Source organism: Lithobates pipiens, unplaced genomic scaffold (genome assembly GCF_037356315.1).
Source record: "Lithobates pipiens isolate NorthernLeopardFrog02 unplaced genomic scaffold, aLitPip1_a1.2 Scaffold_18, whole genome shotgun sequence".
Classification (NCBI taxonomy): domain Eukaryota; kingdom Metazoa; phylum Chordata; class Amphibia; order Anura; family Ranidae; genus Lithobates; species Lithobates pipiens.
The window spans coordinates 75,153,105-75,225,193 of record NW_027507758.1 but is presented as its reverse complement, the minus strand read 5'-3'; the positions used below and the strand labels follow the sequence as shown (position 1 = coordinate 75,225,193).

At 43.7% G+C, this 72,089-nt stretch overlaps 2 protein-coding genes across 3 annotated transcripts; both read right to left on the bottom strand.

The window, feature by feature from the left end:
• Positions 1-24,414: 24,414 nt before the first annotated feature.
• LOC143987210 (mitochondrial amidoxime reducing component 2-like) lies at positions 24,415-48,687 on the bottom strand. Of its 2 annotated transcripts, XM_077485792.1 has the most exons (7): positions 48,377-48,686; positions 46,054-46,227; positions 36,471-36,636; positions 35,411-35,551; positions 31,877-31,941; positions 27,473-27,544; positions 24,415-25,570 (listed from the first exon to the last, which is right to left on the bottom strand). In XM_077485792.1, the coding sequence occupies exons 1-7, from the start codon at positions 48,601-48,603 to the stop codon at positions 25,447-25,449; spliced, it is 969 nt and encodes a 322-aa protein (XP_077341918.1). In that variant the 5' UTR covers positions 48,604-48,686; the 3' UTR covers positions 24,415-25,446. The 2 variants fall into 2 exon arrangements, with proteins under 2 accessions (XP_077341918.1, XP_077341919.1); XM_077485793.1 differs by lacking the exon at positions 46,054-46,227 and having other exon boundaries at positions 48,377-48,687.
• A 2,289-nt stretch (positions 48,688-50,976) lies between these two features.
• Positions 50,977-71,830, bottom strand: CUNH1orf115 (chromosome unknown C1orf115 homolog). Its single transcript, XM_077485791.1, has 2 exons — positions 71,433-71,830; positions 50,977-58,200 (listed from the first exon to the last, which is right to left on the bottom strand). Exons 1-2 carry the CDS (start codon positions 71,742-71,744, stop codon positions 58,078-58,080), a joined length of 435 nt encoding a protein of 144 aa, XP_077341917.1. The 5' UTR covers positions 71,745-71,830; the 3' UTR covers positions 50,977-58,077.
• Positions 71,831-72,089: the final 259 nt, after the last annotated feature.

Below are 72,089 nucleotides of genomic sequence, written 5' to 3'. Positions count from 1 at the left end.
ATATAAACCCACAAGCACAAACTGAACAGCAGTAAAACTATCTGAAAAAGCAGGAGTCTGAAAAGCACAAATCGTCTCTAAGCAAACTTCTACTAACACGAGATTAGCAGAAGGAGCCCAAAGGGTGGCGCACTGGGTCTTGGAACTTCCTTTTTCTAGTCCCGTCATACATGCTGCATGTCACCGCGTTCTTGACTATCGGACTTTAGAAACAGAACATGTTTTAAATGTTCCCAATTCTACCAGACCCAGTTCCTAGCGGGAAACCCGTTCGTCTGTATGCTGATCCAACGGAGCAAATACGACGCAAGGGCAGCTACAGCAGCAGCGCGCGAGAATGTTTCCACCGCAATCCTATCGCGCTGATTCTCGGCTGCAGGATCCTGTACATCTTGTGCTCGCTGCAATAGGAAAGACACATTTTCCTATTGCAGCGAGCTCGAGAGGCGACAATGTCCCTTTTAGGTCTAGTATGGATTTTAAGGGGAGGCCCCTATGCCGAAAAACAGCGTGGGGGTCCCCCCAAAATCCATACCAGACCCTTATCCGAGCACGCAGCCCAGCCGGTCAGGAAAGGGAGTGGGCACGAGCGAGCGCCACCCTCCTGAGCCATACCATGGCCCTAACATGGGAAGTGGGTGCTTTGGGGAAGAGGGACGCCCTGCAGGCTCCCTCACCCCAAAGCACCTTGTCCCCATGTTGATGAGGACAAGGGCCTCTTCCCGACAACCCTGGCCATTGGTTGTCAGGGTCTGCAGATGAAGGGCTTATTGGAATACGGGAGCCCCCTTTAATAAGGGGGCCCCCAGATTCCAGCCCCCCATCCTATGTGAATAAGTATGGGGTACATCGTACCCCTACCCATTCACCTGGGGGAAAAAGCGTCAATAAAAAAACACACTAGACAAGTTTTTAAAGTAGTTTATTAGGCAGCTCCAGGGGTCTTCTTCCGACTTCGGGGGTCTCTTCCGACTTCTCCGCTCTTTCCGGTTCTTCTCCCACTCTCCGGCCTCTTCTCCCACTCTCCGATTCTATCTTTTGCTCTTTTGCCGCTCTTTTGCTAGCGGTGGCTCGGTTTTCTCCTTTGTTGTCATTTTCTTCTTCTTCTTCCTTCTTCTTTTCTTCTGATGTTGACACGACGCTCTCTCCCACTGTAATGCTGTGGACACGGTGCACAATGACTTATTAATGCGTGGGGCGGGGTCACCAGGTGATGTCACCCGTTGACCCCACCCCTTATGACGTCACAGTCCCAGCATGCCCCGTGACTGTGGCGTCATAAGGGGCGGGGTCCCCACCTCATGCCTATATAAGTCATATTTATACCACTATGTCGCAATCTTATATTCCCGCTGGTGTACCTCTATACCTTTTATGTCTGGATTTGCACAAATGCATCAAAGGAGGGGTTCCAGGGTAAGAATATACAGCAAGGGAGAGAGACATCCCTGCCTGGTCCCATTATGGATGGGGAAGGCGTGCGACAGGTGACCGTTCACTCAGACTCTCATCCTAGGATTAGCGTAGAGTGCTCCAATAAAAGCCTGCATGCCACTTCCCAGTCCCAGAGCCTCCAAAACCACACTCATGTAGTCCCAGGCCACCCTGTCGAACAGCTTCTCCGCATCCATAGCTATGAAGGATCCCTCTCTGTTGGTCGATGTAAGCCAATGGTGTAAGTTGAGGGCCTTAATGGTGTTGTCCCCGGCTTCTCTCCCAGGGACAAAACCAACCTGGTCTAGACCTACCCAAGCCGGTATATAGTAGGACAAGCAGGTAGCTGGGATCTTAGCAAACAATTTAACATCGACATTCAGAAGGGATATGGGTCAATAATTGGCGGGGTCTTAGTTACAGGCTAGCTGACTCACATGGAGAGTGGGAGAGGACGTTGAAGGCCATCAAAAATGTCGGAGCCAAGAGGTCGGCAAAGCTTTTATAGTATTGTGCCGATAAGCCATCTGGCCCCGCTTGTCTTATTTTTTAATTAAAAAAGTGTATTTTTTCCAAATAAAGTATGCTTGTAAGACCGCTACGCAAATTCGGTGTGACAGAAAGTATTGTTAGAAAAAAAATGTATAATGTTTGGGGGTTCTAAATAATTTTCTAGCAACAAAAATTGTTTTTAACTCGTAAACAACAAATCTCAAAAAAAGGCTCGGTCCTTAAGTGGCTAATACAACACAGCACCCCTTAACAAAACAGAGCATCCCTTAGCACAACCAGCTCCCCTTAACATAACACAGCACCCATTAATATAACACAGTGCACCTTAACACATCACACTACCCCTTAACATAACACAGCACCCCTTAACATAACGCAGTGCCCCTTAACACATCACAGTGCACCTTACCTTAACACAGTGACCATTAACACAACACAGTTCCCCTTAACACATCACACTACCCCTTAACATAACACAGCACCCCTTAACATAACGCAGTGCCCCTTAACACATCACAGTGCACCTTACCTTAACACAGTGACCATTAACACAACACAGTTCCCCTTAACACATCACAGTACCCCTTAACACATCCCTTTAGATGTGATTTTCTATTGAGAGTAAAATTACATTTTTGTTGCAGGGGATGCCTGATATCTGACTTGTATTTTAGTGTAGACTTCTGGGAAAATCAGTGAGCCACTCCCGGAAGTAGGAAATGATGTTTCTGGGGGCCATTCTGTATACATTCTGTGTACAGCACACCTCCAGGTAGCCATATTGCATTTTACAGAAAATTACAGAGCCGCAGATTAAAAAGGAAAGGTAATTTTTAATAACATTCAGTTACAATATGACTTGAGTCACAATTATATATGCTATATTATTATTTTTTTTATTTTGCAATTTTTTTCCAAGAAAGTGTAGTTACGCTTAAATCACTTCACCCTCCGGAAAGTTTCATGACCAGGCAATTTTTTGCGATATTGCACTGAATTTGTTAACTGACAATTGCGTGGGTGTGCAACGCTCTACCCAAATGAAATTGATGTTCTTTTTTTTTCCGCATAAATAGAGCTTTCTTTTGGTGGTATTTGATCACCTATGCAGTTTTTATTTTTTTGCGCTATAAACAAAAAAGACAATTTTGAAAAAAACAAACAATATTTTTTAGTTTCTGCTATAAAACATACCCAATTAAAAAATGTAAAAAATCTAATTTCTTCAGAAATTTTGGCAAAAAAATGTATTCCACTACATGTTTTTCGGTGAAAAATAATCCCAATAAGCGTATATTGATTGGTTTGCACAAAAGTTATAGCGTCTACAAATTATGGGATGTTTTTATGTTTTTTTGTTTTTTTTTACTAGTAATGGCGGCGATCAGCGACCTTTAGCAGGACTGCGACATTGCAGCGGACAAATTGGACACTAGGTGACACTTATTTGGGGACCAGTAACACTAATACAGTGATCAGTGCTAAAAATACGCACTGTCACTGTACTAATGACACTGGCAAGGAAGGGGTTAACATCAGGGGCGATCAAAGGGTTAAATGTGTTCCTAGGGAGTGCTTTCTAACTGTGTGGGATGTGCTTGTACTGTGGGAAGGCAAAGATCTGTGTTCCTGCTTAGTAGGAACACAGGATCACTACCTTCCCTTCTCACAGAACGGTAATCTGCCTTGTTTACATTGGCAGACGGCTGTTCTGCTTCTCTTGGGAATGATCAGCGGGTCCCGGCAGATATTGAGTCCGCCAGACCCGCTGATTGGATCCTGCTGTGTCCGAGGCATGTGATTTTGCACAGGAGAGCCGCCTTGGCTCCGTATATGTACTGTGTACGGTCGGCAAACGGTTAAATAAAATTGTGTAATTGTGTAATTGTTCAGCTTTAAGAAATGTATAGAGACTTTGGCAGGTAAAGTGGTTCACATGTACAGTTGTATTTAATATTTCAGTGACGTACTTTGTTGTTTTGCTGAAAATTCCGCTTTAGTTTCAGAAATGCTCAGCATGCGTTTCTGACCCTGAGTCATGAATGTGACTAATCATGTTCCCTGTAATGGCAATACAGATGGAGGTTTCATCAGGCCTTATTACATTCAATCATAGCTTTGGAGTGCTGACATGTCTTTTTTGTGGTGTCTGTTTATGAGGCCCGTGCTGATAACGTGATAGGAACAGATTGCTCCTTAGGAAATTCTCTCTAGCTCATTACACAGTTACTGATGTATGGATCTAATTCAGGTCAGAACCCTGTGAACTGTACATGTTATATTACAATATATTCCACACAAATTCCTTACCGCCTTTATGAGCAAAAGATCATTCTTCTTCTTCCTGTCGATGGTATTAAGATGTCTGTAAGTGAACATGTTTAACCACTTCAAACCCGGAAGGATTTACCCCCTAATTGACCAGGCCATTTTTTGCGATGCGGCACTGTGTTACTTTAACGGACAATTGAGCAGTTATACGACGCTGCACCCAAGCAAAATTGATGTCCTTTTTTTCCCACAAATAGAACTTTCTTTGGTGGTATTTGATCACCTTTGCAGTTTTATTATTTGCGCTATTAACAAAAAAGTAGTCAATTTTGAAATAAACACAATATTTTTTACTTTTTGCTATAATAAATATTCCCAAATAAAAAAAAAATGTATTCATCAGTTTAGGCCAATATGTATTCTTCTACATATTTTTGGTTAAAAAGAAATATTGAAATAAGCATATATTGATTGGTTTGTGCAAAAGTTATAGCATCAACAAAATAGGCGATAAATTTATGGCATTTTTATTATACTTTTTTTTTTACTAGTAATGGTGGCGATCAGCGATTTTTAGCAGGACTGCAACATTGTGGCAGGCAGATCGGACACTTTTGACACTTTTTTGGGACCATTGACATTTATACAGCGATCAGTGCTAAAAATACGTATAAATGGCACTGGCAGGGAAGGGGTTAACACTAGGGAGCGATCAAGGGGTTAAGTGTTCCCTAGGGAGGTGTTTCTAACTGTAGGGGAAGGGGACTGACAGGGAGTCGAGAGAGATTGCTGTTTCTGATCACTAGGAACAGCAGATCTCTCTCTCCTCCGCTGTCAGAATGGGGGTTCTGTTTACATTGACAGATCCCCGTTCTGGCTCTCTATGGAGCGATCGGGGGTGGCCGCCGGCCACATGCATCAACTCCGGTGCCTGCTATTGCTCTTGAAGTGCTCTTGAAGTGGCTAACGTACAGCTATGGCGATTTGCGCAGCCGTGCCAGATGCAGTTTAATGACGGAGGATGGTCGGCAAGCAGTTAAAGCATATTCCCCCCCAAAAAAGTAAATTCACCAGATTAGTAACTGGAATTATCCATGTGTAGCTGGGTGCTGGGCTAGGAATGGAGAGAGAGAGAAACACTGGCTGTGGCTGCTCTCTGTAGCTGCTGCCCTGCTCTGCTGAACTGGTTACCAGCTATATCAGCAAGAGGAGGGAGCTGCTGAGCAGGAACAGTTTAATAGAGTGAGTAAGGCAGCAGTGTATTATGGGAACTGTAGTTCAGAACAGAGAGACTCTACTGTAATCAAGAGCTTTGGAACTGCATTTCCCAGAAGGAGATTTGCAGGAGGAGGGGAAAGAGATGCATTTTTCCAGGCTGTACATGACACAGATTCCGCTTGCCCCGAGAGAGCCCGGAGAGTGCACATCATGGTCCATTGTGCTCCATCACTACTGCATAATGGCAGCCTGAGTGGGATCAGGAGTGCTAAGTCCAGATATGCCAACAACCAAAGTTACCTGGGTGCAGAGCAGAGACTGGACAAATCGCTTTGTGTGACCAGATGGTGAGCTGCAATATCGCTGGGACTGGTGGTGCTGTTGTGGGAATTTGCTGCTAGAGAGAGATACTGAGCCCATTAGGATTTGACCTTACAGTCATCTAGCAACTTTATTGCTCGACTGGAACTATTCTCATGTGCACCAACTGTACAACTAGGCCCCAATGCTAGCTGGCTGAAGAGTTAGAACTAAAGACTGCCCTTTTACATCTGCTACACAGAGACCTTCACCTATTGCTTATGCTAAGTGTGTTTGTTTACCACTAACTGGTCTTGTGTCTATTTCCCGGTACTAATTTCCAGCTTAATTAAAGGTATCAATACTCATCTTCTTTTAAGTGCTTGCACAAACTTTCATTCAACCAGGTTTGTCAAAGGGCCTAAGGTTGTTCTTGAAGTCGAGGTGCAGAACAGAGAACACAAATTACCAAGAGGCTCCTTCATGGGTAGCACTACATATATTATGATGGATGTCTGACACCTTTACACCAAGGTATTAGTTCTTAAAGGGGCTCCTGTCACCAAAATTGCAAGTAAAAGCACAGAAAAGTCAATTATCTTAGGTCTCATTTATACTTTACTAAAGCAGACAGGGTGCACACATGCCATTGCTGCAATACTTTGGTTCACAAACACGGCAAGAATAATACCCCTTGTAACATTCAATCGAATGAGGCTACCCCACAACTGCCCCACAACCTTGTACAGGAAGGAAGTGACATAACATCTCCTCCCCTCCTGTCAAAAAATGTAAAACATTTAAAAAATGGCAACAAATAATGAAAAAAGTAAAAAAATACTTATTCACACAGGTTGTCTGTCTGTATATATATATATATATATATATATATATATATATATATATATATATGTAGCGCCCTGGTCCTAATGAGCAGACGCTATTGTTTTTGTAAATTTAAGCTTGTTTGAAGCTGCATTTTGGCTCAGACTAATTATGCCAAAGTTTTGGTTTCTGTACCAGTTCAGCTGGGTTGTGCTAGTTTCCACTTGGCAGTGAGTGTTGCTGTCACCACCGGTAAGTGTTGGGAATGCAACAGGCTGAATTCATTGCATACCCCTTTTACTCAGAAATAGCCCAGTGGGAGTGGTTCACCTGCTGTGCATTCTGGGTAAGGGTAGGTAAGGTACAGGCGCCATATTTTTGGGGTTCGTTTTTCCCGACCTCATGGCCCTCCTGTTTTGAGGTATGTCTCGGGGTCGGCTGGCCCGAGGCTTTGTAACTGAACTGATCCAGGGGTGGTCCTGTGCTGTCTCGCCTGCGAGGAGAAGCCAAGCGACTGGAGGATCCAGGGGAGGACTTTTTCAGGAGAGGACCGAGCAACATGGCTGGTATCTCTGAAAGAGCCTGGAGACTCAGTTGGAGGACTCATCCCGGGTCACCTATCACACAGTATCACCGGATCGGCTGAAGGAAACTGGTATAGTGTGACAACTCTTCTTAACAAATTGCTGGTTGTGCTTTCCTGTGGCAGAGGATTGCACAAAGATTTTGTGGAATTGACAAGTCTGTGGCAGATACTTTGTTTGAGCATCTCACCGGCTGCTAGGTCAGTAAGAGGCCTATCCGCTGGTTGCTAGATCCAGCCTGCGGAAGCTGTTTGTCCTCTGGATCAAGGAAATACCTCTAACCTGCAATTACAAGGTACCTGAACTCCCCTTAACCCTCTATTGCAAAACTTCATGTTTCGAAGTGAGCAGGTGAGGTAACGGTAAGCCCAACAAAAACCAGCAGCTCGTTCGGGTGTCAGTGCTATATATATATATACACACACACACACACTGGCCACTTTATTAGGTATACCTTGCTAGTACCGGGTTGGATCCTTTTTGGCTTTAGAACTGCCTTAATTCTTTGTGGAATAGATTTAACAAGGTGTTGGAAACATTCCTCAGAGATTTTGGTCCATATTGACATGATAGCATCACGCAGTTGCTGCAGATTTGTCCGCTGCACATCCATGATGCAAATCCCCCATTCCACCACATCCCAAAGCTGCTCTATTGGATTGAGATGTGGAGACTATGGAGGCCATTGGAGTACAGTGACCTCATTGTCATGTACAAGTAACCAGTGTTGAGTTGATTTGAGTTTTTTGACATGGCACATTATCCTGCTGGAAGGAGCCATTAGAACAGGGATCCTCAAACTACGGCCATTCAGCTGTTGCGTAACTACAGGTCCCATGAGGCATTGTAAAACTCTGACATTCACAGACATGACTAGGCATGATGGGAATTTTAGTTCCTGAACAACTGAAGGGCCGTAGTTTGAAGACCCCTGATTTAGCAGAGGGGTACACTGTAGTCATAAAATGATGGACATGGTCAGCGACAATACTTGGGTAGGCCGTGACATTTAAACAATGCTCAATTGGTACTAAGGGGCCCAAAGTGTGCCAAGAATATATCTCCCACACCATTACACCACCATCAGTCTGAACCGTTGATATAAGGCAGGATCGATCCATGCTTTCATGTTTACGCCAAATTCTGACCCTACCATCTAAAAGTTGCAGCTGAAATCGAAGACTCATCAGACCAGGCAACGTTTTTTCAATCCTCTATTGTCCAATTTTGGTGAGCCTCTGTGAATTGTAACCTCAGTTTCCTGTTCTTCTGCTGATAGGAGTGGCACCCGGTGTGGTATTCTGCTGCTCTAGCCTATCTGCTTTGATGTGTTGTGCATTCAGAGATGGTTTTCTACATACCTTGGTTGTAGCAAGTGGTTATTTGAGTTACTGTTGCCTTTCTATCATATCGAACCAGTCTGCCCATTCTCCTCTGACCTCAACAAGGCATTTTCATACACACAACTGCCGCTCACTGGATATTTTCTCTTTTTTGGACTATTCTCTGTAAACCCCTGAGATGGTTGTGCGTGAAAATCCCAGTAGATCAGCAGTTTTTGAAATACTCAGACAAGCCCACCTGGCACCAACAACCATACCCCGTTCAAAGTCACTTAAATCCCCTTTCTTCCCCATTCTGCTGCCCGGTTTGATGTCTTCCCCTTGTCTAGATGCCTAAATGCAGTGCTGTCGCTAGGGAATGGCTTTTGGGGCTATAGCTGCAAATCTGGGGCCCATAGCCTTGAGTCTCTGCAGGGGTCCCCAAGGGGAGCAAAGGCTCTCTGGGGATCCTGATGCAAGGGGGAGGCTCTCTGGGGCGCCTAATGTAAGGGAGGCTCTCTGGGAACCCTGGTGTAAGTGGGGGGCTCTCTGATGCAAGGAGGAGGCTCTCTGGGGATCGTGATGTAAGGGGGGGAACTCTGGGGACCCTGATGTAAGTGGGGGACTCTCTGGGGATATATACACACATGTATATTACTGTATATACATGTGTATGCCCGCCAAAGCGTATGACTTTCTTTACTACGCTGCTATTGCCTCTAGCCCCAGATCTTTTTTAGACCTAGCAATGCCCCTGCCTAAATGCATTTAGTCTCTGTCATGTGATTGGCTGATTAGCAATTTGTGTTACCAAGCAATTGAACAGGTGTACCTAATAAAGTGTCAGGTAAGTGTATATATATATATATATATTTATATATATGTGTGCGTATATATATATATATATAAATACACTGATGATGATGCCACTGCAACTTTTTAAGGTAACATTTGGGTTTGCAAAGGCTTTCGGTGCATATAAAATGAATTTATATATTTTGCTGCTATTGAAGCATACAGTATACTTACATGAAAGTTTTTGTACCTGGTGTTCAGTTTTAAAAACATGAAGGCATTAATTCTATGCAGAGTCCAGGCAGTTTCAGGGTTCTCCGTGCAGCTTTCTGCTATGGAGTGGAAGAGTAAAAATAAACCGTAGGCTAATATTCTCTTGTTTGGCAATGGTAGTGCAAACTAAAAAAAGTAAGCGTGATTTCTGCATGGTTCCAGTCTTTATTTGTCTTTAACACCTAAATTAATTCCTGTGGGCAATAAATATAAAATCCCACATCAGGCCATAATCTAAATATTTTTCAAGGGACTGAGAAAGTCACTAATGTACTGTGTATTTGAAAACATACTGCTATAAATTGTGTGCGTTATCTTACTTGTGAACACTAATCTGTTAATGCCTGAAAGTAAAATAAACAGTTTTTGGCAAGAGTGCAGCAATGTACCACTGGAAAAATAAAACTTTTCCGAAAACAGGTTTAACACATTTGCACATTAAATAAAACGTGTCCTGGGGCATTGACCTTGCAAATGAACAGCGCCATCTAGTGGAAGAAAATGATATTGCTGCAAAATCCCATTCTGTATTACACATAACATATATATATATAAACGAAGAGTTTGGGGATAATCACATATATATCTCTGAATTCAATTGCATCCACTGGACCCCAATGCTGAAGGGCATTTGAGGGCTCTAGGCGGCACAATTGCCATAGGGATAGCCTGGCATGCTGACTTGTTCAGTCTTCAGCAGGGGACTGTTTATTTATTTATTGTTTTACAAATCAGGTTTAGCAATGTTCATAGGCAATTATCACATTTTTAATTATAAAACACGATCATTCACTTTCTCAGCTAGAGGATCTTATTTTAAAAGATCCTCTAGCTGAGAAATGCAAACCGAGCCCACCCAGGTGTGTTACAATAGCGAATTAATATTTGTTATTTGTAACACTAAACCTCCTCCTGGCCAATTAGGAAGCGAGCCTTGAGACTTATCACCCTATTGGCTGAAAGCATAGGTGATCCTATTGGACCCCTAGGAGGAGGGGAGGAGACGCAAAGCGGAAGCCACCATGATGAAGAAGAGCTGCCCGATGCGCGCCACAGCGGGCCGGGGGGGTTATTTGTCCCCCACAAAAAAAAACACCAGCCACCGGAAGGAGGAATTATTTCTTTAGTCTCCTCTCTACCAATGATTAGACTGTACATTGTAACTTTGTAGAAAGTCAAAAGGTAAGAGGATGCAGTAGGGGCTGACCTGTGTCAGGCATTTCGAAATACAACCAAGAATTGTGCAGACACCGGGATTGACATGATTATGACATCTCTGATCCAGAATCTCACTTCAGGAAATAGATGGTGTCTGAATGATGCCAGAAGACAGGTGGCTTTGTCCTAATGGAGAGAAAAGCAGATGAAGGCATAGTCGGGGAGAGTACTGTGAGCTCTGTGAGAGGTAAAAAGTACCTGGAAGTGCTATCTCATCTGACTTAAATATCCCGCCCGAGGATAATCCAATTTCTGAAAAAGGAAAAGATGGAGAATTTTCCCAGTGGTGTCACAATCAGAAATAAAAACAGGTTATCTACTGCACGCTATCCAAAAATGAAAATATTAGAATGGCTGAAGTTAGGATTTAAAAGCTATGTATTTTTCAAACCTTTGTTTAACCTTTGGATTGATTGTGGATCATGACAAATTTAGGCTCAAGAAGGATCACTTACAGCTTATTTCCACTTTTGCAGACAAAATTGAGAAACCCCACTATAGGTTGGTTATGTGTTCCCATTCACACAGCATGCCTAAAAAATGTAAGTATTTCTTACCTTTTAGAGGTTTCTTAGGAGAAGGTGTCACGCCTGACTACAAGATTTTTTGAACAATGCTAGAGTGAGCCTGTCCCAAGTTTGTCCTTGTGAACATACAATGCCAGGAACCCAGTCTCTACACTCTTAACATTTGTTAGGACAGATAGAATCTCTCAGCACCACAAGTTGCAGCATACCTCTTCACCTCCAACTTACTAGGGATCAGTCTTTCATACTCCCCAAAGATCTAACTGCATCACAATGACTGTTAGGGCTTCCTAGAGGGGACAGATATGTGAGATTCAGATCAAAGCAATCAGACTCTCCCAAGACCAAATGGTGGCCACTCTGTCAATGTGGCAACAGACACCCCTGACTCGGAGAGACACATTAAAGCTGGAAAAGGCTGCTTGGGTGGCAGGAGTACTCATCCCTTAAAAGGTTCGGTAGAGTTTTTAGGAGGAGGTAGACATGTTCGGTTCGTCTGGTTCCTAATTTAAATTTAGACAAATTTTTCTTTGTTCGTAAATTTGGATGTATATGACTTTCCGAATTACAATAGTAACGAATTTAAACAAATCCAATATAAAGGATCAAAATTTTGAATGAAATTCAAATTCAAATAGTTTTCAAATCAATTTGAATAAAGAGAATAAAACAAAAAAATAAAAAATTAAGGAATAGAATAGAAGAGAATATAATTGAGTAAAGCAGAACAGAAGACAAAACAAAAGCTTAGAAAAAAAAATGAATAGAAAAATAGGGACAGAATAGAAAATAAAAGAACAGAATAAAATAAAATAGAATAGAAAAAAAAGGAATAGAATAGAATAGAATAAAAACTAGAATAGAGAAACTAGAATAAAGTAGACAGAATGTAACCATCTTCTGAAATTCAAATTTTTGAATAGAATAATTTTGAATTTGAATAGAATAGAAAAGACTAGAATAGAAAAAAATTGGAATAGATAATAAAATAAAATAATAGAATAAACAATAGAATAGAATAGAAAGAAAATAGAATGTAATAGAAAAGAATAGAATAGAAAATAACAAATTGAATAGAAAAAATAATAGAATAGAATGGAATAGAAAGAACATAACATCTTCCAATGAATTAGAGCGGAGACTGCGAGCCAGGCCTTCTCGTCCAAAATCAGTGTCTGAACTAACATTGTGCTTCTGGAAGAATGGTCAAATATTCCCATAGACACACTCCTAAACCTTGTGGACAGCCTTCCCAGAAGAGTTGAAGCTGTTATAGCTGCAAATGGTGGGCCAACTCAATTTTGAACCCTACGAACTAAGACTGGGATGCCGATAAAGTTAATGTTAAGGCAGGCATAATACTTTTGGTACTATAGTGTATATATACCCCTGAAAAAGTGAAATGGGCACATATATTAAATGACAATATGACCATGGAGACCCTTGTTTTCACCGAATGAAATGAAAGGAAACCGCAGAAATCTGCCAATCGTGGACTTACTAGGTGGCATACAGAGATTCAGACTCATTAAAGGCCCTTGTAGGCCATTATTTACTAAGTACCTATTCCACCCATATAAGGTAGACTTTAATATTCAAGATCCCATTTTGCCACCACCTTGGTTCAACTGGCGTACAAAGGTTTGACCATTGTTTTTTTGTAACCTGTTGCGTATCTTCTGCTCTCTCTTTTCCTCTTATTGTTTCTTCCCTCTCCCTTACCCACCCCTTTCCCAGTTTGAAATCTCTATTGCTGAGAGAGCCATAAACACCACATATTTTAAAATGTAATTCCGTGAGAGCCATACAATATGTTTAAAACTAAATACAAGTAAATGTGTGCATTTTATGTAAGACCAACACTTTTAACGTACAACATGTCTCTGAATTAACCACTTCAATATTGGGCACTTAAACACCTTCCTGCCCAGACCAATTTTCAGCTTTCAGCGCTGTTGCACTTTGAATGACAATTGCGCGGTCATGCTACACTGTACCCAAATTAAACTTTTATCATTTTTTCCCACAAATAGAGCTTTCTTTTGGTGGTATTTGATCACCTCTACGGTTTTTATTTTTTGCTAAACAAATAAAAAATTTTTTGAAAAAAAATATTTTTTTTGTTTCAGTTTCAAAACTTTGTAAATAAGTAAGTTTTCTCCTTCACTGATGGGCACTGATGGGGCTACACTCATGGGCACTGATAAGGCGACACTGATGGGCACCGATGAGGTGGCACCAATGAAGTGGCACTGATGAGGTGGCATTGATGGACACTGATATGTGGCACTTATAGGTGGCACTGATAGGCGGCACTGATGGGCACTGATAGGCGGCACTGATGGGTGACACGGATGGGCACTGATAAGTAGCACAAATTGGCACTGATAGCTGGCACGGATGGGGATGGATAGGTAGTACGGATGGGCATGGATAGGTGGTACGGATGGGCATGGATAAGTGGCACAGATGGGCATGGATAGGCTGCACAGATGGGCACGGATGGGCTGCACAGATGGGCACTGATAGGCGGCACAGATGGGCACTGATAGGCGGCATTGTATTGTTTTATACTGTACTAATGGATGCCAATCAGTGCCAAACAATAATGCATGCCAATCAGTGATGCCCATTGTGGGCACTGATTGGCATCCATAATCGATCAGCACAGACCCCCTCCCTGTCAGAGGAGCAGCCGATCGGCTCTCCTCTACTCGCGTCTAACAGACACGAGTGAGGAAAAGCCGATCACCGGCTCTTCCTATTTACACTGTGATGAGCCGTGATTGGACACCGCTGATCACGTGGTAAAGAGTCTCCGTCGGAGACTCTTTACCGAGATCGTAGTTGCAGGGTGTCAGACTGACACCCCGCAACAACGATCGCCGCAATGTGCGCCCCCGGGGGCGCACAGCGGCTCAAAATCCTGATCACGTCATATGACGTCCGGTCAGGATTTTGAAACCACTATGCCGCCGTGCTTTTGTTATAGGGCGGGCGGCAAGTGGTTAAACAATCAGGTGTTCTTTATCAAGGGATAAATCACAGAACAAAGAAATACGGCAAAGTTGCCGAACATGAATAAAGTACTTCTTACCGTTAATGCGACTTCTGGTGCTGCATGGTTTTGCTGATGGCTTTGTAGTCTGGTTGATACGTGGTGAGGTTAAGCTTCATGCAGGCGTTGAGACTTCCATCCGTTAAACGTGATCGTAATTCGATTAATTATAACTGTAATGTCATCATCTCCCCCACTGTAATATCCACGTCATCCCCCCCACTGTACTATCCACGTCATCCCCCCCCACTGTAATATCCACGTCATCCCCCCCACTGTAATATCCACGTCATCCCCCCCACTGTAATATCCACGTCATCCCCCCCCCACTGTAATATCCACGTCATCCCCCCCACTGTAATATCCACGTCATCCCCCCCACTGTAATGTCCACATCTCCCCCCACCGTAATGGCCACATCTCCCCCACTGTAATGTCCACATCTCCCCCCACTGTAATGTCCTCATCTCCCCCACTGTAATATCCACATCTCCACACATCTCCCCCACTGTAATTTCCACGTTTCCCCCACTGTAATGTCCACATCTCCCCCAATGTAGTGTCCACATCTCCCCCACTGTAATATCCACATCTCCACACATCTCCCCCACTGTAATATCCACGTCTCCCCCACTGTAATATCCACGTCTTCCCCACTATAATATCCACATCTCCCCCCACTGCAATATCCACATCTCCCCCCATTGTAATATCCATATCTCCCCCACTGTAATATCCACATCTCCCCACTATAATATCCACATCTCCCCGCACTGTAATGTCCACATCTCCACACTGTAATGTCCACATCTCCCCCACTGTAATATCCATATCTCCACACATCTCCCCCACTGTAATGTCCACATCTCCACACTGTAATGTCCACATCTCCCCCACTGTAATATCCATATCTCCACACATCTCCCCCACTGTAATATCCACATCTCCACACATCTCCCCCACTGTAATATCCACATCTCCACACATCTCCCCCACTGTAATATCCACATCTCCACACATCTCCCCCACTGTAATATCCACATCTCCACACATCTCCTCCACTGTAATATTCACATCTCCACACATCTCCTCCACTGTAATATCCACATATCCCCACATCTCCCCACTGTAATATCCACATATCCCCTATGACTGTCTGCTTGCTTACCACTACACAAGCAGGTAAACACTAACTGAATAAAGAAATATTTTACCTTCCGCCCCTCCCGTGACATGTGACTCGTTAGTGTTACAAGGTCTCAGGTGTGAATGTGGAGCTGGTTAAATTTGCTGTGATCACTCTCACTCTCTCATACTGGACATTGATAGTTCAACATGGCACCTCATGGCAAAGAACTCTCTGAGGATCTGATTTTTTTTTTTGTGCTACATAAAGATGGCCTAGTCTATAAGAAGATTGCCAAAACCCTGAAAATGAGCAGCAGCTGGGTGGCCAAGACCATACATCAGCTTAACAGGACAGGCTCCCCTCAGAACAGGCCTCGCCATGGTCGACCAAAGAAGTTGAGTGCACGTGTTCAGCGTCATATTCAGAGGTTGTCTTTGGGAAAAGACGTATGAGTGCTGCCAGCATTACTGCAGAGGTTGAAGGGTTTGGGGGTCAGCCTGTCAGTGCTCAGACCATACGCTGCATTTTGCATCAAATAGGTCTACGTGGCTGTTGTCCCAGAAGGAAGCCTCTTCTAAAGATGGTGCACAAGAAAGCCTGCAAACAGTTTGCTGAAGACAAGCAGACTAAGGACATGGATTACTGGAACCATGTCCTGTGGTCTGATGAGATCAAGATAAAGTTATTTGGTTCAGATGGTGTCAAGCGTGTGTGGAGTCAAAGAGGTGAGGAGTACAAAGACAAGTGTGTCTTGCCTACAGTCAAGCATGGTGGTGGGAGTGTCATGGTTTGTGGCTGCTTGAGTGCTGCCAGCACTGGGGAGCTACAGTTCATTGGGGGAACCATGAATGCCAACATGTATTGTGACATACTGAAGCAGAGCATGATCCCCTCCCTTTTGGGCCTGGGCTGCAGGGCAGTATTCCAATATGATAATGACCCCAAACACACCTCCAAGATGACCACTGCCTTGCTAAAGAAGCTGAGGGTAAAGGTGATGGTCTGGACAAGCATGTCTCCAGACCTAAACCCTATAGAGCATCTGTGGGGCATCCTCAAATGGAAAGTGGAGGAGCACAAGGTCTCTAACATCCACCAGCTCCAGTGGCAACCTGTGAAGCTCTGGTGGACTCCATGCCCAAGAGGGTTAAGGCAGTGCTGGGAAATAATGGTGGCCACGCAAAAAATATTGAGACGATGAGTCCAATTTGGACATTTTCACTTAGGAGTGTACTCACTTTTGTTACCAGCATTATTGGCTGTGTATAGAGTTATTTTGAGGGGGGAGTACATTGAGGCCGCGTACACACGCGGGGACTGTTCGCCCAACTTTGTCCGCTGAACAGTGTTTCGGCGGACAGTCCGCCCGTGTGTGGGCTTTCAGCGGACAGTTTCAGCGAACAGTTTGCTGAACAAGGTTTTTCGGAATTTCCGAAAAACTGTCCGCTGAAACTTGGTTTCAGCGAACAGTCCCCTCATGTGTAGGCTTGTTCGTCAAACTAAGTTCCGCGCATGCTCAGAAAGGATTTACACGCCGAAAGTTGTAATGCAGTGTATAGGACGTTGTATTTTCCTTCCCGTCGTACGTGCCGTTCACGTCATCGCGCACGGTTTCAGCAAACTGTTCGTTCGTCGTGTGTGGGCAAGTCCGTCCATGCTAATTTTGAGCGGACTGTTTGCTGAAACTGTTTGACGGACAAAGTTGAGCGAACAGTCCCCGCGTGTGTACGCGGCCTCATACAAGCTGTACACTCACTACTTTACATTGTAGCAAAGTGTCATTTTTTTCAGTGTTGTCACATGAAAAGATATAATAAAATATTTACAAAAAAGTGAGGGGTGTACTCACTTTTGTGAGATATTGTATTTGTGTTTTTTTCCATTTAATTATTTACTGTATGCAAGATAGAAAACTGCCCATTACATTAAACATAGGCTGCTTTGTTATTAAATTGCAGCTATTGCTTCCAGGAGTAAAAAGCGTTAGCTGTCTGGTGATAGATGTTTCCCTTCACCCTATTGTACACAGTTGTATAAAACATAACGCTAGACCCAACAGAAAACCCTCTCTGATTACTCGTCAGGACAATAAAAGTTAAACCAATTGAGGAATTATGTCTGTCGCTGTTTACCCGAGCCCGGAACATGCACTAATTGCTGCCAGCTTGTTATTTTCACAACTTTTTTTTCACCCTGCATATGTTTTATTGTCATTTAAATTATTGTGGAACATTCTAGTAGGAAAAATATTAGCGGATTAGCCTAACATAACACATTCCAGAGCTAAGCTGGGTAATAAAATTATTCCTGGGCTGCTTACACACTTGGAGGCTTAAAACATATAATTTTGTAAACACTGGAGCAGCTTTTAAGGACCTGTAAACCTTAAATACAATTTATATGAAAGAGTAATTAATAACCTATACAGATTTTTATATGCAAACGTTTTAGAAGTTTACTAGAAGTGAAGATAATTGAAGTGAATTTCTGGAGGTCACGTTCTGTAATTCAGTGATTGACAATTTAGGTAACCATTGAACAAAAATGATTACGCATACATAAAAGTAGATTGGAAGGTAAAAAGTTCATAAAGAGCAGAAAACACAAGGATCACCGAAAGTGTTAGAACGTTCTCCTAAAATCTTCTGTGGACGCATCCATGTGCATATCTCCACCATAGACAACGCAGGCCGCTCACCTCACTATGTAGACCCCTGATTTAATAGACAGGTCAAAAAATTCCACACATACAGGATAATCAAAGGAACCATGGTGCCTGTGGATATCTCCAAAAACGTCCTTGTCCGGCCGCATAAGGCTCCACATAGGGAAGTGAGCGGCTTGAATTGTCTATGGTGGAGGTGTGCACATAGATGCATCCACAGTAGATTTTCGGAGCACATTCTGACACTTTCGGTGATCCTTGTGTGTCCTGCTCCTATACTGGGAGTATGAATGGCAACCTCAGCCTGAACTCTGACCAGGCCACACCACCAACGTGTTTCGTTCCACCCCTCAGAGCTTAACATCATGAGGATCGCCATGATTAAGCTCCAAGGGGCAGAGGGAGGCGTACTGGGGGCAGGGCCTGGTTGGATCCAGGCTAAGGTTGCCATTCATACACTCAGTATAGGGACAACACAGATGTGTGGCTTCAGGGAGTCCTTTCTTTACTGCCATTGATAAGTCACCTTTGGTCTATAATGGCTCAAGTTGGATATGTTACGTTGTCACTGAAAATGGTTCAAATCTTTTTTCTGTTTCAATCGTTTTTATTCAGTTTTCAGAATTACAGTAAAATGTTACAATGTAATATAAAAGAGTGCAAAATGGTTCTGTCAACATAAACAGTAAATAAGAAGTTAACAAAGATGGCATGTTTTAAGGGTATGGAGTTTAGTGTAGAAACTGTGCCAAAGTGATCAACTAAGTTGAAGACTCATATTACGAAACATGTTCGATTATAGTCCAATAAAGGGCCAACCAACCAGTGGGCCCAACATCAGTCCAATATTGTACATTCGGCAGAGGGGTCAAGCAGGACAATACCTGCCTTTCCAACTACTAATGCAGGCTCAGGGGCGTACCTAGAGCATTTGGCACCCGGGGCGGAGCCTATATCTGGCACCCCCCCACTTTAAAATGTAAAAACACCCCACTGTGCCCCCTGCATACCTCTGCATCCTTCAATATCTTTTTGTCACTACTGTGTACCCCCCTCTCCACAACTGCACCTCTGGACCCCTTTACATTACACAGCACCCTGCACCTCGGGACCCCTTTACATTACACAGCCCTTGTACCTCTGCCTCTGGACCCCTTTACATTACACAGGACCTTGCACCTAAGGACCTCTTTACATTACACAGCACCCTGAACCTTTGGACCTCTTTACATTACACAGCCCTTGTACCTCTGGACCCCTTTACATTACACAGCACCCTGAATCTCTGGACCCCTTTACATAACACAGCACCCTGAACCTACTGACCCCTTTACATTACACAGTCCTTGTACCTCTGGACCCCTTTACATTATACAGCCCCTCACAGCTCTGGACCCCCTGCATGTTGCACAGACTCCCTACAGTGCAGATCCCCCTACATCTCAGACCCCCTCCCTACAGTACAGACTCCCCATCTACAGTGCAGACCCCCCTACAGTACAGAATCCTCCCCTACAGTGCAGACCCTACTACAGTACAGACCCCTCCACCCTACAGCGCAGACCCCCCCTACAGTACAGACCCCTAACCCCTACAGTGCAGACTCCCCTACAGTACAGACCTCTCCCCCCTACAGTGCAAACCCCCCCTACAGTACAGAATCCTCCCCTACAGTAAGAACTCCCCTACAGTAAGAACTCCCCTACAGTACAGACCCCCCCTACAGTACAGAATCCTCCCCTACAGTACAGACCCCCCTACAGTGCAGAATCCTCCCCTACAGGACAGACCCCCCTACAGTGAAGACCCCCTACAGTACAGACCCCCCTACAGTACAGACCCCTCCCCCCTACAGTTCAGACCCCCCTACAGTACAGAATTCTCCCCTACAGTGCAAACCTCCCCTACAGTGCAGATCTCCCCTACAGTGCAGACTCCCTACAGTACAGACCCGCCCTACAGTACAGTATCCTCCCCTACAGTACAGACCCCTCCGCCCTACAGAGCAGACCCCCCTAGAGTGCAGACCCCCCTACAGTACCGAATCATCCCCTACAGTACAGACCCCTCCCCCTACAGTGCAGACCCCCCTATAGTACAGACCCCCCTACAGTGCAGACCCCCTCTACAGTGCAGGACCCCTCCTACAGTGCAGACCCCCTCTACAGTACAGACCCCCTCTACTGTACAGATCCCCCTACAGTGCAGACCCCCTCTACTGTACAGACCCCCCTACAGTGCAGACCCCCTCTACAGTGCAGACCCCCCTACAGTACCGAATTCTCCCCTACAGTACAGACCCCTCCCCCTACAGTGCAGACCCCCCTATAGTACAGACCCCCCTACAGTGCAGACCCCCTCTACAGTACAGACCCCCTCTACTGTACAGACCCCCCTACAGTGCAGACCCCCTACAGTACTGAATTCTCCCCGACAGTACAGACCCCTCCCCCTACAGTGCAGACCCCCTATAGTACAGACCCCCTCTACAGTACAGACCCCCCTACAGTGCAGACCCGCTACAGTGCAGACCCTCCCACAGTAAAGAACCCCCCTACAGTGCACAGACCTCCCTACAGTGCAGACCCCCCTACAGTGCACAAACCCCCCTAACAATACAGACCCCCCTGCAGTGCACAGACCCCCCAACAATACAGACCCCCCCTACAGACCCATAATGTACCTCGGAACACACATGGAGAGCCCATGGCAGTGGCATTGCAGGGGGGAGGTGCAAGCAGCACCTGAGTGACACCTGTCGGCACAGTGATCCCGGACCCGGTGCAACAATCCCCTTCTCTCTGTGGTCGCGGCTCTGATCAGTCTCGGCAGCGGCTGTCACAGCCAAGCAGAGTGAAGCCGTCTCCCTGTGCATGCAGAAGGATGGAGCAAGTCAGGAAAAGGAAAGGAATCAAAAAGGAGCAAAGAAGCAAGACCACACCTGTCCAGGAGTCCAACCCTGCACTGATCCAAAGTCAATCCTGAGTGCTCTGCACCTGTAGTTAAGAGAGCAAGGGGTCCAAACCACTTCAAACAGGGGTAGTTTGTCCCGTAGGATGCTGACCAGATTTTTCCTGGAACATAACCAGGGCAGTTTCCACATCATTAAAGCTAAGTTGATCACTGGACTTTTCCAAGCGGTTATTTTTGCCACCAAAAAACATATAGTAAATTAGAGTCTCTGTGGACCATGGGATATTCTCCACAGGTTCGTTAAGCAAAGCTATACAAGAGTCCTTAGTAATGTTGACCATAGTGCCCGAATGAATTAAGGAGTGAACCCATTTTAAGAAACGATGGACCTTAGGACTCATTTATACCATATATGAAAAGCAGAGCCAATCTGACCATAGCCTCTAAAGCAGAAGGGTTCAAATCTTACATATAGATGTAAAGGATATCAACTTAAAGTGAAAGTCCAGCTTGGGTAAAGGAGTTGGGAAACTGCATTAAAAAATTGTATAAATATTCACTCCAGTTATTCAATCATATGAAAAGCAAATTCCTGTTTACTTGCAACTCCCAGAAGCGTACAGATAAAATAAATAAACAGGAATTTGCTGATAACATGACCGGATAATTAAAGCGAGTATGCAGCCTGCAGGCCAGAAAAGGGGAGTGACAAACGTGTGCCCCTCCACCCTTTACTGCCGATCCAGATGTAGTGCCCTGGGGTTTAGCCAGGGAGCTCCTCACAAATATACTTGCCAGGATTAGTTACCCTGATCAATTGCTGGAGATCCATTGATTTCTCCCTAAGTTTGGCCTGGTTGCACGTTTCTCTTCTACCACGAGGTGGCCGGGTACTTGGTGGTACTAGATACGAGAAGGACAACCCAAGGTCAGGTTATGGGTATATGGAATAACTCAGCCAATGGGCAGGGGTTTTCTTGAATCCCTTGGCCTGCTGAAGGAACCTATATATTCGGGTGAGGTCAGGTGATCTGTGTTCTGTGCCACCTGGACGGCTGTCTGGGTGGATGTGTGTCGTATGCCCCGGGCTACTAGGCCGGAGATTGGGGCTATCCCAGGGGCATCTGGCTGCCAGGCTGTGTGAGGGCCTATCCAGAAGTAGGAGGGCAGAGCAGGGTTGGGATTGCGGCTTACAATCCAACCAGAAGCGAAGGTTCTGCCGGCTGGAGAACCTGTCAGTGGTCTGAGGTAAAAGGGAAGCTGTTGCCTCTAAGGGACCATCCACCTTTACCAGGGACAACAGTGAGTAACTGAAGTACTGAAACATTCTCACTGAACGGGCATGGTCGAGAATCGTAAAAAACTTCAGGCGGTGATAAAGTTAGGGACCCAACCAATGGAGGTGACACTTGCAGAGCAGCCTTGTGAGTCAAGCCAGGGATGGGGCCGATCAGCAGGGTTGAAGCTTGAGAAGTATCTGGAGTGCCAAGCTAGGAACTCCGCAAGGAAGCGTGGGTGACGCTTGAGGGAGATACCACCACAAAGATTTGAGGAACTCCAGGGATTCAGAGTCAGTGAATCAGAGAGTCCAGTGAGAGACCAGGAGCTCCAGGGGCCGAAGAACTACAAGTAGAAGTTGTAGCGAAGAGAGAACTGTTACAATTTTAGTTAGGAACTGTTAAAGACTGTTGCAATAGGAAACAGCAATCCTATACATACAGATGTGGTTCCTCGCTGGGGGCCTTTCCCTGTACAGCTGCCCTCCTATTGAAGTCTCGGGGTCTGCCAATTGAAATTGCAGCTGCCTAAGGGTGTCCTGGCCCTAACCCTCGTTCCCTTTCAAAATATAAAAAGGACTGTTAAGAGAAATAAAACCTCTTTTACATCCAAGAAGTGTCTGACGTCCAATAACTTTATCCACCTTGCACCCATTATGCCTGCCAACCCACCGCATACAGAAGAATGTCAGCTATCTTTGGCCCTGAAGATTCTTATTAGACTGCAAGAGCGTAAAGATTTTGCTACACATACAAGGCCTCATGTCCTCAAAATGGGGGGTGCGTACTTCGGTAAAGCATCATGTCCTTATTTTGATGAGAACAAGGGCCATTCTCCCACAACCCTGACCCAGTGGTTGTGGGCTTCTGCGGGTGGGGGACTTATTGTTAAAGGAAGCTTCCATATACCGATAAGTGTTGATCACACGTATTTCTGGTCTTTTTTATTTCCATTTTTAACCACTTGCTTACTGGGCACTTAAACCCCCCTCCTATCGAGGCCAATTTTCAGCTTTTAGCGCTGTCACTCTTTGAATGACAATTAGTGTCATACAACACTGTACCCAAATTAAATTTTTATAATTTTTTCTCCCAAATAGAGCTTTCTTTTGGTGGTATTTGATCACCTGTGCGATTTTGTTTTTGTTGTTTAAATGTAAAAAGACCGAATTAAAAAAAAAAAAAAAAATTTATTTCGTTTTAAAATTTTATAATGGGTAATTTTTGTCCGTCATTGATGTACATTGATGAGACTGGCGCTGATGGTCCCCGATAGGTGGCAGTGATGGGTGGCAGTGATGGGCACTGATTGGTTACACTGATAGGCAGCACTTCTAGGTGGCACTGATTGGCACCACTGGTGGGCATTGATAGGTGGCACTTATGGGCACTGTTACTCTATAAATGAGGCATAATTGCCTCTTCCTTTTCGGGACTGATGTCCCTTTAAGATAAGCTGGTGATCGGCTTTTTTTTCTCCTTCGTTGTCAGCACAAGGAGAAAAAAAAACGATCACCAAGCTTTTGTTTACATCATGTGATCAGCTGTCATTGGTTGACAGCTGATCACATGGTAAGGGGCCGGGACCGGGACCAGCCCCTTACTCAGATCCCTGATCACACGAGTCTCAGTGACTCGGTGATCACAGCGCGCTCCGACGCCCTACATATTCACATCCGCGCTGTGGCCGTCATTTGGCCATAGCACGGATGTCAGGTGGTTAAATTAATTATAACACTTCATCTAACAAAGCTTATTGAACACATGCATATTAAAATTTCAAGTTCTGAAAGATTGCAGATGCATGCCACAAAATTATCCACCTCATCTGATCATTATATTATTAGAATCAATCTCAGATTGCATCAGATCAGAATTTCACCTGTCTGATTTAAGTGAAACTGAAGTTCCAGTTTTTTTATACTTTGAGTGAATGGCGCAGCAAAACTTAAATTGTGCTGTCTAGTGGCTATTCTACAAATCTGTATGTTTAATACAGTATAAAAAACAAAAGCAAGCTTGGAAAAATGTATGTATGCTGAATAAAAATAAATTCATACATTCCCTTTTAATAAAAAAAACCAAACAAAAGTAAAGTATTTGAATTATACATTTATTAAAAAATATTATGTAAATCTTAACATTTACTATGGCAATTAATTATAGCAGCACATAAATATCTTTGGTACCTGTAGGTTCATTAAATCACATGGCAGAAATTGTCTCAGTTGTTAATCTCAGGTAATATAAAGTAATACAGAGCACCCTGTAAAACTGATAGCTTCTAAGCATGCAAGTCTATATCATTGGAGAAGTAAGGTCATAAGAGCAGGGAAGGGACACAGAGGACACTGGTATTTGTGTTTTATCCAGGGGAAATTTAAACCCAGAAACTATTTATCAGTATGTTTGCTATCACACTACATTATATGCATTTTTTTTGTAATTCTGTAGCAACGTTTGTTTCCTGGAGATCCTGCCAGAAACTACACTTTTTGTTGCAGGCTGACAATGCTAATCCACTGCCTCACAGTGAGCAGCAGTGTTGTTAGCCAGCCAAACACAACTGAGTAGAATGTAGAAGATAACACCCACAAAATGTCCACATTTTTCTGTGCAGTCTCAAAAAAGGTCTAGGTGCTTGCGAATAATCCATCCTTGCTCAATTCCCCAAGTATCAAAAGAATGATGGGCCCTACACCAATGACATGTTTCACCCATATGGGCTTAATCAGAGTATATATGATTAAGACCATATATATATATATATATATATATATATATATATATATATATATATATATATATATATATATATATATATATATATATATATATATATATATATATATATGTTTGACAGTTATTTGGACCTGCAATAAAGTTGCTTTTACTTTAGTGACATCAGCAGCATGTGGTCCCTCAGTCTTGAAAATCAACACAAGTGTTCACAAAGCTGGGGTTAAAATCTATTGCAAATCCTGAAAATGTAGACATAGGAAAGTGCGTGGTACAGATCTCTTATTGCCACCCACTCTCTGTGATAGATCTCTCCAAGTACAGCCAATCTTGTGCAGGTCCAGTTTATGATTTGGTGGTTCGTTTTCACCAGCAGAAGCATTCATTAGAATATCTCATATACAGGATCTCCAACTTTAATCATCCCCTTCTTCTGAATTCTCACAAACTGTCCAAAGAGTGGAGAAGACTTGTAGACCTTCTTATCCTCAGTATCACACAGCCGATAACTGTAGAGAGACACAAGTGGTTGTAATGGAGTCTACAGGTTCATGTATCACCAGTCAGATTAAAAACTGGGCTTGAACCTGCTTGGTGACTGTAAGGAACGTCCTAGTTGGCAGCAAGGAATCTGCAATGGGGGTATTTTAGAATTGCTGTACTGAATCACAGGGAGGGGGTTTCTGGATCACCAGATTACTAACAAAAGAAAGTCAGGTATAGGGATGCACTACTGCAAATTTAGGGAGTGCTACTGTTGCCCATGTACCCTTTATTAACAGTAGGCAATAATGGAGGACAGGATGCTGGCGCCCAAAATAGAACAATTAAAAGAAGCACTAAACAATGTGTAAATTGTATAATAATTATTAATATTAAGGTCATGATCAGTGATAGAGTTAAGGCAATATTAGAAAAAATCATGCTTCACTATGTAATATTTTTTTAAAGATTGACAGTTCTACAGCACAGCTCTATATCAAATATCTCTCCTCTACAGCTGGTGCCATTCATTACTAAAGATAGCATAACATACCTGCTTTGCTGAGCAACACAATGCACATTAAAGGGTATGCATTAAGGTAAACAACTTACTGTGTGCAAGCACCCCCCCCCCCTTTATACTTACCTGAGCCCAATGTCTATCCAGCAATGTGCCCAGGTGCGTCATCACAGCTCTCTCTCTCTCTGTCTTTTCCTTCAATGGCTGAGAGGAACCAGTGAGAGTAATTGGCTCCTGTTGCTGTCAATCACAGCCAGTGGGGAGGGAACAGGGGGCACTGTGTGTGTCAATGGACACCAAGAGGCTTGCTATAGGGGCACTCAGCGAAGGAGGGGAGCCAGGAGCACCAGTGGGGTACCCGAGAGGCAGGAGCGGGGCTGTTTTGTGCAAAACCACTGCACAGAACAGGTAAGTATACTCTGTAACAGGATACTAATGTAAACAAGCATCTCCCCGTTCTGCCTAGTGACAATGTCACTGATCTCTGCTCCCTGTGATTGGAGCAGAGATCAGTGACATGTCAAACACAGCCACACACCCCCACAGTCATAAACACACCCCAGGACACACTTAACCCCTACACTGCCACCTAGTGGTTAACCCCTTCACTTCCAGTGTCATTTACACAGGAATCAGTGCATTTGTATAGCACTGATTGCTGTATCTATGACAATGGTCCCAAAAATATGTCAAAAATGTCTGAAGTGTCCGCCATAATATCACAGTCACAATAAAAATCGCTGATCGCCACCATTAAAATATATATATATATATATATATATATATATATATATATATATATATATATATATATATATATATTAATAAATATGCCATAAAACTTTCCCCTATTTTGTAAACGCTATAACTTTTGCTCAAACCGATCAATAATCGCTTATATGTAGAAGAATACGTATCGGCCTAAACGGAGGGAAAAAAACGTTTTTTTATAGATTTTTGGGGGATATTTATTATAGTAAAAAATAATGCGTTTTTTTCAAAATTGACGCTTTTTTTGTTTATAACGCAAAAATAAAAACTGCAGCGGTGATCAAATACCACTAAAAGAAATCTCTATTTGTGGGAAAAAAAAGGACATCAATTTTGTTTGGGAGCCACGTCGCTCGACTGCACAATTGTCAGTTAAAGCGATGCAGTGCTGAATTGCAAAAAGTGCTCTGGTCAGAAAGGGGTTTAATTCTTCCGGAGCTGAAGTGGTTAATGTATTAGAATGCCCTTGCTGCATTGTGTTTCAAAAATAGTGCATTCTCCTTTTTTTTTTATGCCTTTTGGTGCAATTTGGAATAACACACATTAACACGAGCGCACTAACACACTGCGGCAGAGCAAACTCATCCTTTTTTCTTTAAGTGCATGTCGAAAATTCCCATATTCTTCTTTGACAGACCTGCGCATCGTCTCCAGGGGCTCCTTCATATTAATAATTCCGGTGTCAGGATCCACCGTGGTCAGAATACATCTATAAAAACCAGGCATAATACATGGACGTCAGGAAAAAAATTAAGTTGAATAGTTTAAACATGAAATCTGCTAAGCATGATTTACATTTAACCCGGCTACATAGTATAACCTCGGTGAAACTTCAGGAAAGCCAAAAAACATTCTGGGGCAAAAATGTCTGTGGGTGTATTTACATAGAAAACTGTCAAGAGAAGGGCAAATACAAGGCACTGAGGAACTCTGCTATGAGGAAAAATGTAACTGAATTAAATGTATTCTTCTTTCAAAGGAGACAATAAGGGGGAATATGATAGAGGGTGCGTCCGCATAGTAAACGTGATACCATGTTGGTCACTTTAAGGCCATTACAAGTAAAGAGGAGGCACTGGTTTGTCTAGAGGAAAGGGAAATTTAGCTGTAGCGGTGTGTTGCCACTAGTTACTAATATCCACCATATCACTCTGCTGCCCGACCTTCATATATCACCTCTGAGACAATGAACAGTCATTTGCTTTGTTTTGTTTTTGTTTATGGGGGGGGGGGGGGATGTAACTTGGAAAGATTGAAAGATTTATCTTTGAAAGATATATGGGACGCCCATAGATCAAATTACTTTGCCATCATATTTATCAATTAGAGCTTAGTTTGAGCCTTGAAGAAATGATGCACATGTATAACATCTACAGTCTCTTCCCTGTATCTCCATGCAGATTATTGGTCCCCCTCTGCGTAACTCCTGAAGACTATTGCTCCCAGGAATCCTTCCCTCCTGCACAAATTTATTCTGTAGCACATTATATTTCTTATCACATCCTCTTCTGTATGCAAAATAACCCACTCTGAATAGTCTCTAATGCTGAGTCTGATTGGTTGCTGCTACTAGGCCAGATGCCTGCAGTACCTCTCCCAGGAGGCCTAGTAGTTAAATAGCATGTGCTGAATGGTGGACTACTGTTCCTAGCTAGCCCAGCTTGTAAATCCTGCACCATCGGGCCGCATCAATTTGACACTATTCCCCACAGTCTCTCCTCTGATCCAGGACTCCTCATTAATGGCCGTATAAAGATGAGGACTTCATCCATGACCGTGTAAGGACAAAGTCCCCTCACAGACTTCCTGGCATGTCTCCACATCCAGCATTCCACTGTGGTACGCTCACTGATCTTTCTCTGCCCCAAGTCCATGGTGAAGAACTTAACCGGACCATACATTCCGACAGCTTCTCCTGCCCCTCTGCTCCAGGAACTCATCAATGACCTTGTAATGATGAGGACTTCACCCATGACCGTGTAAGGGTGAAGCTCCCTCACAGCTCTCCTGGGCCTCCTTCTGCGATCTGTGCACCCCCCCCCCCCCCAGGGTGTGCCCACCTGCTGCTGTCTAGTATTCCATTCTCCACTTCTCCTGGCCAACAACTCCTATCAGTGGCCGTTACCTCAGTTTATATGGGAGGCCTGACCCCTGCCAATTCCAGCTGGGGATTGGTCAGGGCTCCTCACATGAGCTGCCTGCTACTCCAGTTCCAGGCACCTCAGAACTAAAGTACAGGTGGTCACACCCACTGCTACACTAACCACTCCCTGCCCACAGATAAAAAACAAACAGGTCTAGCTTGCAGCATAGGCCTGCCTAAATATACCTGTACTGAAAGAAACTACCAAGAATCCTCATTCTAACACCTACCCATGGTAGAGGGTGCTACATAAACTTAAGGCCCCTTTCACACTCTGTTGATCCCCGCTGGGCAAGGGGATGACAGGTCTGTCTCTGCTCACTGTGCAGAGACAGACCTGTCAGAGTCCTGCTGTTCTCTATGGGAAGATTGCTGGATGGATGGCGAACATATCACCATCCGTCTGTTTTGAACGGATATTGTCGGATCAGATGGGAGGCAAGTGTCAGCGGACACATCTCCGCTGACATCCGCCTGCCCATACAAGTCAATGGGTGGCCCGCTCAGATCTGCCTGACAAATGGACAGGATTTTTGCGGGCCGATTGTGTGAAAGGAGTCTAAAATAGAACTATAGGAACTTTTTGTTTCATTGGATAGAGTAAGGGAAAGGTTATAACCCTTGTCAGCTGTTTTTTTTTGTTATCTGTGTCCCATTGTGAAGATTTTCCTTCACGTCCTGTCCCACAGCCAAACAAGAAGTGAGTGGAAATCCCTGCAAATGAAAAGATTTCTCTGGGGACCCGCAGCTCATCAGAACTAGTGTCCCAACAAAATATCAGAAACACGAATGTATTGCTGATCCTAGCGGTCAAAATGGAATAAAATTGTCACTGCACTATAGCTGCAGTTATAACAATAAAAACAGTCTAAAAAAGTATGCAAAGATAAATTATGAATAAAATATATATAAATAAAATACCCTGGCATTAACCGTGCTTAAAATACCTCTGACCACAGACATTTAAAGTGCAAAAAAGTGCCAGAAATATCATACATGCACCACACAATTATATAAAATTCATAATATATAATATATTAGAGTCCCAAAAAAAAGGAGTCCATAAAGTGAATATAGTGCTCCGTGAACCCTCAAAGGCGTAGATTTCCTTCATAGGCTCCATCACCTCCAGAGGAAACCTCATGCTCGAAGTGGTCCCCTTTAGTAATGCACTTACCCCTAAAGGGTTAACATTAAGCCTTTAAGAATCCCCACAGGACACTGCTTATGGCGTTGCCATGAACTGGAGTCCTCCCTGACACAAAAATCCTAGGGTGGATTAACCCAGAATTTGATTTTCGACTAAGAGCTTGAATCCTGTTGTTAAATGGACCATGATTATGGTTTAAAATTTGCTCACCACTTTATTTTGCCACATCCAGTGCCCAGGTACCCAATAGGATTCCAGCCCTTAGTAGAGAATCAGATTGTGGGTTAACCCACTTTAGGATTTTTGTGTCGGGGAGGACCTCAGTTCATGGCATTGGTAACACCATAAGCAGTGCCCTGTGGGGATTCTTAAAGGCTCAATGTTAACCCTTTAAACAGGGGAATAAGTTTGCTAGCAGATTGCCGCCTAGGGGCACCTCAGAGTTACTACAAGCCAGGACCACTCACCATATCCTTATATTACAATCTTTTTATTAGGAATAGCAAAAAGAAAAAGTACAACACAAGGAAAGACACAATGCTCTCAGGTTATCATATACATATAACATAACTTAAATTTACAATGCTTAGAAAAAAATTAGCAAATACACATTAGATCACACACACACACATATACATATATATATGGGAACCAATGTCCCTCTAGCAGAACCCATTAGTACAAGGGATAAACTGCAACGATTATCGTTAATTCAGAACATATCAAACTAATGAGAGCATTTTGTATTTAATTTCTTGATAATATGACCACATTAGCAGTCAGGTACTAGGCTGGAGTACATCAAAAAAGTAAAATAAGGTTTTGGAAAAAAAGGAAAAAGCAAGAGGAGAACATAAGAGAGTAAAAGAGAAATTGAAGTGGAACGGGGTCAGCCGAGGTCCCGCTAAAGGGACAGATAAGTATTGAATCCACGGATTCTACATTTTGTCAACTTTCGTTGTATTATTAAGAAGCATGCAAGTAAATATGCACTCACAATATGCACTCAGTGTGGGCTGCTGCCACCCCAAAAACATCTTTACCATTCTGAAGCTTCAGTTGTCCATAATTAAAATGGCTGCAGCCAGACTCAGTGGAGGGAGATTTCTGCAGCATATTTGGCAATTACAGAATCACAGGATATATAAAATAATATGCAAAGTGGTTGGAGGGAAGCTTCAGAATGGCAAGAATGGCAAAGATGTTTTTTTTCCCTACAAATTATGTGAGCAGACTGCAGTTCCTCTTTAAAGAAACTTACCTACAGTACCAAACATAACATAATGTAGGTACCTGCCTACAAGTTTCTAAATGCACAGAATATAACTTGATATTAACTTTCATAAGAAATAAACTTAAGACTTTTGATCCAGAGATTATTCAATTAGCTTAGGGAATCAGGAAATATTTTTTTTTTCCATTGGAGAAAATAGAACAGTATTTTTTCTCTGAGGTTATTTGTCTCTGTGGCCATTGTCACCAGGCAGAAAGTGATGGGACATCATAATCATATTTCAGTTGTCTCTAGAACCAGAGGTGGGGGGATCTTCCATTGGGGACACCTGTTTTGGTGAGAAATGTCTAAATGGGGATTTCCTTTCACTTTTCTGTGTTTTCAAACTGAGGCAATAATGAAGTGTATAGTTCAATATTCAAACAGCTATTAGAAAGTATAGAACATTTTTAGTTTAGACTTTAGTTCATCTTTATGTTAGAAGAGAAAACACACAGTCTGTACATATACTGACCGTGGACAAGGCATGACTTGTTTCAGTCTCACATGTTCGCCAATCTGAATCTCCTTCCAGGAGTCCTACAGTCAGAAAATAAAAATGTGTTATAAAGCGCTGTGCAAACTGTTGGCGCTACATAAATCCTGTATAATAGCAATAATATTATATAGACATAAATAGGAGAGTCTTTATTATCCAAACAGTTAAAATTAAAATAAATAAAATTTAAAGGACAAATAAAAAAAAAATGTTCAATACCTACATGTCTTTTTTTGGTTAAAAACAAATAAATAAAAAATTGTAAATTCAACGGCTCTTTACTATTTATTTCTCTACTGTAGGAGTTTTATCTTTTTGTGATTTCTTCTATTTTACCATTAGGTGGCACTAGAATACAACAAATCCACCTCAAGACAGCAGCATTTCTCAACTTTATGTTATGCACTTTTAACACAGATGTTTATCATGGCGATCCTCTTAAAGTGGTAGTAAACCCACTAAAATTTTTATTTCAGCCGAAAATCCCCTGTGCGCATGCGCTGCTGCAGTCAGCGGCGCATTGCGAGGGGAATATCTCCTAAACCCTGCAGGTTTAGGAGATTTTTTTTTACCTACAGGTAAGCCTTATTATAGGCTTACTTGTAGGTAAAAGTAAAAAAAAAAAAAAAAAAAGTATACAACCGCTTTAAGGTGGAACGTCACACTCTCAATCAACATTAACTATGTTTAATCCTTAGGGCCGGTGCACACAGCGATGCGCGGCGAGGCGTCTCCGACTTGCCTCGCCGCGACCTGCACGGACCTCAGCGGCGACTTGCAGAGGACTTCTGTATAGAAGTCAATGCAAGTCGCCCCCGAAGTCGCCCCAAAGTAGTACAGGAACCTTTTTTCTGAGTCGGAGCGACTGGAGTCGCTCCTCTCAGAACGGTTCCATTGTACAGAATGGGGGCGACTTGCGGGAGCGAGGCGAGGCGAGCCGTGTCGCCTCGCCTCCCGCCGCAGTGTGAACCGGCCCTTATGCTACTAGCGTTAGTAAATAGATATGAATGTATATCATATTTACTTGTTTTAAGAGCTGGTTCTCACAGGGGCAACATGACTTCCAGTGCGACTTTTGGAGGCAACTTGGACACGACTTGAGTATGAATAACAGCATGACTTGGGGCGACTTACAACACGACTTTAAGACGCCCCAGGCCAGGCGACTTTGGCTGTGGCCAATCAGAGAATAATCAGCTCTCGAGGGGGAAATCCATGCCAAATAAAAAAAAAAAAAAAAAATCTGCATGAGTTCCCCCTCCAAGAGCATACCAGGCCCTTAGGTCTGGTATGGATTTTAAGGGAAACCCCCTACGCTGAAAAAAAGGCGTGAGGGTCCCCCCAAAATCCATACCAGACCCTTATCCGAGCACTCAGCCCAGCCGGTCAGGAAAGGGGGTGGGGATGAGCAAGCGCCACCCCCCCGAACCGTACCAGGCCGCATGCCCTCAACATGCGCCCCCCCCCACCCCAAAGCACCTTGTCCCCATGTTCATGAGGACAAGGGCCTCTTCCTGACAACCCTGGCCGTTGGTTGCGGGGTCTGGGAGCCCCCTTTAACCACTTCCCGACCAGCGCACGACGATGTACGTCGACAGAATGGCACGGGCAGGCATATTGGCGTACATGTACGTCCAATATTCGTTGCCGCCATGCCATCGGGAGCACGCCACCGGCGGCGTGCTCCCGTGCTGGTCGGGACCCCCGTGAGTCCGGTCGCGGGACCCACGGACTCGATCGCCGCTGGCATCCCCGCGATCGTCTCACGGAGCGGCCGAATGGAGGAAATGCTGTATAAACAACATTTTTCCATTCTGCCTAGCAACTAGTGACGCTGATCTCTGCTCCATGTGATTGGAGCAGAGATCAGTGTACACTAAATGAAAGCCCAACCCCCCCCACAGTTAGTAACACACCCCTAGGAACACTTAACCCCTACACTGCCACCCACTGGTTAACCCTTTCACTGCCAGTGTCATTTACACAGGAATCACTGCATTTATATAGCAGTGATTACTGTATAAATGACAATGGTCCCAAAAATGTGTCAAAAATGTCCGATGGGTCCCCCACAATGTCGCAGTCACAATAAAAATCGCAGATCGCCGCCATTACTAGTAAAAAAAAAAATAATAAAAAATTATTAATAAAAATGCTATAAAACTATCCCTATTTTGTAAACGCTATAACTTTTGCGCAAACCAATCAATAATCGCTTATTGCGATTTTTTTTACCAAAAATATGTAGAAGAATACGTATCGGCCTAAACTGAGGGAAAAAAATGTTTTTTTATATATTTTTGGGGGATATTTATTATTACAAAAAGTAAAAAATAATGCGTTTTTTTCAAAATTATCGCTCTATTTTTGTTGATAGCGCAAAAAATAAAAACCGCAGGGGTGATCAAATACCACCAAGAGAAAGCTCTATTTGTGGGAAAAAAAGGACGTTAATTTTGTTTGGGAGCCACGTCGCACGACCGCGCAATTGTCAGTTAAAGCGACGCAGTGCCGAATCGCAAAAAGTGGTCTGGTCTTTGACCAGCAAATTGGTCCGGTCTGAAAGTGGTTAATAAGGGGGCACCCAGATCCCGGCCTCCCATCCTATGTGAATGAGTATGGGGTACATCATACCCCTACCCATTCACCTGAGGGAAAAATAGTCAATAAAAAAAAAAAAAAACACTACACAGGTTTTTAAAGTAATTTATTAGGCAGCTCCGGTGGTCTTCTTCCGACTTCGGTGGTTTCTTCCTCCTTCTTGCTCTCCTGCCTCTTCTCCGCTCTCTCCGGTTCTTGTGTCAGGCTCCTCCGCTATCTTCTTCCAGCTCTTTTACTAGCGGCGGCCGGTCTTCTCTGTCCTTCTTCCCTCTTCTCTCTTCTTCCGATGTTGACACGACGCTCTCTCCTGCTGTAGTGGCTTGTGCGACGTGCGCGGCGACTTATATAGGCATGGGGCGTGGTCACCGGGTGATGTCACACGGTGACCCTGGCCCTTATGACGTCAAGTCCCGGGGCATGCTGGGACTCCAGGTCTAGCCAAATGATGTCATACATCTCAGGAGTCTTCAAGAAGGCTTCTTTTTACTACTATTTAAATAAATATTCATACGGAGAGCACTAGATTGTCCACTTCTTTCTTGTCCATATGTGCTATGTGAGCATCGGCTGGATCGTTTACGATCGGTACCCCAGGTGTGGGTCAAATGCTGTGTGACCCTTTTACAGGTCGAGTCTATGAGGTGAGAGGTTGGAGTATCTGTGGTGGATGGGCCGAAATCACCTCTTTACTGTCTTAGTCCAAGATTGCACTTTAGAAGGCTCCTCTCACTTACAAGATTGGTTTCCATCAATCAGATGATTTTATGGACTGTTTAATTTAATTTGATTGCGCTGCACTATATTTTATTTCCCCATCTAGTTACTAAGGATGGGTAGTGTTCAGCTTATCAACTACTAAGGGTGGGTTGTACTCCCTTCATCAGGATTTGACTTGATTATGTACTTTACCTCGGCAAAGGGTTCACATCCAGAGACCACAATGTTTGGGCGAAAGTTTCGGATGGAGACTTTGTGTTCCAGTTTTGAGTTTAGGTCTTCTAATGAGGCATCAGAGAGTAGCAGGAGTGGACTGAGGTCAGGGTACGCCACCTGGTGGATAGTAGAACATTGCCAAAATGAAAATACTGACAATATTGTTGACCATTTAGCCAGGTTATTGCAGCAAATTTTGACTGCTTATTATACACGATATTACCAAAAGTATTGGGTCGCCTGCCTTTACATACACATAAACTTTAATGGCATCCCAGTCTTAGTCCCACCCTTTGCACCTGTAACAGCTTCAGTTCATCTTGGAAGGCTGTCCACAAGGTTTAGAAGTGTGTCTATGGGAATGTTTGACCATTCTTCCAGAAGCGTATTGTGAGGTCAGGCACAGTTGTGGACAAGCTGGCTCGCAGTCTCTGCTTTAATTCATCCCAAAGGTGTTCTATCAGGTTGAGGTCAAGACCAGGCAACTTCCTCCACCCCTAACGCGCTCATCCATGTCTTTATGGACCCTGCTTTGTGCACTGCTCCAAATCATTTGGTGGAGGGGGGATTATGGTGTGGGGTTGTTTTTCAGGGGTTGGGCTTCGCCCCTTAGTTCCAGTGAAGAGAACTCTTAAATCATCAGCATATCAAGACATTTTGGACAATTTCATGCTCCCAACTTTGTGGGTACAGTTTGGGGATGGCCCCTTCCTGTTCCAACATGACTGTGCACCAGTGCACAAGCAAGGTCCATAAAGACATGGATGAGCGAGTTTGGGGTGGAGGAACTTGACTGGCCTACACAGAATCCTAACCTCAACCCGACAGAACAACTTTGGGATGAATTAGAGTGGAGACTGTGAGCCAGGCCTTCTCATCCAACATCAGTGCCTGACCTCACAAATGCGCTTCTGGAAGAATGGTCATAGACACACTCCTAAACCTTGTGGACAGCCTTCCCAGTAGAGCTGAAGCTGTTATAACGGCAAAGGGTGAGCCAACTCAATATTGAACTCTACGGACTATACCAGCTCACCTGGTCATTTTCAGTGTATGTGGGATATTCCTTCTTTGGATTCCGGCGCTTCATCCTGTCCTCGAACTGTACTAAGCGGTAAATCTGAACATTCTTCAAGTAGTTTGTGATCCAGCGAGATGCTTCGTCTCCGCAGTCTCTGCCCAAGACCTCATTCCCATGGACCCTCAACAATTAAAATAAAACACAATAAACAGATTTCTTTTCTTTTCTCTTTTTATCTGCACTATTCTAATGGGATTGGAGATCATTTACATATCCTCAATGTCTCTGAGTACAAAAACATCATATTTGAAAAGAATGGGGGGTGATGCAGGAAAATGCATTTTTCTAAATTCATGTGTCTTCAGCACAAAATCTGTTAGCTGAACTTGTTAAATCAGGTCTCTGGGAATTTTGGTCAGTTTACAGGTCACTTTATAGCCAATGTAAAGTGGTTTTGCACAAATTTTCCTATTTTTTTTAATGTTTAGGACTTTTAAAAAATTTATTTTTTATTTGTTCACTGAGGTGAATATCCGAGTTTCCTCCCACACGCCAGTGACATGCTGGTAGGTTAATTGAATCCTTTCTACTCTAAATTGACCCTAGTATGTATAAATGGGAGTAGGGACCTTAGATTGCAAGCTCCTTGAGGACAGGGGCCAGTGTTAATATAATATATATATATATATATATATATATATATATATATATAAAATCACTTCAAAAACAAGATTGATACAATTCGTGATGAAATCTCCACTCTACAGGTATCTCGCCCAGTTAAGATCCCATATCAACAGGTACAATTGACACCCTTATTCAAATCTGCTACTACAGACAAAGTTGCTAAACTCCTTTCTAATGCCCAACTCACCACCTGCCCCCTGGACCCTATTCCCTCTGTAAGGTTTCAGGACACTAGCTCCGTGGGACCAAGTGCATAAACCGGTAAAAGGTGAAATCAAAATACTTTTATTTATAATTAAATCAAAAATAAGGCTTTTGTTCAGCATACAAAACGTAAATTAAAGTCCGCTTATCTTCAGCACAAAAAAATAAGAAAAGAAAGCACCTACAGTTCTGTAGTCGGGTCTTCACCCCAAAGTTTTCAGAGTCCTTACAGAGATCTTTTGCAGCCTCCAAAACAGAAAAACAGAAAAACAGCAAGCCAGCTCCTCAGACAGGTGTTAATCTCCTACTCCTCCTCACCACCACCTCTCTACTACTTCCTGTCTTATGAGCTGTCTTGGAGGCCTTTAACCCCCTGTGTGCCGAATCCCTGTGGTCAGGGAGGGAGGCTCTTTCCCACCCAAATGTCACTTCAGAGCCCCCCAAATTCTGGGTCCCAACTATCTCTCTTAATATAGAGAGGACCCCGAGTCAGTCCTCTCCTAAAAACTATCCCCGGAATTTCTCACCCATTTTTGGGTGACCCCCTGAAGCCTACCAGGATTCCCCTAAAGGGACCACAACCCAAATATAGGTGCTACATAGCACCCATCCAGGACCCAACCTTGGCGTCTTGTACACCTCTCAAACACTACAGTCGCCCTCTGACTCTATCCTACACTTCTAACTCACATCTTCAATCCCTCCCTCACCTCTGGCATTTTCCCCAATGCTCTAAAACATGCATTGGTCACCTCCATACTTAAAAAGCTGTCCTTGGACCCTACCAATCTTAACAACCTACACCCTATCTCCTTGCTCTCCTTTTCCTCTAAACTCCTTGAATGTCTGGTTTACAACCAACTGAGTGACCACCTCATTAAGAATAACGACCTTGATCCCCTTCAATCTGGATTTCGCCCTCAACACTGCACAGAAACTTTTAAAACTCATAAATGACCTACTAACTGCAAAAACCAACGGACACTATTCTGTACTTCTACTTCTGGACCTTTCAGCTGCCTTTGACATGGTTGACCACCCTCTCCTCCTCAAAAAACTTTACTCCCTTGGCCTCAGTGACTGTGCTCTTCAGTGGCTCTCATCCTACCTATCCCAACACACCTTCAGTGTCACTTACAATTCTACTTCCTCCACTCCTCTTCCCTTCTCTGTCGGGGTCCCCAAGGTTCTGTTCTTGGACCTCATTTATTTTCAATCTACACCTCTTCCCTGGGTCAGCTGATAGCCTTTCACGGCTTTCAATATCATTTCTACGCTGACGACAAACAAATCTATCTCTCCCCCCCTCAACTCACTCCATCAGTATCCTCATGCATCACTAACTTAGTAACTACTACTACTAACATATCTGTATGGATGTCACACCACTTCCTCAAACTCAACTTGTCCAAAACCGAACCTATAATATTTCCTCCCCCACGTGCCTCTTCCCCTGACCTATCTGTCAAGAGCAATGGCACAACCATCCACCCATCCCCACATGTCAGCATGCCACGTGTTATCCTGGACTCTGAGCTCTCCTTTCAGCCCCACATCCAATCACTTACCAAAGCTTGCCGTCTCAACCTCCACAACATCTCTAATCTACGTCCCTTTCTAACCAATGAAACTACAAAGCTCCTGACTCGCTCCCTGGTTATCTCGTGCCTTGACTACTGCAACTCCCTCCTATTGGCTTACCTTTAAATAGACTACCCTCCCTTCAGTCCATCATGAATGCTGCTGCCAGACTCATCCACCTTACAAACCGCACAGTGTCTGCTACCCCTCTCTCACAATCCCTCCATTGGCTGCCGCTTGCCCAACAAATTAAATTAAAAAAACTCACAATAAGTTACAAAGCCATCCACAACTCTGCTCCCAGCTACATCACTAGCCTAGTCTCAAAATGCCAACCTAATTGCCCTCTTCGTTCCTCCCAAGACCTCCTGCTCTCTAGCTCCCTCATCACCTCATTCCATATCCGCCTCCAGGACTTCTCCCGAGCCTCGCCCATCTTCTGGAATTCCGAATCTGTCAGACTGTCTCCAAATTTATCCACTTTTAGGTGATCCCTGAAAACTTTCCTCTTCAGAGAAGCCTATCCTGCCTCCATCTAACAACTGAACTATTTTCTTCATTAGCTCATCCCCCACAGCTATTACCCTTATGTATAACTTGACTCTCCCTCCTAGATTGTAAGCTCTAACAAGCAGGGCTCTCTGATTCCCCCTGTATCGAATTGTATTGTAATTGTACTGTCTGCCCTAATGTTGTAAAGCGATGCGGCGCTATATAAATCCTGTATAATAATAATAATAATAATTATACACACACACACACACACACACACACACACACACACACACACACACACACAGTTAGGTTCATATATATCTGGACACAGGCACAATTTTAATACTTTTGGCTCTGTATGCCACCAGAATAAAAATAAAATTAAACAATACAAATGAATTTGAAACTCAGACTTTCAGCTTTAATTCAAGGGGTTGAACATAAATATCCAGTATAAATTTTAGGAACTGCAACCAATTTTATACACAGCCCCCCCCCCCCCCCCATTTTCAGGGGCTGGAATGTAATTGGACAAATGAATATAATCATAAATAAAACATTAATTTTAATATTTTGTTGAGAATCCTTTACTGGCAATGACAGCCTGAAGTCTGGAACCCATGGACATTACCAAAGACTGGGTTTCCTCCTTTCTGATGCGTTGCCAGGCTCTAACTGCAGTTGTCTTCAGTTGTTCTTTGTTTGTGGGCCTTTCTGCCTTTAGTTTTGCCTTCAACAAGTGAAATGCATGCTGAAATGGGTTGAGTTCAGGTGATTGACTTGGCCATTGCAGAATATTCCACTTCTTTTCCTTCAAAAGATCCTGGGCTACTTTACAGTGTGTTTTGGATCATTGTCCATCTGTACCGTGAAGTGCCATCCAATCAACTTTGCTGCATTTGGCTGAATCTGGGCTGACAGTATATCTCTAAACACTGCAGAATTCACCCGGCTGCTTCTGTCTTCTGTCACATCATCAATAAACACCAATGACTAAGTGCCACTGGAAGCCATGCATGCCGATGCCATCACACTGCCTCCACCATGTGACCACAGATGAGGCTGTGTGCTTTGGATCATGGGCTATTCTAAGCCTTCTCCACACTTTATTCTTCCCGTCATCCTGGTACAGATAAATCTTAATTTCGTCAGCCCAAAGAATGCTTTCCCAGAACTGATCTGGCTTTTTTAGATGTTTTTGGCAAAGTGTAATCTGGCTTTTCTATTCTTCAGACTTATGGCTTTTCTATTCTTCAGGCTTATAAATGGTTTGCACCTTGTGGTGAACCCTCTGTATTTGCTCTTGTGAAGTATTCTTTTGATTGTAGACTTTGACAATGATACGCCCACTTCCTGGTGACCTTCACTTATCTGGATGTTGTGAATCCATCACTGTCGTCTTCTGTGGACGTCCAGGCCTCTTTATGTTGCTGATCTCACCAGTGCGCGTTCTTCTTTCCTCAGAATGTACCAAACTGTCATTTTCCCATTCTTAAAGCGGAGTTCCAGCGAAATTTTTTTATTTTTTTTGTGTAATATTTTTAGTGCTAACTAAATTAAAATAAAATTATACAATGAACTATATATCTTATGCCACGTACACACGATCGGACTATCTGGCGGACTTAGCCCGGCGGACAAACCGCCGGACTTTGAAGCGGAGGTCCGCCGGACTTTCCGAATGAGCGGACCTGCCCACACACGACCGGACTTTTGAAATGAACGGACTTGCCCACACACGGAGGAAAGTCCGTTCATTTTGAACTCAGCTCCAGGTAGACGGGACTAGCGCAGGAGGTCAATGTCGCCGCCTTCGGCAGCGAGATTGACACCTCGCTAGCCCCGTCACCTGGTATGGACTTAAAGGGGAAGCCCTACGCCGAAAAAACAGCGTGGGGATCCCCCCAAAGTCCATATCAGACCCTTATCCGAGCACGCAGCCCGGCCGGTCAGGAAAGGGGGTGGGGACGAGTGAGGGCCCCCCTCCTGAGCCGTACCAGGCTGCGTGCCCTCAACATGGGGGGGTGCTTTGGGGAAGGGGGGCCCTGCGGCCCCCCACCCCAAAGCACCTTGTCCCCATGTTGATGAGGACAAGGGCCTCTTCCAGACAACCCTGGCCGTTGGTTGTCGGGGTCTGCGGGCGGGGGGCTTATCGGAATCCGGAAGCCCCCTTTAATAAGGGAGCCCCTAGATACCGGCCCCCCACTTGGTGAAAAAAGTCTAACGAAAAAAACACAACACATGTTTTTAAAATAATTTATTGCACAGCTCCAGGGGTCTTCTTCCATCTTGGGGGGTCTTCTCGCCAGACTCCTCCGCTATCTTCTGCTAGCTCTTTTACTAGTGGAGTAGCCCGGCTTTCTTCTTTGTCGCCGCCGCCGTCCGGGGGTCTTCTTCCAACTGCGGGGGTCTTGTCCTCCTCTTGGGGTCTTCTTGCCAGGCCCTCCGCTTTCCTCTCCCAGCTATTTGACTAGCGGTGGCCCGCTCTTCTGTCACCGCCGCCTCTTCTTCCGACTTTGGGGGTCTTGTCTCCCTCTTCGGGGGTCTTGTCCCCCTCTTCGGTTCTTCTTGCTGGGCCTTCGCTTTCTTCTCCCAGCTCTTTTACTAGCAGTGGCTCGGTCTTCTATCGCCACCGCCTTCTCTTCTCTTCTACTTCTCTTCTTCCTTGAGATGTTGACTCAACGCTCTCTCTGGCTGCAATGACAGGGACGCGTTGTGCTGTGACTTATATAGGGACAATGGACGGGGTCACCGGGTGATGTCACATGGTGACCCCACCCCTTATGATGTCACAGTCCCAGCATCCTCTGGGACTGCGACATCATAAGGGGCGGGGACATCACCCGGTCGGGCTGCGTGCTCGAAAAAGGGTCTGATATGGACTTTGGGGGGAACCCCACGCCGTTTTTTTCAGCGTAGGGCTTCCCCTTTAAGTCCATACCAGGTGAAGGGGCCAGTGAGGTGTCAATCTCGCCGCCGAAGGCGGCGACATTGACTTCCTTTGCCAGTCCCGTCTACCTGGAGCCGCGTTCAAAATGAACGGACTTTGTGCGGACCTCCGTGTGTGCGCAAGTCAGTTCAAAAGTCCGGTGGACTAGCGCACAGACGGCCGGATTGTACGCCGGACTGCCGAGTCTGGCGGACAATTTTGAGTCAGTCCGCCTGACTTTTGAAAAGAAAAACTCCGCTGGAGCCCACAGGGGCAGATTGTCCGGCAGGCTCTGGTCCGCCGGACCAAGTCCGCTGGATAGTCTGATCGTGTGTACGGGGCATAACTGTAAGAAATAAATTCCTTACTGTTAAATTTGTTTCCTCCGTATTTGCCCGTTTCCATCATCGATGTGGGCATATGAAGCCCAATCGCAATTGCTTCCTGGAATATACAGGGAGAGGTACATGCTGGGTAACCAGCATGCACCTCTCGATCTCGCTCATGCCTGATTTAGTGGTGGCCATAGCGCCGCTTGTTTGTAACGTTGCCATAACAACGGGCGGCAACAGAGGAAGGTCCTGCCCCGTTGTTATGACAATATAACGCGATTACAGTCCTCAGCGCTGCCCAGTGACTCCTGAGAAATTATCTCCAGGAGCACTAGCGAGCACCAAGGGAAATTACGTCAGGCACCTTGGAGAGGAAGAGGCAGTTTACGAGGAACCCCGTAGCAACAGACCTGAAGAGGTGAGTAAAAAATGTTTTTTTTCCCAAAGGTTGTTCTTTGTATTGAATGCAGTTGAATAATGTTAAATTTGTTTTCTGACTGGAACTCCACTTTAATGTTGCTGCTATCACCCTTTTTGAAGCCTTACAATGGCCTGTTTCACTTGCAGCATGGACAGCTCCTTTGAACACTTGATGTAGGTTCACAGTAAAAGATTCCAAATGCAAATACCCTCGGGGATTGAGGGAGGGACCCACCTGTGCCTCGCTGCCACGGATCATTCCGAGACAGTTATAGGCTGATGCGCAGTCAGATTCTGATGCATGCGCATTAGGAGAGGCGGACCCAGTGACGTCACCGCTCGGCGCCGGCGCCGGGTGCGTGACGCACCGGGTTGGAGGCTCAAAATTGGCGTCTGTTTAGACAGCCCGCTCAGAGCGTTGGCTCCACGTCTGACACTGGCGCTGTTCCCCTGCTCTACAGGTAATAGGGGTCCGCATTTACAACGGACCCCCTATACAATCTTCCTTGTATAACCAGCTTGAATACCCCTAATAACATCTTTTGATCTTAGGAACCTTGTTCCCGGATTCCTTATAGGGATACTCCGTCCAGGTAATCATAGCTACACTGTGGGGCACTCTAAAACAGTTTCCTTTGGATTAAGTCTCTTTATCCTTATTGTTGGGTAGGTGGCGTTTTTTCACTGTTATTGCCCTCCGGTACTCCAGTTGGGGACGCCCATGTGTGAATAAATGAATGTGTTTGCCTATACAAGCACACGGTTTTTATTCCACCTACCTATATTTATTATTATTATTATAATTTTTATTATCTTTGTTTCAGTCCGCTCTGTTCTACATTTTGAGCCTCCAGTGTCCGCCCCCAGGGTGGTTAGACCTGTCACTAACAGGGTGCAACCCCAGCTGTATGTATCTCGGGGCATCTGAGTGGTAAGCCTTATCTCCTTGTTGTCATTGTAAAAGAATACTCCCTGTATCTAATGAATGAATTTATATTGTACACTTTGTACCTACCTCTAACCGAAAATTACTATTTAGTTAAACTAGATACGACCTAACATCTTCTGAAGAAGCGACTGATGGTCGCGAAACTAGTTGAGAGAGAAAAACATCGCTATCAGTTTGGGCACCAATTTTTTGGATCACTGGCTTCTCCTGTACAATAGAGAATTGGAGATGCCTATACCTTTTGGTTGTATGCTCCTATGAATGTTATGAAGTATACTCAGGCTTTGTAACTTTCTTTTTTAATGTTTATATCTGTATATGTATTTTCTTTTTTTCTCATGCATTTAATAAAAATTTATTTTATTATGGTATCGAGATAGTCCTCCTACATATTGGCATGGCACGCTAAAACATTGGGAGTTCTTCGTGCTTATGCCTCCCCTTTCTTTCATATACCACACTTATAATCGACGCCAGACCTTTTACCTGCTTAATTAATGAAGAAATAATGAAGGAGTAGCCCACACCTGGCCAAGAAACAGCTTTTGATTCAATTGTCCAATTACTTTTGGTCCCAGGAAAAACCCTTCCTCTGGATAAACATACCTTCAAATTAAATCTGAGAGTGTGCACTTTCAGCCCATATCCAATATATAACTATTAGGGGTGCGTATCTTCACTGGTCTTGCGATTCAATTATGATTATCCTGTCCACGATTTGATTTGATTCTGCAATGCATCACGATTACTGCACAAGTGCGCATGGTTAAAAACTTTTTACCCAAAAATTCAATTCCAGCAAGTTTAGAGATGTATGTTTTGCTTAAAGTTGTATGGTGTTTACAGGATTCAGTAGCTCAAACTGAGTATAATGGGTTACCAATCCCACCTGAGGCACAGATCTAGCTTTTCATCTCTATTAGATTGTTCATCTCTATTTCTGTTCTTTAATGTTTTATTGACACCCATTTATGTAATGTTTCTGTCTTGTATTGAACTGCATGAGGTTTTCTTTTTTGTTGTTTTGTGACATCTAGTGGTGGTTTTGGGCCACTATAATTTGCTTACTATGTGATTTTGATATCTTCCTCTCTCCTCCCCTCCTGTTTAGTGCTAATTAGTCCAGCGGTAGCTAGACTCACTCTTTATCTTCCATATTCTCTCAGTCAGTATTAATGCTTCACAGAGACACTGCTTAAGAAAGCTATTTTCTTCCTATGCTTCAAAAGACTGGAAAAATATCCTCTGTACTGCAATTATCTGACGTAAACATGCTATGGATTCAACTATTGTATTGTATTAAAGAGTTAAGCAGCCTGTGGATGATGTTAAAGCGGGAGTCCACCGGGACTCCGCGTTTTTTTTTTTTTTTTAAAAGCCAGCAGCTACAAATACTGCAGCTGCTGACTTTTAAATAGTGACACTTACCTGTCCAGCGCGCCCGCGATGTCGGCACCCGAAGCCGATCGCTCGCACGTCTGTCAGGTCCTGCCGCCATCTTGGGTATGGGAATCAGGAAATGGAGCCTTTCGGCTTCATTTCCCGGTTCCCTACTGCGCATGCGCGAGCCGCGCGGCGCAATCCGGACGGTCCCCGCTGCCTCTGGGAGCTGTGTGTTTCCCAGCAGGCAGCGGGGCACTTGCTGAAGGGGGCGGGCGCTTGCGGAAAGGGGCGTAACGTACGCCCCTTTCCGCAGAGAGCTAGCCCGGAAGTGGGTGCAGTTACCTGGATTATCCAGGTAACTGCACCCCCCCTCCCCCCTGAAAGGTGCCGATTGTGGCGCCGGAGGGGGGGGGATTCCGATGAGCGGAGGTCCATTTTAGGGTGGACCTCCGCTTTAAGTCAGCAGGTGACCATACTATGCAGAAAGACTAGGTCTAAGGAAGAATGTCAATTCATAAAGCTTCATTTGAAACAGAGCATATATTCTCCCTCTATGCAGTGCTATGGAATAGATGGGTCCTATATGTTATTGGCATTTTCTGGAATCCAGATACATACTTGCAGGTAAAAATTGAATTTCTAGTTGGCAGCTTCAAGGGAATGTCCAGTTTATCCATTCCTGGTGCACTGAGAGTTAAATATCCTTTATCACAGGTCACAGTTATCAGCACCATGCTAGGCTCCTGTCTGGCTGTAACATGAACTTTGTCCTCCTTTACAACAAGCCAATGTCTGCAATGATATGAGAGGGACAGAAGAGGGTACAACACACACATTGAAAGGGGGCACAAGGGGGGGGGGGGAAGCAAGAGGGGGTAGAAGAGGGTAGAGAAAAGTGGAGAGCAAGAGGGGATAGAATGGAAAGAGGGGATGGGGTGAGGGGGAAGGGAGAGGGGGAAGTGGATGGGAAAGGGCATGGGGGAAGTGGGAGAGAGGAAAGGGGAGAGAGGGGGAAATACCATGTGAGCGAAGAGAGGTGGGACAGAGAGATGGAGAGAGTGAGGGGGGGGGGGGAAGAGAGAGAAAAAAGAGTGAATGGGGAGAAGAGGTAGATTAAAGAGAATAGGGAGAGGAGAGAGAGTTAGAGGGGAGAGGAGAAAGAGCAGGGGGAGGAGAGAGAGTTAGAGATGGGAGAGAGGAGACAGAGCAGGGAGAGGAGAGAGAGTTAGAGAGGGGAGAAGAGACAAAGCAGGGAGAGGATAGAGAGTTAGGGAGGGGAGACAGAGCAGGGAGAGGAGAGAGGAGACAGAGCAGGGAGAGGAGAGAGAGTTAGAGAGGGGAGAAGCGACAGAGCAGGGAGAGGAAAGAGAGTGGGGAGAGGAGAGAGAGAAAGAGAGCAGGGAGAGGAGAGAGAGAAAGCAGGGAGAGGAGAGAGAGAAAGCAGGGAGAGGAGAGAGAGAGAGAGAGTGGGGAGAGGAGAGAGAGAGGAGAGAGAGTTAGAGAGGGGAGAGGAGACAGAGCAGGGAGAGGAGAGAGCGGGAAGAGGAGGGGGAGAGGAAGCGGGGAGAAAGAGAGTGGGTAGAGGAGAGAGAGTTATAGAGGGGAGAGAAGAGAGAGCGGGGAGAGCAGAGAGAGAAAAGAAGAGCGGGGAAAGGAGAGAGAGAGAGCGGGGAGAGGAGAGAGAGAGAGTGGGGAGAGCGGAGTCCAGGAGAGAGGGAGCGGGTAGAGGAGAGAGAGAAAGCACGGGGAGAGGATAGAGGGAGAGCAAAGTCCAGGAGAAAGGGAGTGGGAAGAGGAGAGAGAGAGTGGAGAGAGAAGAGAGGGAGAGCGGAGTCCAGGAAAGAGGGAGCGGGGAGAGGAGAGGAGAGAGAGAGCGCGTGGGGAGAGGAGAGAGAGAGCACGCGAGGAGAGGAGAGAGAGAGCACGTGAGGAGAGGAGAGAGAGAGCGGGGTGAGGAGAGAGTGCGCGGAGAGAAGAGAGAGAACGCGGGGAGAGGAGAGAGAGGAGAGAAGGGGGAGAGAAAAAGTGAAGGGAGAGGAGAGAGGGAGCGGGGAGAAGAGGGAGAGAGAAAGCGGGGGAGGAAAGAAAGGAGAGATGGGGGAGTAGATGAGGAGGAGGGTGAGACAAAGTTGGCAGGAGAAGAGACCATTAGTTACTTTGGTATCCCCCGCATTTTACATGTTCTAGGGCAGTTTAGAGAAGAGATAAGGTGAGAGACAAACTTAATGAGGTCCAAACTCACAGGAAACACCATAGCAGTGTCACACAATAGCAGGACAATTTGAAGGTGGCCATATGAGGTCAATGATGTCACCAGCATTTCTGCCCCTTTGTTACATGCGGCTATGGAATGAGGAATTTTATGGTCGCAGCTGAATGGGCCAGCAGCCTGCTATAATGTGACAACTTCCAGCAGCTCACAAATGAGCACTTCATTCCCTACCCATGCATGCACAACCTGCTCTCTCCTGCAGCTCAGCGTTCTGCAAAAGTGCCAGAGAGTGAACTGTGCATGCATGGGTAAGGAACGAATGCCGAGTGCTCATTCATGAGTTTCCGGAGCCACGCATCCAACGCTCCATACATCCTGTGCATACCCATGCAGACAGTCCTATTCATGTCAATTGGGATGCAGCAGCTACATGGACACAGCCACTGCTCCCAATTGTACATCTGTGCAGGTGGGTGCACAGATTGGAATGCAGACAGCGTGCACCCGTATGGATGTCAAAGTGGGAGCAGCAGCTTTGCCCATGCAGCCGCTACATTCCAATTGACATGAATAGGACTGCCTGCACGGGGATGTACAGAACATCCCCCGACAGGTAAATAAGGCCCAACTTGTAACCTTTCCAATGGGTTACTGCAGTTTGCACACTATCGCTGAACTTTGTAATGTCTTATTGAACTCGGTGAGTCGTAGCAAAATAAGTCTTTATACCTGTCACTGAGCTCTCCATACTTCAGTCCATAATCCCTGCACTCTGCTTCTTGAAGGGGGATCCCTTTGCATGACTTTACAGGGTAGAGGAACAACTGTGAGATCTGCCCAACCTTCCGCACATGCATCTTCTTCCTCCTGGACATAAAGAGCCAGGTGACGGCCACTGCGGCCCCCAGCCCAGCCAGGCCAATCAGGAGGGTGCGGTGCTTTGAGAGGATCTCCATGGCTGTGTGTGCAAGAGGGGACTTCCTTTCAGACTATCGCAGCTTGATCCTAACACCACTCCCCATAACGCTACATGATAAAAACAAAAAGTTGGATCCTTTCCCAGCCATTGGATCCACCTACTATTATGTTAACTATTTCCCAACTCTTATTTTACAAAGAAAGAAGTTATTCCTGTTGACGATGGATTATCTCTTCTACAGCCTTCTTAAGATTAAATATCAACAGTGAACCTTTTTTTTATTCATGCACCAGTAATAAACACTACAGATTTGTAATTTAATTAGAGGTTTGCAAAACCTAACGTTTATGGTGACCTGTTCTCCTGCTCCAAAAACCATGAACTCCTCACCGGCACAGGGAACTCTATTTAGAATGAGCCTCTTTCTGAGATTTGTTGTTTACAAGTTAAAAACATTTTTTTTGCTAGAAAATTACGTAGAACCCCCAAACGTTATATCTTTTTTTTCTAACACCCTAGAGAATAAAATGGCGGTCGTTGCAATACATTCTGTCACACCGTATTTGCGTAGCGGTCTTACAAGGGCACTTTTTTTGGAAAAAATACACTTTTTTAAAATTAAAGTATAAGCTATGAATAAGCGCCAGAACAAGGCGTGAAACGCGTTAGCTTTTTTATCCTGTTTTTCCACATTTGATATGTGACTGCATTTGTATTTTATTGACCAATAAAGATGCCATTTCTCTGACGTGCGGCCATCCAGGAACTTATTTTCATCCTCTACATTGTGCAGAGCCAGCACCTGAGTGTCTCAGTAGGGTCATATGTTGGTGGTGTTTCTGAGAGGCTGGAGCGGTAATCTCTTTATGAACAGTAAAGTTACCCCAATTCTTTTATATTGTGAAAGATAATGTTACGCCAAGTAAATTGATACCCAACATATCACGCTTCAAAATTGCGTCCGCTTGCGGAATGGCGACAAATAAATGTATATAATCTATAAGTTGCATGTTTTGAGTTACAGAGGAGGTCTAGAGCTAGAATTATTATGTCTCTCGCTCTACTGATCGCAGCGATACCTCATATGTGTGGTTTGAACAGCGTTTTCATATGTGGGCCCTGTTCACATATGCGCTTCTGCACGCGAGCCCGGTGGGACGGGGTGCGTTTAAAACATTTTCTTTTTCCTATTTATGTACCTTTTATTTTTTTTACACTGTTCTTTAAAAAAAAAAAAAAAAAAGTGTCACTTTTATTCCTAAACATCCCTTGTAATAGCTAAAAAGCATGAGATGACCTCTTAAATATGAGATCTGGGGTCAAAAAGACTTCAGACCTCATATATACACTAAAATGCAATAATTTTTTTTTATTAAATGTCATAAAAAAAAATGTTGCTTTAAGAGCTATGGGTGGAAGTGACGTTTTGACATTGCTTCCACCCTGCAATGGTATGGAGACTGGTGGGAGCCATCTTCCCCTCCCCTGTCTCTATACCAAGCCAGGGAGAGGACCCAATTGCCTACGCCCATACCAACGGCTCTGGTAAGCAGCAGAGGGCACCAGAGAGCGGTGGGGGGGGCCCTCTCCCGCCGCCAATAAAAGTGATCTCATGGCGAGACCACTTTTATCTGAGTGGATTCAATGGGGGGGGGGGGGGGGGCGGATGGCAAAATTAGTTTTCACCTAGGGTGTCAAAAATCCTTGCACCAGCCCTGCTTCCACTGCAAAATACCATGTGCGTCCCACGCATGGGCGAGCATGTAACTTTTTTCCATGATGCAGTGCTCAGACCTAGTATTGCCAGAGCGGGAGACGTCAGCACTTAATTTCCACTCAGGCACTGGGTATTTTTGTGGCAGATGCAGCAGAGGAAGGAGCGGTGGGGGAGCATTGGAGAGGTATCAGTGGGACAGATGGTGGCCTGTTCACAGACAGTCATTGTGCCCAAAATGTGCAAGGTGACAATAGATCTTTAAGTAGGATGACCACATTTCCAAACTGCCATTCAGGGACACACCCCCTTCCCAAAAATCAGCTTGTGCTGTAATGAATAACAACATAGCCAGGGCAGCGGGTGCACGCTCTACACAGAAGCACTGATCATGCCCCCCAAAAAGGCCGACGTATCGGGGATTGTGCCTCTGCAGACATTTCCAGGACAAGTACTGTCAGTGAGTAAATCGATGATGTGGCGGCCTTTTTTTTGGGGGGGGCATCAGATCAGCCCAGAGGGGGTGGCTGTGTCAGTTTCATTCCGGGACACTGTATTGTCCTAGAATGAAGGTGCCTGGGACCCGGGACAGACCTGCAAAATGCGGGACTCTCCCGGGCAATCCGGGACATGTGGCCACCTTACCTTTAGATCATCATTGGCAGCTCTATGACACAAATATATTTGCCAGCCAAATCTGATAATAGAACTTTATTTACAAGCAATGTACTGTACACCTTTATATCACACAATGTACAATATAAGCTGTTGCCATTTTTCAGTCCTCTTGACAAAAGTTGTAATACAACACAAGTATGAAAACACAGATTTTTCAGTATTACTGGCTGACTCATTAAAGCATTGCAGAAAAAAGTAAGGGCTCATTCAAACTAAAGTGCACGTTGCCACAAAGCATGGCAACACACCTGCTCTATGTGCTTGGTGGTACCATTCATTGGCAATGGCACCCCACAGTAGAGTGTAACGCATGATGCACCAAAACGTGCATGCACATGTATTAGGAAAAATTTTTTTTTTACATCCGTTGTGGTACATTGGCAACCCATTTATTATGAATAGACTGCTTTAACGAAACACATGCAAACGTTCCACTTTAGTGTGATTAGGCCCTCAAATGCAACAACAATGAAACATTTGTGTACAATGTACAATCGGATTGTAACGGGGAAGGGTATGTTACAGATAAAAGGTCAATGTTTGCAGTCATTATCATAAATTAACCTTTCAGTTTTCAGAAACTAAGACATAATCACAAGGATATTTAGACATTTTTTTATTTTTTGCGTGAATGTTTTAAAATTTTTTAATCTTTCAAGCAATTTTAACATTTTAAAATTGTGTGAAAGATTTAAAATTTCCCCTCTTAGCCCTTGTACACACGGTCGGAGAATCCGTCGGAAATGTGTCCTATCGGACCGTGTTGTCGGATAATCTGACTGTGTGTGGTATGCATCGGACTGATTCCGTCAGAATATCCGTCGGACCCAATTTTCCAACTTGTTGGAAATATTTCCCGACCAACTGGTTCGATCGGACATACTCCGATCATGTGTAGCGAATTTTGATCGGACCAAGTGCCACGCATGCTCAGATCAAATTCCTACATCAAAGCTATTGGCTACTAGCCTGAATGTAGTCCCATCGTAACGAAATTACATCATCACGTTCTGAAAGATGGGATTTTTCGTCAACTTAGTCCGACCGTGTGTATGCAACAGTTTCGGACAAGATCCGACTGACAAAATCCGACTGACAAAATCCGACGGACAAAATCCGACGGATTTGGTTGTCGAAATCTCCGACCGTGTGTACGGGGGCTTAGACTTTTGTCACCAGAACAGTTGTCCCCATTCAATACTCCTCTCCACCTTTTATTCTGGTGACAATTGTAAAATTTTGGAAATTCCATCACTTTGGGTCGGTTCACACTGGGACAACTTGTCAGGCGACTTAGCTGCCTGACAAGTCGCGTCCCGTTCTGTACAATGGAACCGTCCAACCCTCCAATGGAGTCGCTCTGACTTAGAAAAAGGTTCCTGTACGACTTTGGGGGCGAGTTGAGGCGACTTGCATTGACTTCTATAGAGAAATAGTTTTGCAAGTCGCTGCAGCGGTCGCCTGAGGCACTCGCCTGAGTTGTGCTGCCTCAGTGTAAACCGACACTTTCTGTTTCGGTGACAGTTATCACATATAAAGGTGTGAATCCCCCCAAGGGGATACAGACAACAATAAAAAAGTGACTTTGGTCCAGCCTGCTGTACAGTATTGGGATTTGCCTTGCAATTAACTCTTCAACAATTTTATCACTGACACAAATTAAGAAAAAATAATTGAGTTAAAAATTGGAATGTTAAGGCTAATTTCAGATTGGGGCATTGTGGGCATCGGCAGTAAAGTGGCACAATATTTAGCACCATTTTACCGGCGCTATTCGGGCCGCTAGCGGGGCAGTTTTAACCCCACTAGCGGCCAAAAAAGGGTTAAAACCTGCAGCGGCGTTTTGCCAGCCGGTTTGCGGCACTGCCCTATTGTTTACAATGGGAAGGGCCTCTTTAGGAGCGGTGAATACACCGCTCCTATAGCGCTGCAAAGATGTGGCTTGCAGGACTTTTTTGACCATCCTGCAAGCGCACCGCTCCAGTGTAAAAGCCCAAAGACACAGGAGAGGCGCTTTACAGGCACTATACAGCCGCTATTTTTAACACTATAGGCTAAAATGTGTGAAAGTAGCCTAACACTGAATCTGTATTTTCTTCATTATTCTCAGTCACAGACAGTAAATTACATTTGCATTTTATTTGAGAACTTTCCAAAAATTTCATAAATTGTAAACATTTTTTACACCTTTTTTTTTTTGCACTGAAGCAATGGATGTATTAAGTTTCAGTGCATTTCTAACAGTCCACTTTTATCTATCTGGGAAGCCATTGATGGAAGCTGCCATTCGTCCAGCTCATTGACTGAATACTGGTTCCAGGGCCGAGACTTCGCAGTAATCAGTAAAAGGTATTTCCCTCCCTGGTACTAATATATAGATGAAAAGTCAAACAGAAGCAGGTTCTATTTAAAGTATAACAAAAATCAAGTGTTGGATAGAATAGAGAGGGATAGAACATCTGCCAGTTTTTTTTTGCTATGACCATGTAAGGAGCCTCCTGTAAGCGAGATCTTATTTGTCCTGTTTACCTTTATCGCAGAGAGTCAAAGTAAGAAATAATCCCAAATTTTGGGTTGTCACTACAACAGGAATAGAGGGAAAATCTTCCAATGGGGACACTAGATCTAATGATCTTAGTGACAACCAAGGGTTCCCTTCCTTTGGGGGATTTACTCTCACTTCCTTTATTGACTATGGGGCTGGAAATGAAGAGAAATGAGACACAGATATAAACAAAAACTGACAAGGGTTATAACCCCTTCTCTACTCTATCCAAAACAAAAAGAAAAGATTTGCTTTTAGTTCTACTTTTCAGGTTTCTTAAAAAGGCAGCTTCATGAGTCCTTTTTATGATACAAATATAGGTTTGTTAAAGTAGATTTCCAGGGCAACTCACCAAGTGTTCTACACCTCCCATAGTTTCAATTTGCTTTGGATATAAATACTTTTAAAATTGATGTATTGTGGTAATCACGTGATTCAGGTATCTTCAGCTTTCACCTACATAGTACCAGCTGGTAGGAGAGATGAAATTATACCCAAGAGTCACACGGCAGTAATGTGTGCCACCTCTCTGGGACTACATGTCCCAAGGGGCATTGCATCTAGATGGTGGGGGGACAGTGGAAATTTGTATGAGCCAAGGGGCGGTCTACCGTACCGACTGATGTCCTTGGCTTCACTCCCACACACTAATGGTAGGCAAGACAAAGCCCTCATATCACCCAACTGTAGTCCAGATGATTTGATAGTGTCTTTGACTTATGAACAAGGTTGGAAAAGTCTGGCTTGAACCTACCAGTACCAGCTCCACTGTCATGGCTTTCAGAAACTAAAACTAACTCCCCGTCTCTAACCTAATTCTGCCATTGCTGACCTCTTTGTCTTAAAATACTGCGTCCCAGGCTGTGATATTCGTCCAATGGCTTCAATAGACATGTTTGTTCTGGGTCAATGAAAGCAACAAAGCCAGAGATAGACAGGGAAATTGCAGCAATGGAAGCCTTCATAATCATCTTAGTAAACATTTCCTTTAACAAGCTACTGAGAAACCCATTCATCTCTACCAACCAATCTTCTCCTCTAAGGCTAGCTATGGCCATGGTAATATTTATTGTGCTCATGTCACTTTGCTATCAGCTCCATACAACACCACCAGACTTGCTCAAAGAGACGGCTCATTGAGCAAAGCTGAAGTACGAAATTCTTTAGGCCAGAACAACCAGTATTAAATGTTAATCAGATGGCCCAAAAAAAATAATTCTGAGGCGTTACATGGTTACAAGCTTTGACCAGTGTAATTATGTATATACCATACCTGGCTGATATCCTCAAACTGGAAATGGCTGAAGCAGATATTGCTACTCCAGTGATCTCCACCTGCTTTGGTGTCCCGTGGTGAGTGTCTGCCCTGATGTATTGTGAACACAGGAGAACGCACGCTCAGCACGTCCCTTTAAATTAATTTATAGCACCAGGACGGCCCAACTTATATTGTCATTAATGGAACTGAAAACAACTTGTCAGAAGGACAGTAAAAGCCACCGCTGGCCTCTTTCATACACACGTACCTCTAACCCTCTTCAACATGCAAAAGCCATCCTATCACTATCCGGATTGTGGGGGGATCACCCACCTTTCTTTATTAAGTCTACTAACACTTCGGAAATTAAAAAACACAAACTTGTTAAAGCGGAGTTCCACTCAAAAATGGAACTTCGGCTTTTCCGGTTCCTCCTTCCACTCCGGTGTCACATTTTGCACTTTTCAGGGGGGAGGGGAGAGCAGATACCTGTCTAATACAGGTATTTGCTCCCACTTCCGGCGATAGATCAGCCAACAAAAACCTCCTCCTCGTGCCCAAAGCCCGGTATAAATCCAAGGGTGATCGGAGATTCGCTGTCCAAGGGCCTCGGCTATGGAATGCTCTACCAATCAACATCCGCCTGGAAGAAAATCACCTGGCTTTTAGGAAAAAACTCAAGACCTTCCTCTTTTAGCAGATGATCAAAGCTCGCCACAGCGCCTAGAGGCGATTCAGTTCGCATTGTGCGCTGTACAAGTATTTCATTCATTCATCGCCGCAGATTCCGTGGCAATCTACGCCATGTCCAGTCCCTCCATTGTCCCCCCTTCGCTGTCTTCTGGGAGACACACAAGTCACAGAAGACAACAGGGACCAGTGAGGAAGCGCTGCGCGACTCGCGCATGCGCAGTAGGGAAGCAGGATGTGAAGCCGCAAAGCTTCACTTCCTGATTCCCTTACTGAAGATGCTGGCGTTTCCACTCGGGAGCCAATGGATGGGTCAACTTCAGGTGAGGACATAGTGGGCACCCTGGACAGGCAAGTTTCCTATTATTAAAAGTCAACAGCTGCAGTATTTGTAGCTGCTGACTTTTAATTATTTTTTTTCGGCGGAACTCCGCTTTAATATGCTATAATATATAATATAGTGTTTTTTGAGGCTCTTTATTTGAAAATGCTAGTTGCATGGCCATCATTCTGACTAGCTACTATGAATCACTGACCCAGAAATAGCATGCACATAAGAATGTTTTTTCCATACTTGTTCCTGGGTAATAAGTATGCAAGGCAATGAGGTCAGCCTGAAGCCGGAAATAGACGGTTCGAATCTTGGCCGGTTCAGCCGGGACCAGCCGAGATTCAAACTATGTATTTTCTAGGAGTAAAAAAATTGCCGTGTAATGATCACTAAAATACTTGCAGACAGATGTATTTAAATGCGCAAAGACGCGTATGCGTACATAACGATAATTTATTTTGCCCTTTGTTTAAAAGCAGTGCATGTTTACGCACCGGTGTGAATGGCTCCATTGAAAAGAATACAACTGTGTTCAGATCCGTAATAAAAAAAAAACACAAATATGCGGGGGGGGTTTTACAGCAGTGTCAATGAAGCCTGATAGCCAATCAATAAGTATTTTATAGGTGGGGGCAGGGTCAGAAATGTAAATGGACCCTTATAAGTCTTCATTTAACCAGCAAAATTCAACAATGTACCTCAAGTATAAACCAGAAATGTGTCACCATCACCACCAAGAGCATCAAATTCTCAATTTTTATTTCCTAATGTCTGCAGGCCTTACACAATCAGTCAACCTCAAATATTCAGGGACCGCTATAGTGATCCTGAGGCGTAGGGAGAGATTTAAAGTAAAACTAAAGGCAAAACTTTTTATTTTCCATTTTGGAAAGAGTTAAAACCCTTTTCAGTTTTTTCCATCTGTGTCCCATTGGGGAGATTTATCTTCACTTCCTGTCCCATAGCCAAACAGGAAGTGAGGAGAGAAAATGTCTCCAATGCTGGGGAATTCTCCAGAACTAGTGTCCCCACTGCAAGATAAAGCTAAACTCTGGGATAAGCAAATATTGTCTAAATACAAGAGTCACATGTATTCTTGAATCTTGGTGTGCTTTGAGTATTTCTTCCAGGTCTGCAGTAATCCAGTGTGAATTTTTCCTCTCTGTGCAGGAGCTTCCTGTAATAATGACCGGTCACTGCTGTTCTCTCTCCTTGTGCAGGGTGACTGGTCTTGTCTCCGCCCCTCCCTGTAGTTTTCTGCAGGGACCATGCAGTAGGTGGAGCTTTCCGGGTCCCTCCCATAGCTCTGCTCTTTGCAGCGGCAACTTCTTCAGCACAGTGATGATGCCACTGCTACTTTTACAGGATAATATCTGGGTTTGCAAAGGCATCTGGTGCACATAAAGAACATTTATATTTTTTGTAGCTATTGAGGAATATTTTTTAATGAAAGTTTTTAATCTCAGATTTCAGTTTTAAGAATTAGGATTTCAGAAAAAGAAATCTTCATTGAATTGGGCAGCTTTTGACTAATAGGCAGTCAAGTAGGAGATGAAAATCAGACCTCTGGTCACATTTTGAGGCTCCTTTCAGTGCTTGCTTTATAGTCCTGGAATCTGTATGACTACCTCATAGTGCCCACTGATAGGCTTTATTACTAGTAAACAATTGCATCTTTGGGTAACACTGTTATATTATCACCTGAGTGTCAAATTCCACATTTAAAAGAAACCGGTCATAAGAGACACACAAGCCCTGATTGACCAAGGCATGGGGGCAGGTAAGGCACTTGAAAGTGTACTAAAGGCATGCGAAAGTGACCACCTATTTAATATTGCTGTTTGTCACTTTAGCACGCCTTAAATGCAATTGTAGCTTGGTGAATCATTCTGGAAATGCTAGTTGCCTGGCATGGCTTGCACCACTACATTTTCCAGCTGTTGCAGCATGCCAGTTGAGTAAAGATGAATGTCAGACAGCTTTGGCTGGAATGCAGTCAAGCATGTTAGCACTATTCTTTGAAACACAACTAGAAGCACAAGTTTTAATTCTGGCCCAAGAAAGCTAGAGTTCCAAATTCCAGTTGAAGCTCCATATGGTTAACCAGGAGATGATGGCTCTTCTCACACATAACATTACATGCGCTTTTTGCATTGGTTGGATGGTTGTGAATCTGAACAATCAAACTTCTTCACTGAGGTTCCCATTTTGCGGTCTTCATCTTTTGAGGGAAGTGTCTTTATTTGAAGGCAGGTTTGGTGTTTGAAATGTTTGGACTCGGATATTTGGATCAAGTTAGCGGTTCGTGGAGGAGATCACCACTGAAGAGACAGCAAATGGGGCTATGTAGGCATTTGCCAGTCCCTGAAGACCAATCAACAAGTAACGGCAGCCAGTCCGTACAGCCTTGCCAACATTCTAGAGGAAAACAATGAGAGAAAAAAATACATACAAGTGAAAATAAAATTAAATTCAAGGCAATAATCTGGACATGAAAAACTGCAACAGAATTAAGAATGCTATCCAGAGAAAAATAATTTTTACCAACACTGAGAGAACTTCATTTTTGGATCTTGGTAGGAGCACAATCATCAAAGGAACCTTCTGTTCTCAAGAACAATAGTCACTTCTTTGAGGCCCAAACATTGCAGGGGAGCAGCTATGGAGTGACACTTTATTTGTTTTCACTTTGGTTCACACAAATCGCACATCCATGTCACCACACAAACATATTTCACTCCTTAGTGTTTCATCTAACACCATCATTCACATCCTCTCAACACAACTACACTTTAAACAAGACATACACACTTATGCCCCGTACACATGACCGGTTTTCCCGTCGGAATAAACTCTGAAGGTTTTTCCGACGGAGTTCCGACGGAATTCCGCTGAAACTGTCTTGCGTACACACAATCACACCAAAGTCCAACCGTCAAGAACGCGGTGACGTACAACACGTACTACGGAACTAGAAAGAGGAAGTTCAGTAGCCAGTAGCCAATAGCTTCCATCTCCTACATTGCCGTGTCATTTTTGGTCCGTCGGAACAGCATACAGACGAGCGGTTTTCCCGATAGGAATTGGTTCCGTCGGAAATATTTAGAACATGTTCTATTTCTAGGTCCATCAGAATTTTCGACGTAAAAAGTCCGATGGGGCATACACACGATCGGAATATACGATGAAAAGCTCCCGTCTGACTTTTTCTGACGGACATTCCGCTCGTGTGTACACGGCATAAGAATTTATTTATTTTGGGATTAACAATTAACACTATGATAACACTACTATAAAGCAGATATATATGTACGGTGAGCATTGGAAATTACTTTCACCCTCAATTGACACCTCAGAATTAAACTAATATCTCTTAAAGTGGTTGTAAACCCTTGTTTATAACTTTATGTTACAGTTAAGTCTATATTAATGAGGAGAGAGGGGGTGTGTCCAGGCAGGGGTGGACTGACAACTCATGGGGCCCCCGGGCAATAGGAGATTATGGGGGCCCCAGGCAATCAGAGATTATGGAGCCACACAGTATACACAAACACACACACACACAGTATACAATCACACAGTATACACAGACATGTTTCTATTGGTGGAGAAGGTACTGGAGAGGTGGGGCAGCTATAATCTCGGGATTTTTAGACCAAAAGGATGTCGGTAAGGGACATTTCAGAGACAGATGTAAAAAAAAAAAATTTTTACATACTGTCCCTGGTTTTACTGAGGCTGGAAACCCTGATGGGGCCCCCTAGTGGCATGGGGCCCTCGGGCAGTGCCCGAGTGGGCCAATGGTCAGTCCGCCCTTGTGTCCAGGCCACGGCTCCATTTCTGAATGGACACATGGAGCCGCAGCTCAGCTCGGGTGCCCCCATAGCAAGCTGCTTGCTGTGGGGGCACTCGGCAGGAGGGAGGGGCCAGAAGGGCCGAAGAGGGACCCCGGAAAGAGGAGGATTCAGGCTGCTCTGTGCAAAACCACTGCACAGAGCAGGTAAGTATAATATGTTTGTTTTTTTTATGAAAAAAAAACTGAGACTTTAGTATCACTTTGAGTACCCAGATAGAAAGGATAACTTGCCACACATTTGTGGCAGTGTTGAATTGTAAGTCTGTTAACTTGCTGCACATTTTTACTGGTGAGTTGTACATTTGCAGAGCACTTGAAGCAGAAGTTCTAGTTTTCACTTTTCCAAATTGTAACAAATGTGTGTGGCAAGTCTCTAGCAAGAGCAAAGTTGAAGTGGTGAGTCTACAGCAAGAGGTTTGCAAGTCTACAGCCTGAAAATTCAGCCACAGTGCCCCCTGTGGTGAGATGATTATTGCACAACATAACTGAACCAGAACTTGCAGCAGACTTGCAGAATGTTTGCAAGGAAAGTTGATCTGGAGACATGCAATGCGGACTTGCGGACTGCAATTGTGCAACAAACTTGTGAAGGTTGGTAAGTCTAGCAATAGCTTAGCAAGTCACTTTCAGGCTTGCAACACAATTGTTTGCTATCTGGGTACAGAGAGTGTAAAGTTGGATCAAAGTCGCATTCAAAAGGTGCATAAAACTTGCGCTGGAAATCGTGCGACTTTGGAGTCGCGTAAGTGTGAATGAAGCCTTATTGGTTGTGTTAGGAGGGAGTGTCAGAGACTGCTGATACATTATATTACAAAATACTGCCAGAACCTGTTACAGTATTATTACTGGTTGTTACCAGTAACAATACAATAAACAATAGTATACAATACAACAATAGAAGTAACAATACTATACAATACAACAATACAAGAAACAATACTAGGGATGCACCAATAGCATTTTTCTTACAATGAGTACAAGTACCAATACTTTATTTTAGTACTCGCCTATACCAATTACTGATACCTACCACAACTGTTTTGTTTTAAGCTGTCAGCAATGAAAAGTTATTTAAAAATTGAAATAAATAGTTTTTTTTTTTCATTTAGCGCTTTTTCAATGTGAAATGTGTAAATATATGTTAATATATATGTGTAAAAATATTCACTAACAAAGCAAAGGAAGAAAAAGTTTTAATTGTTTATCGTTTATAAAATAGACGTGAACAAAAGAAATAAAGCAGGAAAATAATAATTAAATGGAGGAGAATAGGGAGTTAATTAAGTCTGATTAGAGTAAATTTGATCTGCAGATGAAGAAACAGAAATATACAAAGAGAAACAATGTTTCTTTTTATTTTAGCGTTTCAGGGCTGAGCAATGTTGGTAATAAACATTGCAGGATGCTTTTTTTGACAGCTCCAATTACCGGACTTTAACATTGGGGAGACCCACTGACAGTTCAAAGAGCCGAGCCTGAAAGTATTGGTTTCAGGTATCGGTGCATTTGCACTGATACCGATACTAGTATAGGTGCAACCCTAAACAATACTATCAGGCACTGCTCTGTGTTAATACACACCTCTGTTCTCAATCAGACATTAAAACTGTTCTGTATAGCATAATTTATTTCACTATTCCAAAAACACAACACTACTGGTACTGGGGCACTGAGGAGCATCTGGGAGGCATTGTTCCCACTTACCATCCTGTGATACTGGCATACATTTCCTCACCTACCATGAAAAAAAAAAAGTTAATCTAAAAGCCAATTTCAGTCAAAATGTAATTTTTTGCTTGGATACAGTAGGAAAGGGTTACGGTCTCTGTCAAGTGTTTTTCACTGCTGCCTGTGCTAGCATTTGCAAGATTTCCCCTCACTTCCTGTTCTGTTGACAGGGGTCAGATAAACAGGAAGTGAGGGGAAATCTCTTCTGTGGGGATACAGACAGCAATAAAAACCAGACCAATATTTCAATGCTTACCTACTTAAAAAAAAATTAAAAACGTTTTGGGCTTTAACATAATGGCCACCTGCAGTGATTTTTTTTTATATTGTGACTGTGATTTAATTTAACAGTCGGTCTGATATAGGGGTGCAAAGTATCAACACACTTTCAATTTATCCCTGTGGCTGTGCACCACGGTTAGTGGGGCTGGGCTTCAGTGCCTTATGCCACTGGTGCTGGGGGGGGGGGGTAAGACCAGAATCTGGGGGGCACAGCCCACCCCAGCACCCCCCTAGATCCGGAAATGATAATAAAGAGATGATTTTCAGCTATCTCAACTTATTTACACAGAACATATCTACGTAACCGAAAATTTTCAACTAGAAATATATGAAATTTGATCATTTTAAGTGATACTAAAGTCTCTGCTCTGTTCTGTTGCAGTGAATTTGCACAGAGCAGTCCAGATCCTCCTCTTTTCAGGACCCTCTTTGGCTCTTCTGGCCCCTCCCTCCTGTTGAGTGCTCCCACAGCAAGCAGCTTGCTATGGGGGCACCCAAGGCGAGTCACAGCTCCCTAGGTCCATTTAGACATAGAGCTGCGGCCTGGCCCGCTTCCTCTCTCTCCTCATTGGCTCGTTTACTTTGATTGACAGCAGCGGGGGCCAATGGCACTTTGCAGCTGTCTCAGCCAATGAGGGGGGAGGCAGCTGAGTCTCTTGTGGAACATCAATGTATATAGAAGGGCTCAGGTGAGTATTGGGGACTAAGGGGGGCTGCTGCACACAGAATGCTTTTTATCTTAATGCATAGAATAGATTTAGATAAGGAACGTTCTGACTTTACAACCCCTTTAAATAATTGCCAGCTGACATTATACAACCATGTAGATATCCAGAGACGTAAATGAGTTGTCAGATAAAGCTATTACTATGGCCTTTGCACGGGCGTACAATGTTGTGTGAACAAGGCCAAAATAAAATTAATTTTTTTTTTGCGTTTTTGGCTTGACATACACTTTAAAGTGTAAGTTCATCTTTACAGAAAATCTGTATTGTGACCTTAGGCTCAGGTCACACCTATGCATTTTTTGGTGCTTTTTGCAGAAACGCTTTACAGTCCATTTAACATGATTTCCTATGGGACAAATACACATCTATGCTTTTTTCAGTCACTGCGTTCTTGGAAAGGATCAGGGACTTTTATAAATGCAAATCTGTGCTTGTTTTGGTTCAATAGACTTCGATGGAGAGGCTGCAGGAAAGCATGTAGTGCGTTTTTGCTGTGATTTTACAGCAATTCACATTTTTTAATCTGTCCAACAACAAACTGACTAAAAAATAAGCGAGCAAATCATGGCAAAATCAAACGTGCAAAAATATAAAACACACAGTAGAAACAACCAAAATCAAATTGCATAGGTGTGAATCAAGCCTTAAACTAGACCCCCTCTTCATTCCCCCCTGGTCCCGGCTCTACCAGAATGGGGATTTGAAATCCCGGTGGCTTTCTCTCCTTTACTCGCAGTGCTGACAGTATGGGCTAGACAGCTTCTGATTGGCCTGCACTGCTGCTGACCAATTAAGATCCATGTAGTCCGTACTGGCCAAGCAATACAGACTTGAGATTAAGCTGGAGGGTTTTCAAATCCCTGGATCGGTGAATCAGCTTTTTTGGTGTCTGACAGCAGAGGATCGCTGTATGTGTCGGTTCCCACTGGGGCGGCTTCAAAATCGTGCAACTCTAAAGCCGCCCCATACAGCACTCCAAGCCACTCCAAAGTCACCTCCACATAGTACAGGAACCTTTTTCTAAGTCGGAGCGATTTTAGACGCTCCGATTAGAACAGTTCCATTGCACTGCATGGAGCACAACTTGTCAGGCACCTAAGTCGCCTGACAGGTCGCCTTAGTGTGAACCGGGACTAAAGGTGAACTTACACTTTAAATATTTATAGAGTATTTAAAAATAAAACCTAAACTGTTAGGGCTTAATTACACTTGATTTGAATTTAACACATTTAAGCGCCTACCACTTCAACATGCTTTTTTGATGTGTTTGGCTTCACATCCACTCCTGGCATGTCTCTCCAAGACCTCCTCGCTGTGCCTGTCACTCAACAACCCTGGAATGGATCCCTCCTGAATGACTTTCCTGGCAGTGCTCCCTGCTGTCCTCCCCCTTCTCCTGTTCAAGACACCCCGAGATAGGTTAGTCTGAAGGGGTTCCTTCCCAGCTCCCAAGCTCCAGGTCCAAGGCCCCCCCCCCCCCTCCCCAGAAAGGGGGCTCCCTCAAAGGCCACGACAGCTTAACACTTCATCGCTCAGTTTCTCCAACCGACAACTCCTCCCCAACAGGCTGACCATGAGTATATATAGGAGCCCTGCCCCCTTTCAATCCTAGTTGGGGATTGGTCAGGGCTCCCAGATACATTCCATGCCACTCCAATCCTTTGCCCTGCCTTTTTTCCAGAATCCTCTAGAAACAGAGGAGGGGCTAAAGAGATGAAGTGCATGTCAGTCACCTACTGCTACTCTCAAAACCACTTCAAGCCCCCAGATCAAAAACAAACAGGCCTAGCCCACAGCTAGACCTGCCTAAATTTACCTTCACTGACTGTAAAAAACAAAACACTACCTCTAGCACATCCTACCTAAGGTAGAGGGTGCTACACTAAAAAACAAAAAAACAAAAACAAATTGGGCTTAACATATACTTGACTTATTTATTTGTAAAACAGAAATTGTATCTATGAAAAAAAAACAAAAAACTGTAAAATAAATAATATATATATATATATATATATATATATATATATATATATATATATATATATATATATATATATAGATAGATAGATAGATAGATAGATAGATAGATAGATAGATAGAATAAATCTCCTGCAAAGTACATTTTAAAAACCTTCACCTAAATCAGTTTTTGATAATGAGCTCATTTCTGTGCAGTCCCATAGGCAGAATGATTGTCGTCTGAAGATGCTGATGTCTCAGACACAGGAAGTGTGTATTACATGACTGTCAGCAGTGTTACCTGTACACAGGGTGGATATAAATTGATGATTTAAAAAAAAAAATCAGATTCTTTTTTATCTAAATCGTATTTTGTTTTTTTTTCATCAAAATAATTTTAATAAAATGCTTTTGGAGTAAAAATCTAAAGATAGTTTTCTATTTAAGATACAATAATAATTTGGTTTATTCAGCATGAAATGGAGCTAGTTCTGTAGCATGAGACCGTATATTCTGCAACATTTAAATTTTTGGTAGTAAACTCATTCAATTAATCCAAGCGCTGCACGCTGATATAACATGCACTGCATTGATGCATTCACACAATTTCACAATAACCATGAGATAAAACAAGGTTCAGGAATATTCCTTTATCCTATTGTTTTGCAAATCTATGTACACTACAAACTGTATGATTGAACCGGTTCTGATATCGCTGTTTTACTAACCTGAGAGCTTATTATTCTAAATAGGAAACCTTAAATTTGTTCAAAAATGTTAAAGATTCCAACTACCACCAAGAATAAGTCCTTACATTTAAAGAGCCCGTGTCATTTTAGATCCGTCATGGCAGCGCCTGTTAGCGGGCATCCACTCACCTGTTGCTGCTATGTCCCTCACCTTGTTGTGTCACTACTGCATCACCCGCCGCCCCATTAAAGTGAATGGGGTGGTCGGTGAGTCAACAGAAGGTCAGAGGAGGAGCCGCTGCAGGACGGAGATGACAGCTGCTCTTTAAAAATTATGATTTGAATCGAGTTGATTTAAATCAAGCCCTTTTACTAGTGATTTAAATCAAATCCACCCTGCCTGTACATGTACCTGTACTTCAGGACTGCTGAAGCATACACTGTAATTTCAGGACGCAGCGCAACGGCATGCCTATGCTGCATTTCTCATGTGAATCAGGAGCTCTACTCTCCTATAAAGGCTTGTTAGTGTCTACATGGCTGTAGATCATGATTACCTACTCAGGACAACCCAGCACAAAGTGTGGTTAGGCTTGTTCTGTGACATTCTGCATTGCACAGTGTGAAAAACAAACTGCAGAGATATATGGGGCTGCCATTACTAATCTCTCAATCTGACTGTCTGAGTGTACTACTACTAGCTTGGCTATAATGATTATCCTCTGGCTTTAATGGTTTCTTTGTCATTGACCTGGAACAATAAACAAGTATTGTGTGTATATAAATCTATATATATATATATATATATATATATATATATATATATATATATATATATATAGATAGATAGGTAGATATATATAGATAGATATATATAAAGCTATATATATATATATATATATATATATATATATATATATATATATATATATATATGTGTAAAGTTTTATTGCTAAAATTAAACTCCAACAAAATTCGGTGTGACATTATGGGTCCTATTCTTTTTCCTCAAGTGGTGAGAGTCCAGAATACTGCAGAGAATTTTTATTGTAGAGAGAAACTGCAGGGCAAGTCATATTTAAAAAAAATGCTAAGCTGGTGTCTGGTGTATCTAAACACAAGAAGAAAAATGTAAAATATATTACCCCTGACAATGGCATCTCTGACGAAGCGCATTGGGCAGAGCTTAGTCTTTATTAGTTGGCGTCATAACGCCCACAGAAAGGGGCATACTGTAGGGAGAACACATACTGTAGGGATTATTGCTAGCAGATTTAGCCACTGACAATAAATGCATGCTGAAAAACGAACCTGCTGGTTGATCGATAGGTACAATGGGCATGCCCATCAATGAATAAAATCTTGTCTGGTCCCTCCTGAACCAGCCAAGATTCGATCTACCTATGGCCAGCTTAAAGGGAAAGCTCTGCTTGTTTGCTTCCTCCCCTCGCCACATTTTCCTAGATTGTAAGCTCTAATGAGCAGGGCCCTCTGATTGCCCCTGTCTTAAATTGTATTGTATTGCAATGTCTGCCCTAATGTTGTAAAGCTCTGCGTAAACTGTCAGCACTATATAAATCCTGTATGATAATAATAATAATTTGGCACCATTCGGTGGGGGAGCAGGTAATTGGTTTGGACAGGTACCCGCTCCCAATTCAGGCTGATTTCGCCACAGCAAAGTCAGCTGGAAGATTAGCCCCCTTTCCTCCTCCCGTCGTCGCCAGGCCATTCACAAAGCGCAGCATGCTTCACGCATGCGCAGTAGGGGACCAGCTGTGAAGCCTCAAGGCTTCACTGCTGGCTTGCCTTAGTGGAAATGGCATCGGCAGTCTACTGAAAAACTGGCTTGGGTAAGGACACCGCTGGATCTGTGGACAGGTAAGTCATTAGCTGCAGTATTTGTAGCTACTAATTTTATTTTTTTAAGAAGGGGCCTGGAGCTCCTCTTTAAGTAAAGGATGTGAGGAGAGGGGAAGATGTTCGTAGTCCAAATCAGGAGAGCAGCGTAGGGTGACAACATTGCTTCCCCACAGAGTGCAGCGAAGGAGCCTTGTTCTCTAGGACAGGAAGTGTTTCTAGTGGAAACACCAGCTGAAAATAAAAGAAGAAAAAAGCCTGAAAAAAAAAAGGAAACAAATGCAGCCACCACATCCAAGGACTGGTAAGCTGCAATATAGTACATCCTTGTTGGGGAGTTTAGATACTGTGCACTTTAATTAAACCTCATATAGAAAAATAAATCAATTTAACTAATTAGCCTATAACAGATCTGTGATTGGTGCAATGTAGAAAGTGCATAACATAAATAAAACATAACAACAGATCTCAGTGATCTCAGCACAGCAAATATTGTGTAATCCTAATGACACAACTAGTTGACTTTAGACTATGAACCAATGTGGCTTAATGAGTGTAATAAACTAATATGACGTGATGTGGTGCACGTGGTGCACGTGGTGCTCGGAGGTGCCAACTTATCCCGTTATTAATAGCAGATGTAAAACTAGCTAAACAAGGAGTGAGGGGAAATCTTCCAATGGGAAGTTTCCTCTCACTTTGGAGAGATTTTCTCCTGCTTGGGTATTCAGGACAGGAAATGCCTTTAGATACATACAAGCCTGTGGATGTTATTACTTTTTCCTGTGGGGAAGGGGGATTCGTCCTTGGGGGCAAAACAGTGGGAGAAGGAGCAGGCTGCCCCCCCCCCCCCCCCCCAGTCTGCACTCCTGGATTTATAGAACCGCAGAACAGGGATGGCAGAAAAAGACCAACTGGTCCATCGAGTCTGCCCTTTTATTTTTTTATTTTTACCTTTTTGTATAGATCTACGTTTGTCCCAGGTGTCCTTTTTCAGCAACTCAAATCGCATGACAAGTCGCACCCTGTTGTGGGCAATGACTGTTCAAATCAGCAGAAAAGTAAAGGAAAATTGGGACTTTGAGTGAGGCAGGTCACTTGAATGGATACCTTAATCAAATTATTTAATAAAAGTATATATTAATAACCTATCAAACTTATAGAGAGTGTCAATCTAAAAGGACACCATTTACTATAATACACTTGTAAAAATACATATTTATTAAACAGAGTAAGGTAAAACATAATCAGCATGACAATTACATGAAAACAATTCCAGAGCATTTACTCCCGATGATCGGTATGAGCCATGAAACGTGCGCCGAGTTATATGAGTTACATCGAATGGATGCTTTGACAAGTTTGCTCACCATGAGCAATCGATTTATATTCATTGTATTTATATGAATGAATGAGTGATTTCATGTAATTGTCATGCTGATTATGTTTTACCTTAAAGAGGAAGTAAACCCTGATGAGTTTACTTCCTCTTTGATTCCCTGCAAAGGTAAAGCATAATGGACTACTATGCATCGCATATTAGTCCATTATGTGTCACTTACCTGACACAGGAGCCAGCAAAATCAACGCTGTCACCTGTAGTCCGGAGTATCCATCTTCTCGGTGGGTCTCGCTGCTTCGGTGCTGTCTTTCGTTGGAGCCGCAATGACCTCACTCCCACGCATGCGCACGGGAGCTGCCACTCGTGGCATATCGCCGCTAAATGTGGTGCGCTCAGTGCTCCTGCACGCCGCTGTCTACAGCGCATGCACTGTAGACAGCGGTGTCTGTCTTTCGGCAAATATCTCCTAAACCGTATAGGTTTAGGAAATATTTCTTGGACCTACAATTAAGCCTTAACCTAGACTTACCTGTAGGTCAAAGTGGTTTGTAAGGGTTTAGAACCACTTTAATCTGTTTAATAAATATGTATTTTTACAAGTGTATTATAGTAAATGGTGTCCTTTTAGATTGACGCTCTCTATAAGTTTGATAGGTTATTAATATATAATTTTATTAAATAATTTGATTAAGGTATTCAGTGACCTGCCTCACTCAAAGTGCCAATTTTCCTTTACTTTTCTGCTGCTTGACACATATAAGGGATGAATTCATTCCAAAGGTGTTCTATCGGGTTGAAGTCAGGACTCTGTGCAGGCCAGTCAATTTCCTCTACCCCAAACTCACTCATCCTTGTCTTTATGGACCTTGCTTTGTGCACTGGTTTAAATCTTTAAGTGAAGGTGGGATTATGGTGTGGGGTTGTTTTTTAGGGGTTGGGCTTGGTCCCTTAGTTCCAGTGAAGAGAACTCTTAAAGTGAGTGTAAACCCACTTAAAAAAAAAAAAAAAAAAAACTAACACCTGCAAGACAAAGGTATAATGAGCTAATAGGCATAGCTCATTATGTAATACTCACCTGAGATCGAAGCCCTCGCTGTGGTGCCCATACACAGCACCGGCCAGCGACATCACTCCCGAGGGTTACTTCCGGGTATCACGGCTCCAGCACTGTGATTGGCCGGAGCCTGCATGCGCGTGGTAACGGCACACTCGCTGAAGCAATGGCACATACGTGCCATTCCTTCAGTTTGTGTCAGTGCACATGTGCCGATGACGTTGGCACATGAAAATGCAGGGGATAAAAAAAAAAACTGTGCAGGTTTAGGAGATATCCTGGGTAGCTACAGGTAAGCCTTATTATATAAGGCTTACCTTTAGCACAAAGTAAGGGTTTACAACCACTTTAAGGTGTTGGCATACCAAGACATTTTGGACAATTTCATGCTCCCAACTTTGTGGGTACAGTTTGGGGATGGCCCCTTCCTGTTTCAACATGACTGTGCACCAGTGTACAAAGCAAGGTCCATAAAGACATGGATGAGCGAGAGAAAAGAGAACTGGGAGGTGGAACTTTAAATGACATATGCGGAGGGTCAAGTGTTGTGTGGCATTATACGTGACATATCTATAATATATGTAAAGGAGTAGGACATTTGTCTCATAATTCATATTCAATAGAAAATTGATATACTACACATATAATTGACATATCTATACTATATACTTCTTGACATATAGTATAGATATGCCAATTATATGTGTAGTATATCAATTTCCTATTGAATATGAATTATGAGACAAATGTCCTACTCCTTTACATATATTATAGATATGTCAAGTATAATGCCACACAACACTTGACCCTCCGCATACTTCATTTAAAGTCCCGCCTCCCTTTTTTCTTTTCTCTTGTGTACACAATAATAGGGATGGAGGTTGATGACAATGTCATCTCCTTATATAAAGTGCCATAGACCCCCTTCTCTTTTAGAAAAATGGATGAGCAAATTTGGGGTGGAGGAACTTGACTGGCCTGCACAGAGTCCGAACCTCAACCTGATAGAACACCTTTGGCATAAATTAGAGCGGAGACTGCGAGCCAAGCCTTCTCGTCCAACATCAGTGCCCGACCTCACAAATGCGCTTCTGGAAGAATGGTCAGACATTTCCATAGGCACACTCCTAAACCTTGTGGACAGCTTTCCCAGAAGAGTTAAAGCTGTTATAGCTTCAAAGGATGGACCAACTCAGTATTGAACCCTACGGACTAAGACAGGGATGCCATTAAAGTTCATGTAAAGGCAGGTGTCCAAATACTTTTGACAATATAATGTATTTTGTAGAAAAAAAAGATTTACTCTGCCGCTATTGTGCTAGAAGATTGAAGTGTTCAACATAAAATCCATCTGGAACATCAGAAATCACTAATCACCCAGCCATTCTCAACCAGGGTTCCATGGAGACCTAGGTATTGCTTGGAGTTCCTTGAGCTGTGGCTAATTGTCAATAAATATTAGATGGCCTCCCGCGCTTTGTATGGAACTGGGGGGCAATACTCAAATTAGCTGGATGCCGCAAACACTTTCATGAGACACACTTGGTCATGTATTTAAACAGAAAAGAAGGGGGGAAGTGTTGCGCTTCCAAGGGAGATGGAACACTCAGTCAGAACTCAAGGAGACTTATTTCATCATTCTAAGGGGAGTGTAACTAACTTAGACAGCTTAGAATCACCCCATATCTCCATTTGTTTATTAGTTTTATTTTTCTGTGGCTAATTGACCTCTCATTTAATTGTACCTGCATTGTTCGAAGCCACTTGGCAGAGCCAGCGGTATGGCAACAATGATCTTTTTGTCTATCTCTGAAGGATGAGAGGTGGGGGGGATTCTGAATATCGCTGTAAAGGGGGGGGGGGGGATTTTCCCACTGGCCTCAAATTAATTGGTTTTAGTTGGGGTTCCCCATCTGAAAATTATCTCAATGTTTCCTCTGGAGAAAAAGAGTGGATGTTACCAGTTATGGCTCACTTAATGTTATATGTGTAATAGGTTATTGGGTGATTTATGGACCAGTTGGCTATTTTTGGAAAACAAGGACGCACATTTCTGTGGCCAAACCTTGAGACCCTGGGTAACTGTTCCTTGAATACCCTACCACCCCTGCCCTCCCCACTCCCTGCTCACCATGGCATACTTTTTGCTCACCTTGGCATACTTTTTGACTTTCTGTTTCCTCTTGTACTTCTTGTCCTCCTTGCTCTCTGTCTCCTCTGCTGTCTCTTCTAGGGGGTCATACCTGTCTGGGATGGGGGACAGGTGCACTTTCTTGCTGCTCCTTTCCTTCTTCTTTTTCTTGCTTTTCTTGTCTTTGCTCTGCTCTGCTTTCCCTGTGGGCACCTGCTGGCTGCTGCCATCCTCTTTCTGTGTCACCTCCTGCTGTAGGATCTGCTCCTTGTCCGGCTGCAGTTTTCTATACTTCTTCTTTTTCTTGAACCTGAGCTTGGGCCGCCCGGCCATGTTTACAGTCTGTATGGTGCCAGCTGACTGCACTGAGCTGGTGAAGTAAATACCCGACAATTACAGCGCAGCTTGGACTTTGCTTCCTACTGCACAGGAATGTCTGTGCTCTCCTTCGCCATCTAGTGGGCGTTTTGTACTATTACAGCCCTTGTTATTTCCTATGGCTGTTCCCTAGTGGCTGACTTGGCTGCCCTCCCAGGGAAGAAGTTGTGTTATGTCTCCCAGCTGGGGGTCTTCTTGTTCATTGTTCCATTAAGAAAGGTTTATTTGTTTGACTTGCTGCAGGATGTTCCCTCCCTGCCAGAGGATTGTTCCTAAAGATCCTGTATGTTTGCAGCTATA

Excerpts from the sequence above, each read along its gene's own strand:
- CUNH1orf115 (XM_077485791.1), bottom strand. The coding sequence starts at position 71,744 with ATGGCCGGGCGGCCCAAGCTCAGGTTCAAGAAAAAGAAGAAGTATAGA. Across the intron at positions 58,201-71,432 it reads AAGTCAAAAAGTATGCCAAG|AATGTTGGCAAGGCTGTACG; the intron begins GTGAGCAAAAAG and ends GTTTTCCTCTAG.
- LOC143987210 (XM_077485792.1), bottom strand. The coding sequence starts at position 48,603 with ATGGAGATCCTCTCAAAGCACCGCACCCTCCTGATTGGCCTGGCTGGG. Across the intron at positions 36,637-46,053 it reads AATTCAATTTTTACCTGCAA|GGTCCATGGGAATGAGGTCT; the intron begins GTATGTATCTGG and ends TTAATTGTTGAG. Across the intron at positions 31,942-35,410 it reads GATGTGAACCCTTTGCCGAG|GACTCCTGGAAGGAGATTCA; the intron begins GTAAAGTACATA and ends TTCTGACTGTAG.